General features: G+C 40.0%; 1 protein-coding gene across 2 annotated transcripts; it reads left to right on the top strand.

Moving 5' to 3' along the window:
• The first annotated feature begins 1,307 nt into the window (after positions 1–1,307).
• On the top strand, positions 1,308–53,219 carry LOC134631274 (tyrosine-protein kinase CSK). 2 transcript variants are annotated; one of them, XM_063479465.1, is made up of 14 exons: positions 1,308–1,529; positions 33,345–33,400; positions 33,851–33,934; positions 38,709–38,822; positions 39,571–39,683; positions 43,050–43,269; positions 47,990–48,083; positions 48,590–48,655; positions 48,761–48,860; positions 49,056–49,146; positions 49,682–49,755; positions 50,219–50,414; positions 51,371–51,457; positions 51,755–53,219. In XM_063479465.1, the coding sequence occupies exons 3-14, from the start codon at positions 33,920–33,922 to the stop codon at positions 51,935–51,937; spliced, it is 1,353 nt and encodes a 450-aa protein (XP_063335535.1). In that variant the 5' UTR covers positions 1,308–1,529; positions 33,345–33,400; positions 33,851–33,919; the 3' UTR covers positions 51,938–53,219. The 2 variants fall into 2 exon arrangements, with proteins under 2 accessions (XP_063335535.1, XP_063335527.1); XM_063479457.1 differs by lacking the exon at positions 33,345–33,400.
• Positions 53,220–58,440: the final 5,221 nt, after the last annotated feature.

The following is a 58,440-nucleotide window of genomic DNA, read 5'->3' as shown; positions in this document are numbered from 1 at the left end:
CATAGTAATTGCAGATGGTTCTTCACAAAGATTCTTGGTGACTTTATTACCATTGTAGAAGGTAATAATCCAAATGTTTAAACTTTGTTTTAAAAAAGGTTAACCATTTTAAACAGTTTGTCAAAGTACAGTGCAGTCTCCACACTAATTCTTCTCAAAGGTGTTCTGTCTGGTTGAGGTCAGGACTCTATGCAGGCCAGTCAAAGTCTTCCACACCAAACTCACTCATCCATGTTTTTATGGACGTTGCTTTGTGCACAGGAAGGGGCCATCCCCAGACCATAATCCCCCCCTCCATCAAACTTACATTTGGCACAGTGCAGTCAGACAAGTACCATTCTCTTGGCAGTTGCCAATCATTCCCCGTTGCTTCCACTTTGTTATAAAACCCCTAACAGATGACTTCCCAGATTTCAGTGTAATTATAAAAAGGAATGTTCTGCTAATTTTAATACCAAAAAGTTCTTTTTTGTTACTTATTTACTTTAGTATAGTATAAATGGTAGAAAACAGTCAGAAAACTTAAAACCTATGAAACTTAAAAGTTATACTTAAATATACTTAACTTTAGTTAAAAGCTGTCCAATGAGCTGGATTAGAGTCTTTGGAGGGCCAATTCTAGCCCCTGGGCATTATGTTTGACACCCCTGCGTTAAAGTAGATATACTGAATAAACATTATTCATGCCTTCGGTCTGAATAACAGTACCTTATGGAATTATAAAAATAAACAAATACATTGGAGCACTGTTATCAAAGGTCACACGTGCTGTAGTCCACTTTATTCTTTGAACATGTTGCACTAAATCACCACGCAGCCCTAACAGTCAGGGGCGCCTCCAGAATTGTTTCATAGGGGTCGCCATATGGGGGCCACTAAAAATAACGCGGTGGCACCACAAAAACAGAATTCCATTTTTATTATGCTGTTGTCAAATATAGGTTACTTGGAAAATATTGCAAAAAAGAGAGAAAGAAAAGAATTATATGTCTATGAAAACCAAATAAGACTTTGAAATTCTTAATAATCTGTTTTAATTGCAGTCTATTACTAGTAAATTACAGCGTATATCTATCCTGTATCCTGTATTACTGCACCGCGGCTTTATCCCGTTGGGAAGGGCAGCAGGTGGCCATTTAGCGGGTAACCTCTCCCTGTAACAAGTCAGCCATCGGTTGACAATCTCACCTGTTGGCCACACGGCTGTGCTCACAGACCGCTCGCCCGTTGGCCGTGCTATTCCCATTCCCAAGCGCATGCGCTTTGCACTGACGGAGTGGAGACCATTTCCTTCCAGCAGCAGGCCTTACAAAGCTCCATACACACACACACACACACACAAATACATAAGCATACACACATATGCGGTCTCAGCACAGACAACAGCCGTCAAATCGAAGCAGTGTTTGGAATAGTGTAATCTTAACACCGCAACACCTGGATGCCCCCCAACCGCAGGAATCATTCTAATGGGTGTTCATCGCTGAACTGCAGCAGCATATGGTCGACAGCACAGTGGTATCTTTTGGGTGAGTTGCCCACAGCGCATTGACTGTTTTGTCTCGGGTTTGTTGCTGCTGCCGCTGCAACACAGGGTTTTAGCACAGGGGTGGCTCAGGAGATACACCACACAGGAGTGTCCTTACTGGGCTTTTTGTTCCGTTTTGGAGTCAGGTTTTATCTTACATTCACTAACAGAATGAAAGTGCCGTTTGTTCCAAATAGGTGCTGCTGTGAAGCGCTAGCCTGAATGGGAGTGTTAGCTTGAGCTGCTAGTTAACGAGCAACGTAGCGTCACGAGATCCATTATCGGACGCAATTCAGTGTTATGCTAGGCTTGAACTGATTTTACTTACAATGTCTTACTCCCCCACCAATGCAGTCAGTAAGCTTGACAGTACAGCAGAAGACTGATAAATAAAGGATCTGTTAAAATGATCTTTGCCTTGTATGCTTGTGTTACCCAGATTTACGCGCCTGTGCCGAAAATCTCCCGAGTCACTACCTTTTTCTTTCATCTGATTCCATAGTCGGACACCTTGGTCGTGTCTTGGGTACTTGACCATTTCCTTTGACAGTCTTTGTCTGTGGAAACGCTGTGGTGCAATACCGCGTGGAAGCCCAAAAATAAAAACATGGGTTCAGCAAAACAAAAAAAAATGTACAGCATTGTTATACAGGCAGATGTACCGTTTTCCAGGTTTTTTTTGTTTTTTTTTTTACTTGTGGTGGATCTAAAGGTAGAGGTTCAGCTAACGTGTCGTTGAAATTACAACCCTGTGCACAAATACTGCGGTCTGACCTTTTATTGTTGTTCAGCGTATTGCTGGGAATTGAGGGCGACAAAAGACTGGTTCTGTCCGATAATGGATCCAGTAATCTTAGCCTCGTCCGCCTTGCACTAGAACACAGGGATCGAGCTGAGGTCCAGCCCCTTTCCTGAGGAAAAACTAATTCGTATCTCTCATGTTTTAATATAAGCTCGCTAACATCCTTACTCACTTTAGCATTTGTCTTGGTTTTAGGGCAGGACCAATGAAATAATGATAACTGTTAAAAAAAAACCCCACTTAGTTATGTGATACTCTTTATCCCACGGGTAAATTGTTTTTCACTTGGCATGGCTCCACAGGAAGGTGCAAGGTCAGGTTAAACTACAATCGCATAGGAACGATTTAGTGTCCGGCTCAAGGATACATTCACAGGTTAAAGGACATGAACTGCATTAGCCACAGCTGCAATATTCATATTTCAGTCCTATTGGTAGTTTATAAAATTGACATTATGACTCGTCTTGTCCCTGCAGCTTTGGCATTGTGTGCAGGTTCCGTGCACAGAACTTAAATATAATTGCCTGTTTGCAGTGTTGAAACGTACATACCTTTACAAGCCAAGACTTGAGTACCCAAAAGCATGGTTATAGAGTATTTGTACTTTACATAATGTTACTGTGTAGTTTAGGAGAAAACTGTCTAACTGTAATGGTTTGTAGTACACCTAATCAGTTCTGATCTTACTCCAGGGTTGTTTTCAGGGAACAAATCTTATGATTAGTGTATTATCTCTGTGCCAGTTCTTGTTATCTAATACATTAGCATGTTGTAGTAGCTTGAAATCTCAAATATCATCAGTCCAGATCTTGTTGCCTATTTTAATAACTGATTGCCTCAGCAGGTTTGACCAGCGATTAGCTTTTTGCATTATAATCTGGATGAAAGCAAAACAGCTGTTTGATGGGAGAGATAGTTGCTTTGCTCTTTTTGGATTGTAATATAAAATAGACAACTGTTCTTGCCTCTAAATTTTGCACAATGGTTTAAGAGTTTACCCCAAAACTGGAATTAAAGCCAAAAACTAACAATAACTTGAAAGAGTAGATTTTTCTTCCTTTGTTGTCAGAAAGGTTTTTTTTCCCCCACCTGTCTTGACTCATGTGCTAGTTATCATGAGCACATAGTGCTGATGAAAGCAGGATGAAGCTTCTGGTTTTCTATTAAATAAATTCTTTTACAAAGCATGAAGTGGGGGTGCACAGGCTTGGCATTCGTTATCCCCAGAGGAATCTGGTGAGCCAGACTGCAGCATGTTAGGAATCCATATGCTGTGTCTGTCAGGGCTAACCTGCTGCCCATAAGCTTGAATGTCCAGCATAGTGCACTGAGGGTCCCTGGAAGTACACTTTCTTGTTTTCATCTGAAAACTCTTTACCTTAAATGTTAGAAAATGCCATATTTTGGAAAAAGCTGAGATTGTGCTTTGAGATGAGAGGTCACGCAGCTCTTTATTTGAAAAATCAGACTTATCTAGTAAGGTGGCCCACACCTTACAGACGGAAACCTTTGACCACACTTAGTTCTGTCCATTCCTATTGTCTCTTTGTCAATAGCATCATCCCCGTCACCCTGAATGACTGATGGGGAGATCAGAGTAGTCCTGATTGAGGTGCAGCTTGACAAGCAGTAAAGGTGACAGTACAAGCCCACCGGCCTAGATACATATCAGCTTTCTTCTATTTAGTTACGAGAAGGAAGGGGGGGGACGATGTCTGCTCGATCCCTAAATCTGCGAGAAGCTGAGCTGTGTTACTGTCTCATATTAAGCTTTGTGCCTGGCTTATGTGCTCAGCAGGGAAGTAATGGCTTCTCTGTCTTTACACTGACCATCTCATTGCACATTTGAAGCCTGTCCAAGGCCCTGCTGACCTCAACACAATGACATCGTTTAGTTGCCCCCACCCCCCCCACAGGACTCTTCTCTTCAGCGCATGCTGTCTCTTTAATCGCCAACTCCAACAGCAGAGGAGGGATTTATTGTGGTGACTTTGGTGCAGAGCCCAACAGTATACTGACAAAGAGTGAAACATATAATGGTTACTGTGATAAAATTCCCACTGGTTAGTATTACTGTTTCACAGTAAGTCTGTTGCTGATTACCACCCACAGAAAACTTTCTGTAAATACTGTCAATCAAGGTTAGCAACAGTCTCCCAGCAGAGCATGCAGGATGTGTTTACTTAAAAGGCTTAAGGTAGTGACAGTGCTTCAGAGACTTTTATACTTTAAACACATTTTATAGTACTGCGTTGAATCCGTGTTGTAGTGGGAAATGTTGTTGTTAGCATTTAGAATTGTGTGCCTTGAATTCTCTGCCATCAGACTGACACGATTGAACAACAGTTACTTTTAGGGAAACGGAGGAAAGAGCAAAGAATTTCAGGATCAATTTTGTTTTTTCCTGGGTTGTGGTCAAAGTTTGATTTTTTAAGAGATAGAGGGAACCTTGAAAGACGATGGAGACACTGTGAAATTGCTTGTTATCACTTTATAGGGAACCCGAGGTAAGTACCCTTTTATCTTAATGTGACTTTTATCTTGGTGGATTTTTGTCTGGAGACTATATCTGCTCAAATCCCATGATACCGTGCTATGTAGTCACCCAGCCAACATATTTTATTAAAGTCCAGAAGCTGACAGCTTTGTTGTCGTGTTCTGTAGACACGAGTAAACAAATAAAACAGTATACGTATAACTGTTTTCACACTGGATATTATTTGCAGTTGTTCTTTCGCCTCTGTCACCCAAAAGGAGAGAGTCTCCTTCACACACATTCTACTTGAAATACTCTGATTTATAAGAGGGAGCTGCCTTGGTAGATGTTTAGGGGACAGGACGTAGCTTGGCGAAACTGTCTTGGTATGTGTATCAGTAGTTTTTAGCATTTTCATCACTTTTTAGAAGCACTGGGTTAATACTAATAATTCTGATATGAAATGTTTGTACTGTTGTGTCTCTAATACTGACATCCATGAGCAACAGGATTTCACACATGGTGCAAGGCACAGTAGGCTCTCATGTCACTCTGCATGGATGAATTCATCAATTATTTCATGGCTGTGTTCATTTTAGCATCGTAGTGTAGTGTGTTAGTAGCTCAGTGTGATGTATTGTGTCCGCTGCTTTTATTGTGTATACCTCCTGAGCAATGCACTTTTATGTTAGACCTTGCAAGATGCAAAGTGGCGAGACGTGGTACACATGATTAGAAAGAATGATAGAAACTGAAACTGGCAGCACATCTGCACTGCACCTGCACTCCTTCCCCTTTTTAGGTGCATCATACAGTATCACTGGATATAACTGTGTAGTGAACAACAGATTAATTGTCTCAGCTGGTAGGTGATCATAATTTTCATCATATAGCATAACATTATGATACAACTGTATCATAATGTTGTCTATATCAGTTATTTTAGTAATCAAGTAATCTATTGATTATTCCACCGATTAATTGGATACGAAATACTTTCGTCATATTAGTAAAAGGACATACGTCTTTCAAAACGAACTGCTCATTGGTTTCCATTTTGGAAATTAGAATAGAATAGAACTTCCATTTATTGTCATTGTACATGTACAACAAAATTGTGGGTGCGCACTGGAGAAGTAGTGCAAAGAAAAGACTTGGTCTGAATAGAGTTGGTGTGTGAGTGGCCTGTTTTAAAGTTTAACTGCATATGTCTGTCAAAAAAAAAAACCCAAGTCATACTGGTGGTTTCCAAAAGGAATGTGCATATGTGTGCGTACATTGTTCAAGTGTGCGAGTGAATGAGTTAGTTATTTTATAAGCCTTTAAAGGAGGATGCCGTGGCTGCAATGAAGAGAAGCGAGCATATCAGCATTCTGAAGTTTGCCCTGGACTTTGAAGGAGAGTTTTTGTGCTGCTGAAAACAAGATGTTATGATGGTGTAAATGTTAATTAATAATAACCTAACAACTCTCAGGTCAGAAGATCAAAGTTTTACTGGCCCATGTACGTTTTTATTGACTTGTGAAAAAAAACCCCATTTATTTTTAGATTTTTAAATATTAATGCACTTTAATTAATATGATATTTTATATTATTTCACTTTTAATCTGAAAATGTTGCGAAAGCCTTGAAATAAATGTGGTCTAGTACACCCCATGCTCCCCTTTAGATTCACCCCCGTTTTCTGCAGGTGTCACTTCCATTTAAAATGGGTCGGCTGCTGTCAGCCTTCACCATGCTATGTAATTTAAACATGGGGTATCAGACTAAGTTAACAGTTCATCTGCAGATGTTAATATAACTTCTGGAGGATTACTGATTTTTCTCTATGTAAAACAAACTGCAGTGGATGTTTGATGAAGGTCTCCTGCTAATTTTTCTAGTTAAACAAAGCATTAAAGCAAAGAATTTGTGTTGAATTTTTTTATAATCGATTTATTTAATGAGTCATTATCCAACTCATTACTGTAGTTTACAGGTTCAGGTTACAGTCCAAAACCTGAAAACATAAAATTTACCATCTTATTAAAGGACTGATCACAACCTTTTAACTTTTCATCACACTGTCTTTGAATGAGCACAAAGCCAGTCTTACAAAATACTGAAACCAGAGCACAAAAACTATAAAATTGATGTGACCAAGCAGATAAACATTGGTCTCCTTATGTGAATGGTCATCTTATTTGCAGATAGACCAGCAACTGACAGAAAGGCTAATATCAGTCGACATTGCTCTGCAACATCGAGATCAGAGTTTCCTGGGTCCAGTTATATTAATAGCTGACTAAGTAACAATTCATTCAATTTAGTATGTTCTGTAACTGATAAACAGCACAGGCCATTTTTAGGGCCCGAGCACAAAAGTGCGAAGGCCCTATTGTATCAGCAAATGAATCGGCCTTTTGAGGGCCTAAACATGCTCAAAAACTCATGAAATTTTGCACACGCGTCAGGCCTGGTGAAAATTTACGTATTTTAATGTCCGTAGACATGTCCAGGGAAAATTGGCTCAGTAGCGCCACCTAGAAAAATGTAAAACGCGAGCCCCCGAGATGGGTATGACTTGCATGTATGAAAGTTGGCACACATATCTAACCTTAGGAGACGCACAAAAAAGTCTATTATGGCCATGTCCTAAACCCAACAGGAAGTCCGCCATTTGGAAGTGAACGTGACATTTTGGCTCTAATTTTGCCATTTCCATGCCTCGAACTTTTTCGAACTCCTCCTTGGGATTTGGTCGTATAAGCTTCATCTTTGCCAGTGTCAACTACACACCTGGGCCATGTTAAATTGCGGAGCTTTTGAGTTTTCACGATACTGTGAGGCCGTGGCGCCACTGCGAATTTCGATGACTCGCCATGAAAATCTTATTGCCTCTCATTCTGTCATACATTGTCTGATCTGGACCAAAGAGCACACATATGATAAGGCTCCATCCCTGAACATATTTCAACTGCCATATTTGACACCAAGGAGAGCGCCACCTAGTGGGAACAGGAAATGTCATGTTTTACACTTTGGGGTACAGTATTGTGATGGGTGAGATTTGCAGCCTCAAATTTCTCCTAGAAAGCCTTAAGGAGTTGGTCTTGGGTTATGGTGAAAACTGTGACTTTTCGCGAAAGGGTGTGACCCCAGCAGCATGGCGAACATTGATGTCTCGCCATGAAGAAACAAATTAGTATAACTCCATGAAATCCAGTCTGATCAGAACCAGACGTTAAAGGCATGATGTCAGACCCGCCCTGAACAGATTGATGTGCCCATTGTCAGGAATACGTAGAGCGCCACCTAGTGGGAACAGGAAATGTCAAGTCTTTTATTTTGTTGCACTGATTTTCACAGGTTCATCGTGGCCACTTCAAAAGCGGTGAATATTAACATCAGTCCCTCATGATGCTTCAGTGAGAAAATTGTGACTTTAAACTGAACGGCGCACCCTGGTTGCAACGCCGTTCACCATGAACAATGAAGTGGCTTTTGAGGGGCTTGGAAAGTTTAAGAAGTCTTGAAATTTGGCGCACACCTCCAATGTCATGAGGGCTTTCTGGTTATGTATCACTTTCATTTAATAGCGCAAAATGGCTCCACAGCGCCCCCTACAAAATTTCAAAACAACAGCCCCTGCTCTGTGTTTTATGTATGAGTCTGAAACCTGGTAAGCTTATAGGAAATACCAAGATGTACAAAAAAGTCTCTTGGAGCAATATCCCAAATCCAACAGGAAGTCAGCTATTTTAAAATTAATGTGTAATTTTGGCGCCATTTTCGCCTCTTTTCAGGCACGGTTCTTTGACGAACTCCTCCAAGGGATTTCATCAGATTGATGCGATCTCCTGTCTGTGGAATCTAAAGACATTTGTGATGTTAAATTGCGAAGCTTTTTACGTTCAGGGAAACGGGGTGGTCATGGCGGCACATTGAGTATCAATCACTCGCCAAAAGCAGTAATCTGCTGTCACTCAAAAACACAATGTCCAATCTCTCCCAAAGGTCACAGACGTGATGAAACTCAAGCTCGGAAATGTTTGTTATGCCATTTTTCAATAAAGGTTAGAGCGCCACCTAGTGGGACGACTATAATCATGATTGAATGAGATGAAATTTGAGCTGGTGGTTAAATGCATGAATTCCATCAATGTGACATCAGATCGGACATGCTGGTTGTAGGTGTTGGGCGTGGCTCGACGCGCCGGGGGTGCGAGGGCCCTCATAACGCTGCTTGCAGCTTTAATTTTCATGTGTTTCTACTAATGGCAGGCTGGCAGGTTGCTGTTTTGGCAGTCTTCAACATTTTGTAGCTTCTTCTCCAATGATTTATTTGTAAATCACACGTTCAAATAGATTCTAGCCCAGGTGTCTTGGACTGAACTGGAGGGCTGCTCTAACCAGAACCTGCAGGAGCTGTAGAACTAACTCTTGTGCCACCACACTGAGCTCTGCGAGGATACAGAGCAAAACAAGGACAAGCTGCATGCTGCAGGCCATTAAGTTAGAGCTGGAGCAGTTTGATAACTTGCTGAAGAGGTAGCTATTTATATTTTTTTTGTATATTGTTTTATATTAATCTCTCTGAACGGATGTTTAGCACAGTTTCACACTCATGATTTGTTCGCCCTCTTTTTCACTACTGCATCTTCTCTGACCTCCGTCCCCCATGCCCCATCCCCCGTGCTGTAATAGAGGCAAAACCTCTACATCCACTTCTTCCTACTGATCATGCATCCCAGTAGAATAGTGTAATTGTGGCAGCCGTCTTGCATGCAAACTCAGCTTGGCTTTTCCATCTGGGCAGCGGCTGGACAGCTCCTTGACGACCGGGGGCCTTCTACCGCCACGCCTGCTGGCTAGCTGCACAATGCAGGCAATGAGGAGAGCTGTAGGCCTGACACATGCCTTAGTCTTTCACTACGCCCACGGACTCCAGAGATTTCCTACTGGGAACTGTTTAACAAAAGGATAATGATATAATCCGACATTTTAGCATTTTCCTGTTTGCCTGTTCACATGCTGCTACTGAACCTATGAAGATATTACCAACAACCAAGAAAACAGTTTTATTTCTATTAATTTTGTCATTTTCTGTACTTTCAGTGTGTGATGAGTCACAGCTGTCCATAAATATTTCTTCTGGTTTCATATGTAAGCTTCCTGTTTGTGTGGTTGCTTTATATTTTTAAGAGGTATTGTCATCAGAAAAGAAGCCTGATAACAACCCCATGAGATCTTTTCAACCATTTTTAACATGAAGTAATACCTTAGATATAGCATGCTAAAGAATCCCCTGGGTCCAAAATTAAACTGCCATTTAACCACTGGGATCATCCTTCAATACACCACCTTACCTGTCTACCAAGAGTTACCTCATAGTGCAAAGCAGCAGACACAGTGACTGGTTATTTAAATGAAAGATCAACTTGATGACATCAGGTTGTTTTGGATTTTGCAAGAGCTGATTTAAATTAATGAGGAAAAGGATATGTGTTAGCTATGGGAAACAGTTGGACACTTCCTCTTTCAGTGGAATCATGCAGAAGAGCACAAGACCAAATGATTCGCTGCTGGTGTAAAGCCCATTTCATTGAATTGGATACTAATTTGCAACGACGTCAGTACCAAAAGGACGATCTCTGCCTTCTGTAGTTCAGGCACCACTTCAGACAGGCAGGCACACAGCCCCTGCACTCACTAGTAGATGACATAGATGACATTCACAGCAGTGAACAGCACTTTAGGACAAATTTGGAGAAGGCCGTTAAACCTCCCATTGAAGTATTAAACGGTACACCACACATGGTAACGTTAGCTGTTTAGCTATTAGCCATCACCCGATAGCGACATTAGCTGTCTTATGTTATTAAGGTAGTGACTAATGGCTAAAGAACAACAGCACTAAGACACAAGAACTTAACATGTGTATATATATTAATATATATACATTTATTTATATCTGTATAGGTCTTACATACATGTTACTGTATTTTTTTTAAACCGCTGCAACAGACTTTTTAACATGCACTACATGACTAAAACATTGTTTAATCATGTTATATCAGTGGCTCCATTTGTCATAGATTAGCAACTCTATCCTTTATATTTTGACTTTCCCGAGTGCTTATCCAGTTTAGGTTCCTTTTGCCAAGAAAATGAAGAAATCATATAAAAATATCTGAGTCTTGCCACCTGATTGTTGCACAAAGATCATTGAGATTTTGACATATTATCAGAACAGCTGTCCCATGTAGTATCTCCAGTCAAAGGTTTAGGTCAGTTAAAGGATTTTTGTTGTGATACAGTGTATTTATTTGACAGGATTTTTTCAGTAGAGTTCCTTTTCTGTCTGGTTGTTTTCATCTATAAACCAACTAGTGGAATGGACCACGTTACATGATACAAGGAAAAACTGACAGTTTTGTCTACACGAAGTTTATTAGCCAATTGCTGGGCCACCACATTCCGTCAGAACAGCTTCAGTGCACTTTTTCCAAGTCTCTGGAACACTATTCTTCCAAAAGATTTTACCTTATTTGATAATGGCGGAGTTTAGCACAACCTAAAGGTGTTCAGTTGGGTTGAGATGTAGTGGCTGCAAGGCGCATAGCTTGTGATTCACATCATTTTCATATTCATCAAACCACTCATTGACCCTTGGTGTGCACATCCTGGAAAAGACCACTTCCACCAGGATGGAAAGTTTAATCACAGGACTATGTTGATGACTCAGAACTACTTTGTATTAATTTGTAAAAAATTCATAAAATGCTTCCCACGGGATAAGGGGGCACCAAATCTCCTCATCATATGATTCGTGGTTTAAGGCTTCTCTAGTTTGTCACCTCTCTGCTGTATACCCTGTGTGTTCGGATGCTTTGTCCTTTGGTTAAATCTCATTTGCCTGTTCAGTCTGTCTTTCTACATATAACACCTGCGTCCTGGTTCACTGAAGCGCCTCATATTTGGGCCAGTGGGGGGAAATACGGAGGAAGTAGTGCAGTCACTATGAAGTTGGTGTATTCCTTTGCTTCAGTTATGGCGACATTAAACCCAGTTGGAATTATTTTGACTGTTCTAAAAAGAATACAAGATGATTCACTGATGATAATGGCAATGAATCCTGTCTTAGCAGGGAGGCTCCAGCAGTTCCTCTTTTTATCTGCCCTCCCCAACCCCCCAATGTGTTCGAGTCATCGGATACACTTCAAAGATACAGTAAACGCTTGTGCTTTAATGATGTCACACAAAGTGCTCAGATGTAAAGTGACCTGAATTAGCTCCTCTTTAATACAAGGAAGATTTTACTTGATCTATTTTGTGTGCAGTTTCCCTCAGGCTATCTTTTTAATAAAGCAGCATCTTTATTCTTTCTTTTTTTGTCTTAGAAGAGATTACACTAGAAGTGCAGATGGTTATCGTTAACTGTGGCCTACATCTGAGCATGTTTCTGATACAACAGCTAATAATCTCAAGAAAATAATATTCTGAGCAGTAGGTGGCAGCTGAATAGATGTATATGTAAGTGGGTTTATAATTACAGATTGGTTTTCATAAATTAAAATCCTACCTCACAAAAATAGCTTAATAGTATAGCCCACGTGTTTTAGTCAGCACTTGAAATATTGAAAATAGAGGGAAATAGTAGTATTTTTGTTGCCACCATTATTCAGAGTTAATACTCTGAATAATGGTGGCGGGTAAAATAAAAAATAATTATTTGGTCTTTAAGGAAGTTTACGTTACATTCTGTATCTGTTGCTGAGGATCGTTTATTTAGGGTACGTACACAATGTGAATCTTACATGTTCATTAGATTCAGCATTACGTGGCTTGGATCTTGTTATAAATCAAGTCCACCATCATGGTCATTTTAAGTTTCAGGCTGAAAACAAAGCTTTTCTTTTGCAAGTTTCAATTCCCAAGCTATCTTTAGTCTTGTTACACATGGTCCAATGGAACCTCGATGTTAAACGTGTATTTTTAGAAATACAATGAAGGCTGATCTAGTAGTATGCATGTTAGCAGGTGTTATTGGTTGCATAGTTTGCACTGTATAACCAGTTTCTAAATCTAACTCAGCTCTTTCCCTTTTTCTTGCATATTCTTACTAAGCTGTATGATTGATTGTCTGACACCCTGGCCCAATAAAACAGTTCCATAATAATCTATTCAAAACACCTCCAGATTATTCTTTTCTCTTATTATAAATAAGCATCTCAATATGAAAACATTAATATTTAATGAACCATTTATCTAGAAAAACATCTAGTATGCTTTTTTAACTGTATGTCTTCAGTTTTCCATATTCTGTCAGTCTACGGGCATCACAAAGACGTGTTGCATCACCATCTCAATTCAGTGCACTACAACAGAACAACAAAAGAAAGAAGGCTCTAAAACTGACAATTCAGACTCCAGGCTTGGATGAAATGAACAGTTTTTAACAAAATTGGTATCTGCAACAGAATTGTATTCTACGTACCAGTAAATGCAAATTAAAAATGAATAAATAAGTCTAAATTTAAAAAAGTGACGCAGGTACAATGTACTAAACAAATAAAAAAGTGACTGACTGAATATGTTAACCAGTTAAGAGCTTATCCAAATGAACCTAATTTTCATAAAATTGCGCATCTCACACTCACACAAAGGCTCATAGTCCACTCTGAGTTGTGTACATACATTTTATCACTCATTTACAGATCTGCTGTTACTCCTGATGTCGACAACTTTATGGGGTCAGTGTCTAAGGAAAATAAACCCATCCTTCTCAAGTTTCTGTAAAGGCAGAGTCTCCTGGGAATGTAAGAATTCAGGGTCATTTCATATCCACACACTTCTCCCAAAGTATTTATTCTGTCTTTTTGAGTTTTAATCTCATTGTCTCAAGTAATTTAGGCTTTTAGATCATTTTCTGTGGTTCTTGTCCAATGTTCTTCCTGTTTTTATGTCTCAGTAGGGTAAGCAGAAGATTTTTTGTTACTGGCACAGGAGGTTCCTTCGCGCTCATTGTGAAGTTATGATACTAATAAAGGCCATTCTGTTTAAATTTTTTAGACCATAGTTATGCATGGATATATCAGGATTCCTGAGAAATAATTTTAACCAGTGCTTTTTAGACTGGGGTTAATTTCCTCAAACATAGAATACATTTGTTGATTTAGAAATAGAGGAAGAATGTTTATGTGTTTGTTGAGTGAGGTAGTAGACTCATTGTCTTAACTGTATGCGGAACAATCTACCTTATGTGTGTAGGCACTCCCCAACGGCCCATTGTGAAGCTGGAAAAGTCCTGTATTTGTGTTGTGATATAGCTAAGCATTCAGCGTTGGTGCATTTTAATAGCTTGTATTATGGTGAGTTTTAACTGTGAAAATAATTCTCTTATTAGTACTTTTCACTCGTGTAGATGTGAACACAGTAATCGCACTTTGGTAGGGACCAGAACAATCGCACTGAGACCCTTTGGAGGAGGAGTCTCGGTACGGTCCCAAATGAGCTCCAGAGCGCTTTCTTTATTGTGCGAACTCGATCCGGACCAATAACCAGGTGTACATTACAAGTTTGAGGTAAGGAATAAAAAGCCCCATAGCCACATAAACTTTGTGTTCTCAATGCGGGAAGATACAATAAATGTGCAAAGGTCTGTACAGACTAGCAACTATCTGTAAAATGAATGTAAATACTCAATATTTTCCAATAGTCATCCAGTACAGCACCTTCTTCCTGTATTTACTCTGTTACTCCCACCCAGAACAGACTTAAAACTCTCACTTGGGTTGTAGTGACGCGTTCCCTTGGATTTTTCTTTGTGTGAAAACAAACTAAACCATGAGAAAGCTACAAGTTTACAAGTTCATCAACTGATCCAGACCAGAGTAAGCGAACTATAGGTGTGAAAATGGCCTAAGACTGGCTTGTTAATACTTGTTAATCACAAATGGAGGAAGCCCTAACATTATGAACTCTGCAGGGCAACTTGCAAATCTCGGCAGAGTAAACAGTGTCTGTTTGTTTTTTGTATAACATATTTTTTGTAATTTTCTAATTCTGTATGTTATTTTACTGACCAAGGTTTAAAACTGTATTTAAGGTCATACAGTGCATCAAACTTCACTTTAAGGCTGTGTGCCTGTTCCTGGACTGTGAGAGTGAATGGGGTTATCGGTGCATGAAGTCTGTCAAGCTTTCATAAATTTGCAGAAGAAATCCCCAAGTCCTACTCTCTGCAGGGAAGATTTGCAGTTGCTGTCTGTGCAAACATTGACTCTGCATTAGCAGAAAGTCTCCTAATACCTCATGCCTGCCTCGCTGTCTACCTGGGTTTTCTCACCTACACCATTACTGTCACCTTAACACCCAGTGTCCAGTGGTAAAAACAAGGTCTGGATGTGCTGCCTAAATGCATTTTTCCAGTTTACACATTCTCGTAGAAGCACATGCACTAAAACGTTCGCTGTATATCCTGAGCGAATGTGCTCACTGCGGGTTTCTCATTCTGTTTTTTGTTTCTGCTAGTCTTGTGTTGTTTTCCAGCCCAACAATAGACTGTTTGGCAGGTTGTGTTGCCTGGTATCTGTGTGGGGAAGCAGAGATGTTTTCTGCTTTGATTTAACAGAGGCACAGTGTGTAGGAGAGTGTCTTTTCAGTTAGGCTCTTTTTGCAGCAGATGCAAAGCAGGTGAGTAAGAGGAGTTTTTGGTGTGTGTGCGCTTGCATTTTAACGTCCTCAGCATGCTTAGTATGATTTTAAAAGGACTTAAAGTAGGACATTGTTTATATGGTGAAATGTGAATATTTTCATTTCTGTCGTGCACACAGCCATTCTTTGGACCGTCCCTCATTTTCAGTGTTGAGCGTTTAACATACAGTCACAGCAGCATTTCACATTTTTATCTGTCAGTTCTCCTTTAAGCTAATTGGGCTACATCACTTAACCAAGCCTATGAAAAGAAACCAATGACCTAGTTAATAGTATCTCTTGGGGTGTACTATTATGGCTGAAACAGTAGTAATTCTGAACTGGTTATGCTTGCAAGATATTTTAAGTGTAGTTTATCCCTGTCAAAGCAAAAGGATAGCTATGTGTCGTCATTATTTTGATGTGTTGATTTTAGAAATTCCTGTTATAGTTTTGTTTTAGTAATTCTACAGTTGTTTATTATTAAATCTGACATGCTTTGATATTTACATGGAAGTAACAGCAATGATTACCCCAAGTAAACAAAAACAAAGAAACATCACTTTCTCTCTGTCACAGCAGTTTTCTAAAGAAAAGCCTGCTAGAAGCTTCAGAGAGAACACTAATTACACTCATTGTCAGTGTGGTGAATATGCATGTGCACACACACTGTGTGCGCACACACACGTGGGTTAGTCTAAACAGGCAAATGTGTCCGTACCCCATAGTGTGCGCTAATGCAAGTCTGTGGTTGTGAATTAATAATTCAGAGTACTGGCATAGCAGGGTGGAGCCTTTATTATTCATGGTTGGCGATGGAACCAACAGATGACTGCATTAAGGATGAGCAGATAGAGTCCTCTGCCAAGAAACCACACTTCCATGCCTCTAGCCGCTGTCATTTACACCTACCAGTCCTCTACGCTCGTCTGACTCCTCCTCATTTTTTCTATGTCCTTGTTCTCCTGATCTCTGTCCTCTCCATCTGTGAGCATCTTTTTCTCTCTCATTTAGTATCATCTTCCTCTCTTTTTCTGCATCTTAATTGCGTTACAAAGATCTGTTGGCAGTTAAAGAAACATTATGTAATAGCACATGTATATTAAATTGGAAATATAATGTGGAGATCAAAAGTATAGTAGTGATTCGTCAATTAAATTTGGTAATCTATATAAATATTGTAATTGCTGAGCTGAAAGGATTTATCAATGACTGCCTTTTGTGATTGGTCTGGCCAGTCAAACGCTCGTTGACCATGACAACCTGATGAGTGTATCTCTCATTTTTTCAGAAGAAAGCTCTGTTTCTAGCTGCTGTTGTTTTCTCTTGAGCAGTAGTATCCATTTGTAGTTACCTTATTTTCAAAGGCGGAAAATATTCCGGCTATTTCCAAATCTGGGATTACTCGTTGTGTAGGCAGTCTGTATAATCACTGTTTTGAACCATAATAGTTTCAAGTGCCATTTGCAATTTGGGTTTTGGCTTCATCTTCTCCCTGTATGCCTCTCTTCTCCCTAATTCCTTCCTTTATTGTCCACTGAATCTTTTTCTGCATGGTCTCAGTGCCGCTGCCCCTGAATGCTGCTTTTATTGAAGAGATTCTGAGCTGCTGTTGCCACTAATGCTGCTGCCATATTGTACCCGAACCCCGCTGTGGCTGCTTCTAATGAGATTCTTTGTGTCTCCATCGCCGTGCTTTGCCTCCTCGTCTCCTCTTCTGCTCTGAATAGAGGAGTTGTCGCGCTTTAGCATCAAAGGAGTAGGAGAGGCAATGAAAGCAGCAGAATCAGCAGGCGGTTTCCCTGTGTATCCCCTTCCATAGTCACTCTCCTAGGATGTTTAAACCAATAGTGTATATAGATGTGCACGTTTAAGGTATAGTATATTAAGCCATGACTGCGTGTGCTTATTTGTTTATATACACTGCATTATTTCCCACACTTGAGCTGTTTTCGCAGAGTCTGGAGAGTCTGGTCACATTTAGCACACAGCAGTTTGTTAGGGGTGTTTTCACAGGGCCTGCTCGTTTCCAGAAAAGGTTTTGTCAGTATTGAGATCAGAATTATTTAACATAATTGTTAGGAGAAGAAGCAGCTACTTTTGGGTGCTCCCTTATTTACAATGGGCTGCAGCAGCAGGTAGCTGCACATATTTAATCTGGCAGATTTTTACTCTGGATGCTTTCCTTGATGCAATCCCAAAAGGGATTTGTCTCCTTTCAAAATCAAACTGGGGATCTTTCACTTTTCTGGCAAATGTGTAAACCACTACAATGTGACACATTTGACACATTTAAAATGATCTGCAATAAATACGGGTGTAAATTTTTATGTGGCCTAAAAGTGTGTCGTTGACATGAGGGCACCATGAGTGTATGTTCCATAGCATGCATTACGATTTAGTAAAAAGGAACCTAGTTCAGCAATGTTGAACAAGCACAATGCTTTGAAAATATGCAAGAAGACTGTTCCTTTTGTCATATTGTGCAGGCTGCTGAAGAGTCAAAAGGTTACGTTACTTTATTGTTAACCTGCTAAGCAGTTATGTTATGCTTTTATTTAAAATTTCCAGTGAAAACACTACCTAGTAGTGCTGGGCAATATGGAAAAAATATTCATCACAATATGAATTATTTTATATCACGATAACGATATATTTCACGATATACCACCTGACCTGTGGTCATCTGGAAAGTATGCAGTCTGTAAACAGCGAGTGGAGAGGGTGCAGTCTTTGTTTTGAGTTACCGTAAAGCATGTCGCAAATCCGGGTGCACGTAAAGCAGCACCATGTCGCAAAACCACAAGACGGAGTTTCTTTGTGAAAAAAATCATTTTTTATACTTTATTTTCTCTTGCATAAAGTTCAGAGTATGTATAGTGAGAAGACAACACTAATATATTTGCCACAGGCTATTTAACCCTTTAAGACCTACCATAGAACCAAGTCCGCCAGAGCTTATCTTTACATTTTACATGCTGTAGTGCCATTTGTGGGAGCATTTCAAGTTGCTATACATCAATACAACCATTATAGCCCAAATTTTAATAATATGTATGCATTAAGTCCATAACAACTACATAAATTGCAAAAAAAGTGCAATAAACTACAAAAAAATTGAAAATCGTTTTTGTTTTGTTTTTTAGATATATTTCTAGTTAGAGAAATTTAAGAGGCTCATCCCTTAAAACTGTAAATACAAAAAAGTTGCACAAAATAGTTTCCAACCACAAGAAATTTATTTTGAGTGTCTTCATAGTTTTATTTTTGAGATACACAAATTTTAATATACTACAGGAAAAATGAAAATAAATAAATGCAAATATGCAAAAACACAGCATGTGCATAAAAATAAACTATTTCCAACAGTGTAATTTGACTTCTAAGCATCCCAGAAACGATACAGAAAAGCATAAAGTCAAACGTGACTTTTAAAAACACCAACATAGGCTTTGAAGCTAAAAAACTACATTTTCCGCGAAAATGACGTCACTTCCGGTTTCGGACAGGTAATGGCGGACATGCGATAGTTCGCGCTGACTTATATTTCAAGTAGGAAGTGTTATGAACAGCTGATCGGATCGGCAAAGCCTGTTTCTGGAATATTATGTTTTTGTTGCTGCAAGTCTGGAATATTATGTTTTTGTTGCTGGAAGTGCTTTTTATGCAATTTTTGCAAAGCTCTATGTGGAAGGAAACCGTGACCTAGGGCAAGCTAATGGAATAAGATGTAAGTACAACTCCTACGGTTTCATATGCAAAAAACATTATTGCGCTACCTTACGTGGTTCCAGTTCTACAGGGATTTAAAAATAGTTAGGGAAAACGGAGTGTGCCTGCTCCGACCGGTTGTAAAGGGTTAAAACCTGATGCCTTCCAGTCAGGTTTTAGACAGAACCACAGCACTGAAACCGCTCTGACCAAAGTGTTTAATGACATATGTTTGAATACAGACGGTGGAAAAATGTCAGTCTTAGTTTTACTGGATCTCAGTGCAGCATTTGATACAGTTGACCACAACATATTACTCAAACAACTGGAGAACTGGGCAGGTCTTTCAGGAACTGTACTAAACTGGTTCAAAACATACTTAGAAAACAGGAAATACTTTGTATCAATAGGTAACTTCACATCTGAGCAGACAAGTATCACATGTGGAGTTCCCCAAGGTTCCATCTTGGGACCCCTTCTGTTTAACATTTACATGCTCCCACTGGCACAGATTATAAAGAACAACAAAATAAACTATCACAGCTATGCAGATGACACACAAATATATATCACAATGTAACCAGGAGACCGAGGCTCTGTACAGGCTCTTGGTAAATGCATTGAGGAAATTAATGACTGGTTGTGCCACAATTTTCTCCAGCTAAACAAAAACAAAACTGAAGTAATAGTCTTTGGAGCCAAAGAAAAACGATAACAGGTCACCAGAGAACTTCAATCTATACACCTAAAAACCACAAACCAGGCGAGAAATTTGGGTGTAGTGATGGATGCAGACCTAAACTTAGAAAAACACATTAAGACAATAACAAAATCAGCTTACTATCACCTCAAGAATATTTCAAGGATAAAAGATCTGATGTCTCAACAGGACCTGGAAAAACTAGTCCATGCATTCATCTTTAGTAGGCTTGATTACTGTAACAGCATCTTTACAGGTCTACCTAAAAAATCAGTCAGACAACTACAGCTCATTCAGAACTCTGCTGCTCGAGTCCTCACTAAGACCAAAAAAGTGGACCACATCAGTCCAGCTCTGAGGTCTTTACACTGGCTGCCTGTCCGTCAGAGGATAGACTTTAAAGTTCTGATGCTGGTCTATAAAGCTCTGAATGGTTTAGGACCAAAATACATCAGTGACCTCCTGACCCAGTATGAACCTTCCAGATCCCTCAGGTCATCTGGATCCGGTTTTTTATCAGTTCCCAGAGTCAGAACCAGACACGGAGAAGCTGCATTCAGCTTTTATGCTCCATATATCTGGAACAAACTCCCAGAAAGCCTCAGATCAGCTGAAACACTCAGTTTATTTAAATCCAGGTTGAAGACTCACCTGTTCTCAGCTGCTTTTGAATAAAGCACCAAATCCACACTTTTAAGCTTAAATTTCAAAACTTACATTTTAACTACTGATTTTATCTACTGTCCTGATTTTATCTACTGTTTTGATTTTTCATTTTATAAACTGTTTTGTTTGTTTGTTTGTGTTTGTTTGCTTGTCTTAATCAATTTCAAATCATGCTTTTTATTTGTTTTTGTTTTTAATGTCTCTGTAAAGCACTTTGAATCACCTTGTTGTTGAATTGTGCTATATAAATAAACTTGCCTTGCCTTGCCTTGCCTTAATGATATATTTTATGTAATAATTTATAAAATTAAGGATAGAAACGATAGAACACAAACGGCACGATAGACACTTTTCTATCGTCCACACGATATATATCGTCATATCGCCCAGCACTACTACCTAGGGTACTTTTGTGTTTACATTAGACTTCTGCTGTGGTACTGTAAATACTGCTGTGTAACTTCTGTTGCACTGTAATGCTGCTGCTGGCACCTTGTGGTAATAGAGCCACACTTTGAATTAGGTAGTCTGTCATAAGTGATGGTAGGAATTTTCAAAATTCCCTTTATTTTGTTTGAAGTAATAAATGTGGTAGCCTGCAAGCCAGAGTAACAATAAAGCATTCAGTATTTTTTTTTCTGTTGTTACAACTTAACGAAAGAAAGAATATCTAGAAAAGTTCAAAGTTTTGAAGTACATGTGCAAAATGGCTACAGACTTTAGTTGTGCAGGCAGCCTGGCCATATTAATGGCTGGGACTAATTTAAGCATTCGTTTTTCAAAGAACAAACCCATCAATGATAATTTGATTAATGGACAATCCATTGGCTATTAGTTTGACTTCTGTCACTACTACCTACCGAACACGGGGCTTTATGTCTCAGTTCCCACCTGGTTCGCTGATATAGTCCCCTTGTTAAACTGCCTCTCCAGTGAACTTTTTTCACATGGACCTATCCGTTTCTATCTCAGACCTCTCATCTCTACTTGAGGAGCTTCCTAGAACCCTAGTAATCTTTTCCTTCTGTTCACCTCTGCATTTAACATGAACACTTGCATAACATCACCACTGAGCTTTCCTTTATCTGTCACACCTACTATCTCATTAATGGATGTAATTAAGTCTGTACAGCCAGCCCCACACACACATACTTGCACTGTACTTTTGAACCTGTATTGCTTTCACTTTGTTGACTCTTGCCATCACAATTGCTCAGAATAAACCTTTACAAAGAGCTCCGTGCCCCATGATTCAAAAAAGGACAAGAGTAACTTAAAGGTAAATGCTGGTGATGATAAGTACTTACAGAAACTACAGTCAACATTTCAAGCATCTGTTATATTTCTTCTGTCTCTCCTTAGTCAGGTGAACAAGCCATTTTGGTGCCTTGGCAACTCATAGAGCATGCATTGCATAGTCTGAGATTAGACCAGACTTTATCTAGCAACTCCCCTGACTTCATTAAATGCAGTCCTAATAGAGTTGATTGTCCCTTTTTAATATATTTGGTGCTACTAACTGAACAATCATCGTTCAGCTAATTGTATGAATATGGATATTTTTTTTAGCTAATGTATGTTCTTATGAAAACCAAAAATACAACGCAATTAATAATGGGGCAATCCTCTACGAAAAGTAGTCCAAGCAGGCTCACTCCCAGCAAGTAGTCTTTTCTTTGTCTACAGAATGTAGGAAATGATGAAAATGACTGTAGCCTGCCTCCGCCTGCATGGATATTGAGAGGATATAAATAGCCGGGCTAGCATGAGTGTGTGCTGAGACTGGAACCGCAGCACACAGAGCTCAAACAATAAGCCGTCACCACTACCCTTCCTCCCCTCTGCCTTCTCCAGTCCAGCAGCCTCCCAGAACTCAAAGGGGGAGGTGGAGAGGAGTAGGAGGAGGGGGGTATTCTCTCTCCCTCTTCCTTTCTTTCTTTCACTTCCTGTCTCCCTGCTTTTGTAATTTGTCATCAGCGGCAAGCTCAAGCCTGTCACTTGTTACGTCAGAGAAGCAGACTGGACGGCTGCCTCCTGTCTTCCCACCTGTCTGTCAGTCAGTTGGCCTGTCTGACTGTAGAGTGAGGGTTCTGTGTCACGCTGCTCTATTTTTTTATTGAGTCAGATAAAAATAGGGGTCGACGGATTAGATACACGCATGACTCCTTTAATCTTCTGCAAAGAAAGGATGGGGTTTTTTTTGTTTTGTTTTGTCTTTTCTTCCTCAGTTCAGACTTTGACTAGTATTTACTGTAACAATTTCCTTTAGGTTTATGCAGGTTTTCTGGTAAAATCACAACTTGCTTATGTTTAAAATTTAATTTGGAATCTTAAAATAATTTAAGCTGCAGCTGCTAAGTTCATTTTATAATTATCCGTGTATTGGGCACTATTTTTAAACTGGATAAATGTTTCTGAGACCACAAAATCGCCCCAGCCTACATCACTGCAACCGTCCGTCTGTCTCTGTTGCTGCTAAATCAGAAAGTCAAAATAGGAACAAGAATTTCTGTGGGACAGTTACAGCAGCACCTCGACTAAAAAAAAAAAAGAAAAGGTGGTGACGATGGCTAGAAATGTTTCATGTGGCAGATGGCAGAGGGAGCCACACAGTCATAATGACTGAGTAAGCCACAGTTTCTCTGAACTTCCTTCCCTCTCTCCTGCCTCTCTGTTCTTCTTGAGATTTCAGGGTTCTCTGCAAACACCAGCTTTTGTCGGCGAGAACATGGCTTTCTCTTCTGACTTCAACCTGGTATAATCCGAGAACTCTCTTTCAAGACCAAAAAAAGGAATAAGTGGACATAAAACCCTACATGTATCGATCCAACACCACGGAGCCCTGCTTTAAAAGCTGTCACAGATTTATTACTCTCTGTGAAGATTAAAAAATAAAGTTCGTTTTTGGAGCATGTGTAGTTCCAGGGACTTCTTCATTGTTAGCCAGCTGCACTGAAAGGTTAGCCATTGTGCTGAGGGTGTTTAAATCAAGTGATCGACAACTTAAGTTGACGCTGCCCGCTCTGTCCGATTTTGGTTTTGTTGTTTGTTGATTTTTTTTTTTCTCCCCCTCTCGTTTTGACTGGTGTGCAGACTGGATGGTGCAATCAGCTGGCAGGAAAAGGTGCCGAGAAAATGTGACCAGCGCTGTTTTATGCAGTATTAAGGTGTGATTACGCCACAACCTCAAATAAGTTTCTTACCAAAGCATAACCAAGATTCCTAACATCCACCAGCATCACAGCAATAAAAAATTACTTTAAATGCAACTGAAGAAGACTAATTTTGATTTAAACAATCTAGATGGTGTGAATTGGGATTAATACATGTAGTGTAAAGGAATAAATGAAGCAGATGTTTTTAAAGCTTATATCATGGAATCAGTTTATTTTCTGTAGCTCTTTTCCTCATTAACTTAAAAGCTTTAATAGCTCTGTAGAGCGTTGAGAAGGAAGACGAAGCAATTCTAAGCTGTGTTTACACTTTGCAACAAGCTACACAACTGTTAAAACATATACCTGAGGTGTGTGTGCTTGGATGAAAAAAAAGTTTACAAGAAAGTCATTTCCTGCTTTGGGTTTTATGCAAACTTAAACATATGTTGTATATTTCAGTGAATTCATGCCTTCAACTTTTCCTCCGTTTTGCCTTGTGGACCGCTGCTGCTGCTTTCTGGTGTTGGCATGTGTCAACTAGGAGCAGGTTACACCTTGGAGAGATCGCCTGTCTCTTTTTAATTTTAGATTTTAACCGGTTTAACTGGTGATTCCATACATGTAGTTTCATATAATGGTGATGAGTGACATGACCTTTACTGTGAAGAATTATCCAAATTAACTGTCCCTAATAGGTTCCCAGATGTGTTTTAACGTGCTTCATGAGTTGGAGAATTGTTTTGTAAGAAACTGTTTGGCTGCTGCAGCCTATAAGTCGATCAGATCAAAGTACTTTATCATCAGTGTATATTGATATGGTATATTTTCAAATGTTTTTGTTTTTCTCTGTGAAAAATGCCATGTGCTCGTCTTTGAGAGCTAACATGTTGAATGACCCACTAGCCACTACTTTTAGTCCACCTGAAAATCAGCTGAATTCACCCTCAGTTTTCGGTCTTTTTGAACACTGTGGTTTGGTTTTAGAATTGTGGAGAAATTATGTTGTATGGTGATTTTTTGCCTCGCCCTTGCTCTGAACAGTCAGTCAGAGTCATGTGATCAGTGAAGCATGTGGAGCCCCGGTAGTGGCTGCTTGCTGTGCTGGAAGACAGCTCATCCAGATGAAGGGCATGTGGACACCGAAGCCTATTAAATGTCTGGGGAAGCTGCTTGCATCTCTAGGCACATCATCTCTCTGCATTTCCACTAATTGGTGCCTACTTCCTGCTTCCTTGTGGGGGGTCTCTTGGCACATTGAATACACACACATCAGTGTAGTTGCAGATGCAGATACAAAGACAAATGCACACCACAAAGCCTGCCTGCTGCCATGTCTTCTTATGTCCATTTTAATCCCTCACCCTGTTTCTTTCAGTACAGCTTTGCACCAGTGTGCTGTTGATTTTGAAAATCAAAAGCTTATTAAAAAAAACCCTGTACTTTTTTTTTCAGACACTTTTCCTCTGATGGAATGACTCTGTTGCCAAATATTTCTGTTTAACTGTCATCCCGTTGGACTTGCTGTATGCTGTGATCTAATAACGACATTGTTTGGTTAGTTACTGCCCCTTCTTTTTATTCTTGTTTTTCTTTCTAAAAATTAGCTTTTAACATTTTTTGTGGGGTTGTATTTTTGAAACTCAATTCGAGTGCAAAGCTCACAGTTTAAACAGCCAGGCGGTCAGGAAGTGATGGATTAACTGTTCACTCTGTAAAAGCTGTGTCTTTTTTTTAGTTTAAGCTTATACTGTATATTTACATACCCAGTAGGTCACATTTCCATATTTCCCTGCCTTTTTATTTTTGTTTTTTGTTTTTTTTACAGAATACAAATACAATACAAACTTTGTATTGAGTCTGAGTTGAAGTTCGATAGTCACAGCTGCACTACACTTACTGCCATAATTGTAATAACTCCATGTGCTAGAGATAAGACATTACTGTTGATACGTCATTGTTAAAAATATACAGTCGGTTTATTTACTCTGGACAAAATGAGGTTAGTAAATATTGTTTATACATATATAAACTCATTTGTTCAACAGCATATATTATTAAAAACACTACAATTTGGTTCAAGCCCAGGCACCACCAAACTGCACTGTTGGGCTGTTAAGTCCAGGGCCTTAGCCCTTTTTGCTCCTCGGGTGCTGCATCATGGCTGTCTGTGTTCTGCTCTCTGCTTCTTCCTTCTCTTCTTGTTTCCTGCTCATAACACTTTATATGCTGTCAGTTAAATGCAGAATTTAATAGTTTAGGTTGTTTTCTTTCTTTCTTTCTTTCTTTGTTAATTCTTGTATCTGTGAGTAGTTTATCATCAACTCACTTTTAATTTTACAGTAAAACATGTAGTCTAATTTAGTTCGGCATTATATGTTTTTGGTTGTAAAGGGAAGCGTAGCAGGGGTTTTGGGTAGTGTATAATGGCCTGCCTTTGATTGTCTTCTTAATTTGTTGATCATACACATCTGTGCACAACTAGAAGTAATTTTGAACCTGCAACCCAAGTCGGCTTATAACGCTGTGGCTTTTGTTCAAAACAGCCAGAGAACCCAAAATAGTCTGACGCATGAGCAGGCCATAACTCTGTTCCACGCCACAAACCACCAGACTGCTAATTTTGTAGTTCAACCCTGTTTGTTGGTTTAGCAGTAGCTTACTTGTTATTAATGTTATTACAAGTTGGCTGCTTACAGCAGGCCAAAATGGCACTCATGGCACTGGGAAATGTCCCAATGCTCCAGATGGGCAAATGCCACCGTGTCCTGACTTTGACAAGAATGAACAATGCCTAATGTATGTTCACATTTGCAGTGTTTATTTACTACTACTTCAGTGAATAATTCAAATTCACACAGTATTAGCTGCTGCAGTTACACGTTGCAGTTTGCATGTAGATTTGTTCAGTCTTTTTTACTGAAACCAAAAGACCCACAACATTTTTTTTCTGCACCAGCTCTTCCTTGTCTGCACCTCTAACTCGTTTCTGTTCTGTTCTTAATTGCCCCCATAGATGAGTTTTATTAGTTAATGTCACTAGATGCTTGGTAGGTCCAAGCATGCCAGCTGCATCAGTGTGTGGGTGAACATAAACATAGATCAAAAGCACACACTCACTGACAGCAACTAGTTTTTTGGTAGTTCTATAAGCTTTTAATTTTTTGAAGTTCGAAACAAACTGACAGTGTCTGCAGTTAATTTAGCCAACATATATTCATGTGAGTAAGATGGGGTCTTTCAAGAAGTCATAAATGATGAATAATTTATTTGATTAATTGCCCCCTGTAGTAAGACTACTAAGTAAAAAGCTGTTTTTGCAAAATATAGATTTTGTTTGGAGTCCTGCCAAAAGACGCAGAGTTTGCGCAGCGTCGAAAACTAGCAGTTCCCAAGAACCAACACACAGCTGGAATATAAAATATGCAATGCACTGAAAACACTTTGTGTTGTGAATGGAGTTCTCTTGGCACCAGATTGCATAGCATTACCTGACTAGCCAGTCTTGGAATTCTTTGGGAATGTTGTTTACAAGTTTTACGTATAATACTCTTCTTTGTTGAGTGTGATGGGAGCTGTGGCATAATGCTGTCTAAGTAAATAAAATTTCCCTCAGGATAGTTATTGGCTGTTTAACAGACAGAAATCTAGGTCAAGCTAAGTTGCCACCCCCAAGTTAAAAAAAAAAAAAAAAAAAAAAAGAAGGAGGAAAAAAAGACTTTAATAAGTTCTTGTAGAAGCATTACTGTTAGATTGTAATCTGTGGATGGCCTTGGGCCTGCTGTGGACTTGAGCTTGCATAACCCAAGGCTTTGTCACAGTAATTTTAGAAATCAACAACAGCAATCTCAGTTAAACACCAGCCTTCTCTGGTGATTTCTGTTTAAGCTCTTATTTATCCAGGAAAAGCTGACATGGCAGCAATCAGTTGAACATTCTCATAGTTGCAGGCAAATGATAGGTGTCTAGTAAACCAGTGCTGCATTTCTTGGACTGAGTCAAATAATAAGAGCTGGACTAGAACCATGAGCTTAATGGACAAGATTTTAGCTTGTGACCAAAGCAAAAATATGCTCTTGTAGCTTCCATGTTGGCACTGCCCAAAGAGGTTTTGGTCTTCCCCAAAAAGAAAATGACCAGGACTTTTTTTTTTTTTCAAGTTGGATATCAATTGTTCAAGCATAAAATATATTTTTGTTTATTAAATAATGAACAGTAACACAGACTCTGTATCTTAACTAAATGCAACCTAATTGTGCTTGCATACATACTTTTCCCTAGCCAGCTCATCCAAGGGACTCTATTGCATTCCCAGTACAGGACAGGCAATACACACAATCAATCCAGTGCATCCTGGGTTTGCTATGGGATGTCCAGTAGGAAATGCCCAAAACACCCCACCTAGGAGGTGTTCAGGAGACATTGTTGTCAGATGCGCCAACATCGTCAGTTGGCTACTTTAGATGTTGTCTAATAGCAGTTCTACTCAGAGCCCCTTCGGAATGAGTGAACTGCTCACTATATTTCTAAAACCGAGCCAAGACACCTCTCAGAGGAATCTCATTTGTGCCCAGTTGTTTGTATCCGGTCTTTAGCCAAAGATCATAGCTATACAGTTTATATACATTTGGACAGGAACAACTTTTTAATTTTCTAATTTTGATTCTGTACATTACCAAAATAAATTTTAAATAAAACCACTCAGATGCAGTTGAAGTGCAGACTTTTAGCTTTAGTTCAGTGAGCTGAACAAAAAGATTGCATAAATATGTGAGAAACAAAAGCATTTTTCAACACAATCCCATCAGGGGGCTGTAATTAGAATAATTGGACAAATAAAATAACTGAAAATAAAATGTTCATTTTTTTAATACTTGGTTGAAAACTCTTTGCTGGCAATGACAGCCTGAAGTCTTGAACTAATGGACATCACCAGATGCTGGGTTTCCTCCTTTTTAATGCTCTGTCAGGTCTTTACTGCAGCGGTTTGTTTGTGGTCTTTCTTTCCGATGTTTATTCTTAAACAAGTGAAATCATGCTCGGTTGGGTTAAAATCGGCTGACCTATTTTGCCATTCAAAAATATTCCACTTCTTTGCTTTAATAAACTCCCAGGTTGCTTTGGCTGTTGTTTTGGGTCATTGCCCATCTGTATTATAAAACGGAGCCCAAGCAGTGTGACTGCACGTAGCTGGATTTGATAAGACAATATGTCTCTGAACATGTCATCATCATTAAACACTAGTGTCTTCAGTGCCACTAGCCATGCACGCCCAAGTCATCACATTACCTCTGCTGTGCTTTACAGATGTGGTATGCTTTGGATCACAAGCTGTTCCACCAGTGCGTTTCATCTTTCTCAGGATGTGCCAACTGTAGAAGTTGCCACTCTTCATATTGTAGAAATTTCTCGGATGGGTATTTTTCTGTGTTAACTCCAAGCCTTTTATCTGCTTAATTGATAATTAATGACATAGCGTAGGAATTGCCCACACCTGCCCATGAAATAGCCTTTGAGTCAATTGTCCAAATACTTTTGGTTCCTTTAAAAAAATGGTGGCACATGTTAAGGAGCTCAAATTCCTAAACCCTTCATCGGGTTTGAATGTGGATACCCTCAATTGAAAGCTGAGAGTCTACACATTATGTCCATGTCCATTAAATAACTCTAATTGAAATATCTTTCAGTAAACGGGTAAAAAAAAAAAAGAAAAGAAAACTTGTGTCAGTGCTTAAATCAGTTCAAGTACCCTGAGGTTTTGCTCTCTGCAATCACTAAATAGTGATTTTAATCTTTTATATCTAGATGACACAAATTTCCCAGTATTCTAAGAACTGTGAATTCGAAAATGCACTTTAACTCCAACATTATTTTATGTCAGAACCAGTCTCTTGCATTTCACTTCTTATGAAATTATGCAATAGGAAAATTTCTTTATTGGAACAAATTACAACTTCTTAAAGCAAATGAACCAAAAATGTGTCAAAATAAACCAATAACACAATTAGAGACCCTACGTCAATGTTACATTTGTTTCAAAGGAAACATTTGTTAATTATGTTTTGGCATTTTTGGTGTTTTTCTCTCTTTTTTTCTTTTTAATAAAATGAAGCAATAGATTATTTTGCAGTAACTGTCCTGTCCGCTGACGTGGGGGTGTATGAATCATCTTTTGTTACCGTTATCTCAGTTGTCTTTTTTTCAGAGCTGATTTGAGAAGTACAGACACCATATAATAAAAACCCAGTCCTGTCATAGTTTTTGATAGTTCTTTGTATCTGTGTTCTGTGGTGCACTGAGCAACAGCTCTTCAGGAATCAGGTTGGGGGTGTATAGTACAGAAACAAGAGTTAACATCGCTGTATTCTCTAAGGTCATGGAAAATGCACAAAGTTGTCTAAGAGCTTCGATGCACTGAAATATTAATGTGGTGAAACAAGATCATACAGGCATATTGTAGATGGGAGGCAAGCACTTAATCTCTTTAATCTACATGCACCAAAGTGCAGTAGGTTGCAGGAGCTGATATGAATCACAAAGGTTTAAAAAGAACAGGATGGAACACACAATGCAACTTAGAATACAAACGACACATAAAATAAAACCATAACATTATTACTGGCATCTGGCACAGCAGAGAGAAAAGCAGCGCTGCATCAAAGCCTACTGTTACATCACTTGGTGTGTTGCCATAACACTCAGCTCCTGTCACACAACGGAAGACAATTAGGAGGAGGGGCGTGGAGAAAGAAGTGATTTGCATTCATGTGTGGTACATGTGGTTCTTGGGGGGTTGTGAGCCTGAATTAAAAATGTACTCTTTGATGTGATATTTGAACAGCCATACACTTGAACCATTTCTCTTTACAAGATTTTGTTGTTTGTGCTTATTGCTCATCTGGCCAGGATCATGGTTCATATTTACATCAGGCTAAAGAAAAACTGAAGGTTCACATTCCTTGGCTAGTCTGTTATGGATAAACGTTTTAAGCAAAAAATGAAAGTGATATTCACCAGGAATTGTTTGACTCACTTAAACTTTAAATTTATAAATGTATTGTGTATACTGTCTTGCTAAATTAATTTAACACAAATTTCAAGTGTGTTCTGTTTTCTGTTTTGGATTGGCTTTCTCTGGTTCCACAGCACATGAACACATTGGCTTCTTATCCAGTCCACTCGATACAAGGGCATGCATCAGGTAGAATTTCTTGCGCAAAGTAGTACTATGTTAATCAAAAATCCTGTTTCAGAGGAACCTAAGATGTTCCGTGTCTTGACATCTAATAAATCGTCACACTGTGCCAGAAATTGTAGCTGCTTACTCAAGCACACTTACCTATGGTTTTTTTTGTTTTGTTTTTAAATTAGATGCCATTGTCAGACTGAGCACAGTCTTGGGCTTTTACACAGATACTCAGCAAGAATACTGTACAGTATAATTGCACTCTCTGGACTGCCTTTCCCAGTATCAAACATATATGTTGATGCAGGTATGTGTGTTAGAAATATATGGCCTGCTCTGTGGGACGAAGTGTTGGTGTTATTGCTCAAATGTTTTCTATAGAAAATTGAATTGACAAAGACAGAGGCCCTTATTGAGTACCACTTGATGAACTTATGGAGAGTGATGTGAGCAGTGAGATGTTGAAGCTCTTGAATAGCTTGCAGCTATTCCTCAGCGCTGGAGCAAGATAAGAATAGCACTCACTTGTCTCCTTTTCATTGACTAGCAAGTGTGGCTGCTCTGTTCCAGCAGGGTTGCTTTAGATGTAAAGAATGGTAAAGGGAAAAGAAGTACCCTCTGGGTTCACAGGAGCAGCCTGGCCTTGGATATATTTGGCTCTGTCAGTTTGCATACTGCTCTGCAGTGGTCTGCAATTAGGCTGTTTCCTGTTTCAACACAGGATATGGTAGGGCTGTGAAGCTTTGCTATAGACGCTCTTAGGGAGAATGCCAGGCTCTTTGAAGGAGATGCATCATATTCATGGATCTAAAATTACACAGAGCTCTGTTATTTCATAAGTTGGGGGAATCGCCTGCTTATGCTCAGTGAAATATAATCCAAGTGAAAGCTGTAGGTTGTTTTTCATTAAGTCCATCTACAATACACAGAACAAGTCACAGTCCAGTTTGAAGGGTTTTTTGTTGTTGTTGTTGTTTTTCCCCAGTACTGACCTCTTTCAAATTGATTTTATTTTAAAGTTGGGTTTAGACCATTAAAATTAGTCTAAAGATCAGCAGTGTAGACATGTTCACATTGGTATCCAAATACAGCCCTTTCCTGCCTCCATAAGAACCACTGGAAACTGTGCGTCAGCAACTTCCTCCTACTTGCGCTCCACCCTCCCTGTTTCAACTTGCTGTTTTCTGGACTGGATGGAAGTAAGATGCTTGAATGGAGCCTACCGTGAGAGACCTGCACCTAGTGTTACTTCTGCTTCATTATAACAACGTTGTGTTGTGTAACAGTTTGTGCAGTAGAAAATTAAAAAAGTAATCTTTTAAAATGCAATGTGGCAGTTAGGGCTGGGCCATATCATACCTTTCACGGTAATACCGGTTTAATGTTCGGCAACATTAAGAAAATGAAATATCGCGATAGGATATGGGTAAAACGCACATGCACAGTGCCTTTGTTTTCATATGCACATGGCGGAAAAAGCATGGCGGCGAAGGAGAATGAGAAGGGCGAAAGCGGATCGTTGAATGAAAGGGATGAATCAGAATTGGTTTGTAAAAATGCTGCAACTTCAGTGGTGTGGAACTGGTTTGGCCAGCACTATTTTTGGTAGAGCATGCTAGCGGGCCGTCGTTATTACCGTGTTTTTTGAAAATACGGCACACTTAAAATCAATCCTTTGATTTTTCTGAAAATCGACAGTGCCCCTTATAATCCTGTGCACCTTATGTATGAATTCTAGTTGTGTCTACTGACCTCGAAACGATTTTATGTGGTACACGGCGCTCAAAAATCTGTCAAGTGTTTTAGTACGACTTTGCTAAGCTACGAAGCCGCACCGCTTGATGGATTGTCGGATCATTACGGCTATCGTAGGCAGGAGCCTCGCGGAGTGATACGTACTGTGCTTCAACATAATATTACCGTATTGTGTGTGTATAACCTCTTTTTAAGTTTTGTGGATATTATACATGGTTATGCTGAGGATATGTCGGCCAGTTTCCACTGGAAATGCCTTTTGGTTAAACTGTCAGCAAGGAATTTGCATTTGCACTGTTAACTTTTTATATAACTTTAATGCACATAAAAACAGCTGCTTGTTTAAGTGAAAATACATTGGGGTTTTTTTTTTTTTTTTTTTTTTTTGCACTAATAAAGTTGTGGAGTTGTAAAGTATTTTGTCTAGTGTCAATTATATCGTCAGTTATATCGTTATCGCAAATTTTCAAATATATATCATGATAAATATTTTTGGTCATATCGCCCTGCTCTAGTGGCAGTTAAGTACTTTTAATAAAATGCTTTCTTTCTTCAGACAGTAAATAAAGTTATGATTGCTACTGTCCAATGATTGCATTTGCTTATTGTCTTAAAGCGGCAGTGGGTTCTGGGTTTGAATCTACCGAAGCCTTTGTGTGTTGACTTTGCATGTCCTCTCCATGTTTACAAGAGTTCTCCCCAGATACTCTGACTTCCTCCAACAGTCCAAAGGCATCCATGGGTTAGGTAAATTGGCATTTCTAAGTTGGTCAGACGTGAGCATGAGTGGTTGTCTGTTCATATTAACCCTGCGATGGATTGATGACCTGTCCAGTGTGTCCTGTTCTCTATAAGAGAATGGATGGATAGATTGGCGTTTTACGTTATTTTAATCCTTTTTTTTTTTTTTTTTTTTTTTTTAAATCACATTTGCCCTAATCTCTACTAACACTTTGTAGCAGACACCATCCACTAATCTGTCAGCCATGCTAGCTGTAGAGCGATCCGATCAGTGCTAGAGTTGTTGGAACCCAAACTGTTTCATTTGGACTGATTAACCAGCCAGTGAGATATGCTTGTGATTTGCTTTTGTGGCTGTTTGTGTTCTTATTGTTATGACATACACTGTGATCATTCAGCAGTTTTTATATAATACAGTAGTTGTCTTTCTAATGCCTTTACCTTTATGTCTTACAGCTCTCATGGTACTAGCTGAACAGTGACCGCTACCTGCCTGAGGACACCTGCTGCCAAATTCCCTTCATCATGTCTGGGATCCATGTAAGTGAAGAACTTATTGCTTTTTTTTCCACCTTTGCTTGCACACTTTTTGTGTCCACATGTAATAGAATTAAAAATCCTCTTCCTCTCTATATTTCAAAGAATCTGTTTGAAATGAAAACACAAGATTCTCTCATTAGCATGTTTTAGTTGATCTGGATGTTACAAAGTCTATAAAAGCTTTAGATCTAACTCTTTTCCCAGTTATGAATCTAATACATTTGTTTTGGGTATCTGCTGGTATCACCCCAATACCAGTTTTACATTAATACACTGTACACTCCTGAGGAAGAGACCTTTTTTATTTTATGTATCGGGCAATATCAGGTTTCAATTAAAAACTGCTTTCCTAACTTTTAAAAATAAAATTTATCAGATAAATTTATCCAATTTAATGAATTGGTATTTTTCTTTAGTAAATTTTAGGTGAATAAAAATGAGAAACAAACAATGGTTGACCCCATTTATTTGCTCAGTTAAGTGCAGCGAGTCTTCACTGCGTACTACTATCATTTATGATTGCCATAGTTTCTTTTTACCCTGCTCTCACTGAGTGCACCTGCGCTCACTCACCAGTGCATCACATGTGGAGTGGAGCTGACAAGATAGATGAAGTGAAATAATATTAATCACGCTGACAAGAACACATTACATAACTGTGAGTGCAGTAAAGGCTTTCCAACAAGTCTTAAAGTGAACATAACGATGACACATCATAATCATCTGAGCTTTTCTGTCACATCAAGCAGCTGGCCCACAGGTTGCAGTTCAGTCAAAAACTAATGTAACCACACAAAGAAAAGCTGCTAGCATAAAATTTGTGAAATGCCACCAATACAGACATCTGATCTTCCAACAGCACTATTCTTACTTTAGATATAAATACATGTACAACTCTTCCAAATAAGTTCCTGTGGTTTTGTTTTAGGGCTGCCACAAACGATTATTTTGATAGTCGACTAGTCACCGATTATTTTTGCGATTAGTCGACTAATCAGATCATGCATCCATTGGACGTAAAACGTACAGCTTATTGCACCAGCATGCATCTGCTCTTATATAACGATCATTAGCTTACAGCTTTAAGTGTTTAAAGTATGTGCTAACTAAAAATAAAGACAAGATGATAGTTTATTAAATTTTAATGAAATTTGCAGATTGTTTCGGTGAAGTTTAATAAACTCCTTGCTATCTAAAATATAACGGGACACCGGAGTATATTCTCGAGCATCTCACACTTCTGATAATCAGTTGTCTGCTTGACGTTTATTCAGCTGTGTAAAAACTATAACTTTAATCTCAGGCAAACCGATTTACTCAGGAACAAATAAAATACTAAAAAAAAGCCAAACAATAACATTTTTAAGTTATCTAAGTGACTTATATATCATGTTTAACCTGAGTAGCGAAAGACGGCGGTGGGTTTGAAAACGATTTGCCGGGAGTCCGGTGTTCTCACGGGCTCTAGTGAGCCTTTCCCCCGGCTAGCTATCGAGCTAGTGGTTAACAGACGTCTCCGAAAACGTCGGAGCGCTTTTGAAAATATGTGGTGTCTTGATAAACTGAGCAGATATTTGAGGTTTACACAGCTACATTCTCGCCTGAAAACATGTTAAACGTTTATTTTGTGACCCAGAAAGAATAATAAGAGTAATATTAAAACTAACTAGCTGCCGCCATTGTTGGAAACTGAGCTGGGCTGCGCTATGAATTCTGGGACAGAGCTACTTCTTCTTCTTCAAGGTTTAACGGCAGCTGGCATCCTTGTACATGCAGTGCTGCCATCTTCTGTTTCAGTCCGTTATTACACTCTTAAATCCTGCTACTTATTCCTGCATCTTTTGTGATCTTACAAAGCTTCAAACGACGCGTCGACTATTAAATCAGTCGTCGACGATTTTGATAGTCGACGTAATCGTGACTAGTCGACTAATTGTGGCAGCCCTATTTTGTTTACTAATCATTAAATTAATAATGCCTTTCTGTAAAGATAGAAAAGTTTCCTCACGTCTTCAGTTGCTGCATTACGTTTGCCCTCTGGCGGTTAATATCTCCAAGCAACAGTTGTCTGGTTTTGTTCATGTTGTTTAATGTAGATGACAAGCATCTCTCTCTCTCTAGATTAAGACAACACTGTAGCATACTCCTCCTTGATCTGCCAGAGGTTTCTTGATGCTGTGATCACAGCACTTTTTTTTTTTTAAACTTCAAGACTTTAACTTTTGTTTGATCCTTCTTCTATATTCTGTCTAATCTTAAACTGAAGCTTCCTATTAGCACAAAGCTGGAAGTTCAAATTGCACGTATCTGAGTTATACTGACAACTACTTTTTAACTTCTCTTTTCCTTGTCAATATTTAAATAGTAGAATTTTATTTAGGAAGATTAAGAATTGCATTTTGCTTAACGCTTTAAATATGTAACCATCTTGTGAAATATAATTGCATCAGATGAATGAAAACTAGCTGATGAAACAGTCTGATTATGCTTTATTTATGCAATATTTTCTCAATCAGTCCAAGTTGTAGCTAATAATAGTTTCATTATTCTAGATATTTAAGCATCAAAATTCAAAGCTTTGCAGAAGTATAAATGTATTTTAAGTCCTCTGTAAAGATTGACAATGTAAGGATGGGGGTGGGGACTGTAGAGCTGGAGTAAGCAAATACAATAAACCATCAAAACTGACTTGTATATCGCCCAAGAGGTGAATTCGAGGTGGATGATCTACATCCTCTTCTCAAGCGCTTCCCTCTTAGGAAACAACACAAGGAAAACATGCTGCTGTTAAAAATATATGAACGCAACTTGGTGTTAAATTTAGCCGTAGTTTTCTTCCCCAGCTGTTTCGTGTGTTGCATGAGGCTATGTCTTAAATTACTTAAGAGCCGCAAGGAAATTTCCCCCAATGACACATTAAGTCTAGCAGAGCCTCAGTTTAATAAAGTTCTTTTCTTGATGTGACCACATGGAAATGAAGGCTATGGGAGATGCAATGTTTTTTTTTTTTTTTCTGTGTCACGGCAGCCATCAAACTCGTAACGCTCTATTGACTGCGATAGACACATTCACAGCCTCCACTGCAAATAAAGCAGCTTGTTCAAGGGCCCTACTCGCTCACTCACACCTGCTGCTTTGTTCTCTGGCTTTGTCATTTCACGTTATTGAGGCATGATTGTGATCACACCGCTTTGCTGATCTAACAGTGCGAGCTGAATGCTCTGTTTTCCTTTCTTTTCTGTCATTTATATGTGTTTCTTGCAGCTGTGGCTTTTAGACAAGTCGAGATTGATAGTGAGTGCAACTATATGGCAGAGCTTTAGTTGAGGTTCAAAGTCACTGCGGTGGAGTGAACAGGCAATAATTCTCACTGAAAGCACATTGTTTTGGGTACACACATACATAGGTGTTTATTTTTTCTCCCAGGGTTATTTTATCTCTAAGCAGGTACAGGTTTGGCAGAGCTATGCTGGGAATAAGCTGAGGTCAGCAGATTTAATAAACCTACTGTTTGTTATCTAGGAAGGAGATCTGCCTCATCCGTTTTTTGTTTTACAAGCATAAACAAAATTAACGCATGGAGTGGTAACTGAACTCTAAATGTCTGAAAATGAAAAATATCAAGTTTGAAATGAGATTCTTGAATTTAAATGTCCTGCATGCTTGTTTCAGTAGCTTGAAACTGTCAACAACTCCCATCTCAACACTAGTTAAATTAAAATGGTGAAATTTCCTTTAAATGACACATTTAAATGCTTTTTAATGGTAAAAGTGTTTATCAAGCTGATGTCAATTGGCAATCTAAAAGAGAAAAGTATTTAGAGAAGATCTGTTTTCATTTTTCATATATAATTTTTATATATGAAAGGCTGCAGTGAGGCCCAGTGTAATGTAAACATGGACTGATCATCCAAAGCTACTTTTGATTCCAAGAATTCAAATTTGGAGCTCGAAATGAGTGTCAAAGCAGATATCAAAGCAGAAACACATTTTGGCTTTAGACACTTGGGTGTTATATAGGGTTTTATGCCTGTGATTCATGGGGAGGGTACTACCATTACACAAAAAAAGTTACTGCTTTATACAGTTACTGCTTCTATCTGATATGTTGTTGCAGTCTTAACATTTTTGCCAAGATTCAAATAACTGCCTTGGGGTGCATTATCTCTGCCTTTCAAGTGTGCAATATCGAACACAGCTCAGCCGAGACAAATTATTGCTTACTATCTATGCCACACCTTTTGTTCATGCACAACATTTAATGTTTAATTTTTATTTTAGATTAATAAACTCTTTTAATGACTGAACAGTGGCTCAGAGTTTAGCACAGTAATCTCCCAAGTTTCCTTGAAAGCTCCAGTTTCTCTAAACATGGGGAAGAAAATTACTTGCTACGTTAATGTTCATATTTCCTGTACTGCACCAGGAAACTACTGCAAAAAGTGTTACTTATGATTTTATTTGTTGAGGCCTTATTGGATTTGAACAGATTTAACACTGTCCTGAAAGATTTGTAAAGGGAAAACAAACAACATAAGAAGAAGAGTAAACTCTCTAAAGAAACATTCAGAATAAGGACTGTAATGCTGGCAGGCTTTGGTTTTAATAAGTGGATCATAGTCTCATAACACTGTGATTAGGACTTGTTCTCGCCCTCCCCAATTGCCTCTCCACCTCTAAACTCTTTTATTGTGTTCTGTAATTTGTTTCATTTAGCTCCTTATGAGTTACACCTCTAGATAATGTTGGTTCCTCTGTGTTTTCTATAATCTAGGTACCATGGTCGACTGGCACAGAGTGTGTAGCCAAGTATAACTTTCAGACTGCCAATGAACAGGACTTACCCTTCTGTAAAGGAGATGTACTGACCATCATCGGAGTCACCAGGGTAAGAAAACAAGTGTCTTGAATATGGTTGTTCTAACTAAACCCACAGAGCTGCCATCCTAGCAATTATTATTCAGTGAATAAGTTACTGTTTAAGCTGTTTCTGTTTCTTCATGGGTTTTCACAGTTAATAGGGTTGTTTTTTTGGATTGTTCACCAATGAGTGGACTTGTAAAATGTTCTCTATGTTAAAAACAATATACAGATACAAAATATGCACAGATGTATGCAGAGATGTAAAAGGACATGGATTTTTTTTCATTCTTGAAATGTCAGCAACAGTACCTATAACAGTATTTTGTGCAGTATTTCATGAGACAATCCTAGTTTTTTGTACTTGAAGTCGGAAGACAAGACAACCAAAAGTTTTGTCCCTAACAAAGTAGTTAGTTCATTCATTTGTATGGCATAGTACAAGATAAATAAAGAGCTACATTAAAAAAAAGTATATCAGCTTTTAAAAAGCTTCAGTGAACTTAATCCTATCAAACAGCTTTATTGCTTCAGTTGGTGGGCTTCCTTTTAGCTAGAGGCACTCGCTGGTTTCTGTTGATGCAACAGCTTGTGCCCACAAATATCTGATGGGGCTGAAGTGGATTTTGGCTTTTATTCTCCACTGTGTCTTTCTGTGTTGTGTTATCTCTAAGGTACAGAAGTGTTCCTTACCTACAAAATGACTTGGTATAAAAATGGTACCCCGCCTTAGTTATGGTATTTCAGCTGTGTTGTGGTGTGTTCGACTGTTTCAGGATCCAAACTGGTACAGAGCAAGGAACCAGGTGGGCAGAGAGGGCACCATCCCAGCTAACTATGTCCAGAAAAGGGAAGGCGTCAAGTCAGGAGGGAAACTCAGTCTTATGCCGTGAGTACTAGAATGGATAATCCCAGTTAAACTGTCATGTCTGTGTGTTTGTGGTGTTTTGCATTTATTTTTAAGACCATACAAACATTTTTTTAATGCAGTGTAAGAGGATAAAATGCATTTTAAAAGCAGGGTAACTATTGTTTTTATTTATTTTTTTATTTTTTTGTAGGATTGCAGAACTGTTTCATTCTGAAATAACATTTTAGGAAACTGCCAAAGTTCTCCAGGATTGCGACAGAATACAGCAATAATCAAAATACTAATGGTCTGTGTCTTGTATCTCAGACATCCTTAAATGTATGAACACGTTGTTATAACCCGATTCACTTTTGTCTCCTGCTGTGAGAGGGAGAAATTAGTCTTGACTTCAAAAGATGAAAATTCCCTGTCTTCTGTTGTCTGTGTCTGACACCCATAGAGGCTACAGCCAGCTGTGCACTAGATTTGAGTGACATTTCGGGCTCTTTGAAAATGCAGCTATTCAAAACGAGGAAAACATAACGAAAGGCATATGCAAATGAAAGGAGACAGGAAAATAGTAAAATAAGATGTTGAAAGCTGTGAGAGCTGCCAGACCATTTGTGTTTACTCTTGAGATGGTAATAAACAAGTCTTTAAACTTTGCAAAGCAGAAGAAAGTTCTTAATTTCAGTAGGAAGTACATGAATTGCAAGAAGAGAATGGTAAGTTGGACCTCAAAGTTGTGGTTTTTTGTAATGGGCATAGTTAAGTTAATTAAGTCAAAGATGAAGTACAATTTTTATTTCAGTTTCTCAGTGTTTCCAGTATTGGAAGTATCTAATTTTCTTTTCATACTAGTTTGACAGTAAGCAGTTATATACATAAGCTACTCATTTATTTCCTTGTACCTTTCAAACCTCGTGCAGCAACAATGAACTCTTCTCGTGCTCCTAGAAGGAAATCATTAACACAATAAAGGTGTCAGCTGCAGATAGAAAGTGAAATGCAATCTTGTCAGCATTGTGTAGCTCACACTATTTTTAGTGATATGTTCTTAACATGTTGGCAGGAAACATTTATATAGACTTTTGACCCTCTTTGTCTCCCTTCATCAACTGCTGCTGAAAGCGTTGACCTCTCTATTTGCCACCTCATACTGTCTGTTCACACCATTTTAAATTCGGTTACTGTGTCAAGCAGCTCAGGCATGTTTTGTGTGTGATATTAGGAGGCCCGATGGTGCAGTAACTTAAAATGAGCCTTGTGCAGCTACAAGGGATTTGTGTGCACACAACAACACTGATTATTAAAGGCTAACGTGGGGAACAGCTGTAATTAATCTGTAGCTCAGAATGAATTTAATGAAACTTGTTTTCAGCCATAACCAAATGTCCTTCTCAGAGTTGCTTTTCTAAAAGGAAGGAGGAAAGAAGAGGGTGCTATGAAGCTAACTCACTACTCTTTGACTCCCAAACATTCAGCATGCTTTCACATCCTGACCTTCTGCTCTAATTGCTGCCTTTGAGATCACTGCATAGTTCAGTGTTTTTAAACTCAAGTCATCAGAAGTCGTTTCTCTGTGTCCTGCAGGGACTTCTGGATTTTTTTATGAATCATCAGCAAATGTCTCGGAGAGGACCTCTCCCTCTCTTCTGGGTTACATAAGGGTTCATCTGTGGTTTTCTGCTTTAATGTTCACCCGTATCGGTTGATACTCGGCTGTAGATACAGCGCTTGCCTCCTTTACTTGACTCTGCTCCATCTACTGCCCTCATGTGGCAGATATCTGCCCCATGTAACCAAACCACCCTAAAGAAAGCTGGCGTATTCATCTGTGCTGTCCTACTCATTCCTTCCAAGTTGTGCTGAACATGTTGTTCACTTTTATTTCAATATGATGTCATTTCTGAAAACTGCGGTTAATTTCTGGAGACAAAGCAGCAAGTGTGTGTCTACCACTGGGCTTTGTGTCACTGGGGCCATCCACTCTTGGCGCCTGCTCTCGGATTATTGGGAGTTAAAGAGCTTCTCTCCATCGGAGAAGCTCCCTATTCTGATCTAATCAACTCGAGCCATGTTAAGCAGCTTTACCACAAGGGCCTCTGCTGTCTGAGGAGACCAAGTGGAGTGATTGAAGAGGAGGAGGGCGTGACAGAGGCAGCCACAGGAAAGTGGGCTAAATCATTCATAGTTGTTAATTACCATCCATTGACCAGCCAGTGCCGATAAGGAGACTTTGTGCTTTGCAATTCTTGGTGGCTAATGTGACCTTTCATACAAATAGTGGCAGAAATCAGCAGGGTACATGGGATAACCCCGTGTGTTTATGCTTAATACCACAGATCAATAGCTATGAATGGAAGGAAATTCAGAATACTGAAATAGGGCGTTAGCTTTTGTTGTAGGAAACTGAAATGTATTTAACAAAGATTAAAAACCGTTTACCATTTAAGCTCGACAGGATGCATTATCATTGAAAAGCAACAGCAGTGTGAAAAAATTCTGTTTTTATAAAAGATGATTGTAAAGATGGTGGTTGAGTAGATCAAAGTGTGTGATGTTGCTGTCTAATCCATCCTTCAGTAGCATATAGATGCCTCCTATCAAGCCATATGGCGAGGTTGATGCTCGTTGTGTAACAGTTAGCTTCTAAATCAGGAAGCAAGCGTTTCTTTGTTGCCACAACCAACAGAATTGTGATCAGCTTTTTAGCTTAGCAGGAGGTGGAGTTGGTTTTTGATCTCCCTCCTTTTCGCTACAGCGGGTGGTGAAAGGTCAATCCGTCTCTTGGTCTCTCTGACCGCAGTCGGGAATGGGTGACTTGGTTTTATCCTGCTCCCCGCCTTGTCTGAGCAGCTTTTGCATTTTCCTGTTATTGCAGTGCCTGTATGTCAGTTTCCGACTCTGCTCCAGGCTTTGTGTATGTGTGTGTGCGCATGCATGCGTGTGCGCGTTTTAGCACCATGTTTCCTGTTGTTTGGGTTCAGGTACTTTTTCACTGACTCCCCAAGATCAGACAGCCTCGCCCCTGCACCATTCAAGCTGAACAGGGTGGAAGTGCTGCTGTCGGCTTCCCATTACTGCCCCCCTCTTGTTTTTCACTTCTCATTTCAGAGGAAGGCTGTGGGCCATGATACATGGAATTTGGTACCTCTGTATGGTTGAAATTTAGTTGTGTTTTTTTCTCTCTCTCTTTGGAGATATGTTCTTAAAAAATGGCACAAGTTGAGTTTCTGCACATAGATCAAACAACGTCCTTGTTACATAAACGCTCTGTGTGCCGCCATAAAACACTTCCAGTCGATCCTGTGTGTCCTTTTTGTCTGACATACTCTCTCTCCCTCTTCCCTCTTTGTCTCCCCACTTGTCCTTCATTTCCACCCCTCTCTTCACTCTCTCCAGCTGGTTTCATGGGAAGATAACTCGGGAGCAGGCCGAGCGGCTCCTCTACCCTCCAGAGACGGGTTTATTCCTGGTGAGGGAAAGCACCAACTATCCTGGAGATTACACCCTGTGTGTCAGCTGTGATGGCAAGGTGGAGCACTACCGCATCATCTACCACAATGGCAAACTCACCATCGACGAGGAGGAGTATTTTGAGAACCTCATGCAGCTGGTGGAGGTGAGGAATGATGGAGAACATATAGCTGTTATTTGTAGTCTAATTTTTGTTGACAGAACACCTTTAATAGTACTACTGGCATTCAGTTTGGCAGTAAAAAACGATGAATGCCTTCTCATCATCATCATCATCATCATTTCCAGCTGGTTTTTGTTTTTAAGAGCCGAAAGACTTGAGGCATTTAACTAAATGTCAAAGAGAGCGATTTGTAAGAAAATGAAACTTTAAATGTCACCTTGTTTTAATGTTCCAGTGCATACTTCCTCTATCCTGAAAGTCACAGAGAGTTAGGCTAAATTTTATGTAGGTAGCTCAAATTAAAGTATCGATCCTTAAAATAACTGTTACAGTAAAAAAGTTTATTCCATCTTAGGGTTTCTTCAGAAAGGGTGGCTCCATAGTTTAGCAACTAACACATGTGCCTGACACATGAAAGATCCCAGTTTGAAACCAGGAGGAGAACCAAATCTCCTCCTGTGGGAGGGTTGCGTTAGGAAGGTCATCTGGTGGAAAAAATCTGCCAAATCAAACATGTGCTACATCTGCTGTGGTGACCCCTTGTGAATAAGGGAGCAGCCGAAACAAGCAGAGTTTCTTCAGTAAAACTGAAGAACAGCAGGAAAACAAACCTACTTGTTTTGGTTTTTTTGTTTTCCCCTTAAAAGGTTGCTATATAATTCCTATGAGAATTTATATTTCTGTTTGTTTCAGGCCAACTGTTTATCCCCTCAGATATGCTTCGTCTGTCTATCAAAGGTGTTTTAGATCTTAACACAGTTAACACTGTACGAGAGACCTGTTTCTAGTCTATTACAGAGCTAAAAGCCCCTTATATCACTTATTTTCTACAGTTAAATATTGTATCTCATTGTCCATTAGGTTACACAATGATCCCATCACATTCCCCTAGCATTTGTGACAGTCAGTCAGTTGCATTAAAAGCTGATTATCTTACATTACACCTGCAGTCTTTGGTTATTGATTTTTTTTTTTTTTTGTTTGGTAAAAAGGAAAATGTAAACCTGTTTGAATCAACAAAAAAGTTGTTGTTTTTTTATTAGGAATAAACAATTGGAATCCATCTTCTAAACTTCATGGCACGACAGCTAATAGAAATAAGTTATGGTAGTTATACGGTGATAAATGATGCAGCAGTTTGATTACATAAGTCTGTAAAGGACACACACGCTGAATATCTCTGTGGACTTCTCCCAAAACTCTGACTCAAGTACGTATCCTTCAAAAAGCTGTCTGATCCTCTCACTCCCTGACTGCTCTCGGTAAGCTGGTTCAGAGGAAGGACGGAGTGTGGAAAGGGGAAGATGGGGAGACATGATGACAGAAACGGAGAGGGAGCGAGATAAAGGCCTTTCATCCTCTTAGATAAAGAGAAGAGCTGGATTGGCGGCTATCACACTTTTAATTGGGCCTCATCTTTTTTGCCTTGCGGGGCGTTGGAAGTGGACAGGCAGGAATGTGCCAGCTGGCAACGAGACCATCTACATCCCCAGCGCATTCTTGTTATCAACCACCCACAATCTCTCTCTCTCTCTCTCCAACACACACACACACCCTCCGGGCTCGGTTCAGCCTCTACTTCCTTTCTCCACCTCCCTCCCTCCTCCTTTCTTTCTCTCTTTGTGTTCCCTGGTGGATACCTGGCATATTGCTTTCTGTCCTCCTCCTCTCATCCCAGTATCTTCCTTTCGCCCTCCACTGTCTCCGTCTCCCTGCTTTACCCCGCTATGTTTCTTTCTTTTGGTATCTCTCTACATCTTTATTCTGTAGCCTGTCTGCATTCCCTTGTGTCTTCTTTCTCTATAATTGCCCATGATAGAATTCCTTACATTCTTGTGTGTTTTTCCGTCTTGCTCGGTGTTCCTCTGTTCTGTTGTTATTCTTCATGTAGACCTACACATCAAATGCTGGCAGACCTCTGTCTTCAGTCAGTGCATCCTCTGATGCATGTGGTTTTTAAAAATATCAAAACAAAACAAAAACAAAAGCAAAGCTCGCTCCATATGGTATTTTTAGGGGTGTAATTGCACAGTCAAAGTATTGTCTGTTAGGGTGCTCACTGGCTGTTTCAACTCTGTGATCACACCTTTCTCTGCTAATTACACATGGGAGGATTGTGATTTAGCCACTTGTGCTCTAAAAACACATTTTCATGCATTCTAAGATTGCATTTCAGTGATTATGTGTTACATAAGCAATGCTAATTAAGGTCCTTTCAGGGCTGTCTTTTTCAAGATCATATAGGCAACGCTTCAGAAATGATAAATAATGACCTGATGAATGCTGAATATAATCTAAATGCATCATTTGTGTATATAACTGTGGCTATTTTACATGTGCAGTTAATTTGTCTTCAGCCTTCCTTCACCATGCTGCCCCCTGGTGGTTATAATCGTATCTTACAGTCTATAGTCATCACATCAGTCCACAGTTGTGTAACAGTGGTCACAAAGAGGTTTCATGATTTATGTAACTTCTGCTATCACTTAAGGAGGCACTGATTTATTTTCACATGATTACTTCTTTCTTTTTTTTGTCTTTGCAATTCAAAGCAGATGGTCTTTATTTCTTTACTTGCCGTGATAAACAGGGTCCTTGCCTTTGTAATACTAACTTAATTGATAGCCAGATATAGACTGGGATTAGATTATTTTGTTGTCTTTATAAGGATGAACTATAAAGTGTAATATGGTCCCACAAATGTGTCTGTCTGCATACACGTTTCCATTTGGACAGACAGCAGAGAGACGTTTTCACCCATGTCAGGTCTGCTGCCATGCAGTCTTCCAAAACTTATCTGCACATCGCTGGAAGCAGATGATGTATGCGTCTGCTGAAAGGCGATTGGTTGACAAGTGGGCCAGAATAGGGAAGGGAGTGACAGAAGAGTTCATCTCAAATGAGAGGATTGTGGAAAAAAAAATCTTAAAAGATCAGAAATACAGTATAAAAAGTACAGACAGCAGCTGCAGTGGACACTTGTCACTGTCATTGTCACTTCAGCTGTTTATATGTTATAACCTCACTCTTCTCCGTGGCTGGCAGACAGACCAACAACAGTACATGCCAGAGTGGCCCAAAGACCGGTTGTACCACATACTTTGCACGCTGCCTCCGTCTGACAGCAGAGCTCTCTGTAGGTAGACGAGTCATCCCTGTATTGTCAGCTTGGTGCAAATGCACCAGCCCTCTCACCCTCCTCTTTGTTCCCACAGTAAATGCTCCCCAGGAACCTCACCTTTCAGCTGGGGAGAAATTCTACAACTTTTGTCAGCTGTAGTTCAGGGCGACACTAATACTGACAGTGTCCAGCAGAGGTTTAAACATTTCCCAAGTGTGATCTTTTCATCACAGTGTGTCTGACTTTAAAGTGTAGATTTTTATTTCTTTGTGTTTTTTGTTTGTTTGTTTTTTAACTGACTTCTGTTGATAGTTACTTTTCTGTAGTGTATTGATTATTTAAGCATTTTATATAGTAGCCAGAGCTGCAGGGGATGTAATTTTATAAGTGACTTGCCCTCCGTATTGTTGTCCCTTGATCTGTCCACATCTGAAGTAGCTTAAAGAGACTACACCTTATGCTTTTTCTTATTTTGTTTTACAATGGTGGATGCTCATATTATATAAAACATGTTCAAAGTTTCCAGTAACAAACAAGTCTACTAATGGGTCTGCATGATGTCAGTAAGGGCTGATATCCATAATTTGGTCATCTCAGACACGCAACTCAGGCTGTGAGCATAGGAGACCCACCCACAAACTTTACCAAAGGACAGCCAATCAAAAGAAATCTGTCTTAAAGGGAAGGAAGCTAAAATGTTTTACACAGTGGATGAGTCTCTGTGTAACATGAGTAGGAATCATTTCAAATGGAAATGCAGTGAAAGACACATAAAAGACCTTTAGTAAGTTTAGACATAGTGGATCAGCTGTCTCTTTAACTACACGAATTTAAAGAAAAAAAATAGAGCTTTTAAAGTAATAAAACTTTATTCTGCTGGGGTTTTTTGGTTTGTTTTAGAGCTGGAAAAAAGGCAAATCTGAAAAAGTACTCATGTCTTTTGTAACTGGAGCTGATTAGAAACACACACTGCTTTAATAGAGTACTTCTGACTGGAGCTGGAGTTAAATTTTACAGAGCAGTAGAAGCAGCCCTTAAACTTCAGGCGAACACCTTACTGTGTTTTCTAGCTTTGTACTCTGCTGTAAATCCTCCCAACTTTGCTGCTCCTGTTTTATTCCATCTTTTATATGGAAATAAGGCCGGGATTCTGTCGTCCCTCAAGACGAGCCTCCTCGTCTTTAACAAAGATGCATGTTGATAAAAGGTAAACCTGTCATGCTGTATCTATTTGGTGGATGGAGCCTCCTCTCATAAAATCTGACAACACAGCTTGAATCTTCTTTTCATCGCTACCGTCACATTTTTCTGCAGAGGGTGGCCCCGAACATCAGCCTCGCTTTTGTTTTGCATATCAAAAGCTTGTATATAGACTCAACAGTAGGAAGTAATCCAAGAACATCCGTATCCGATCATTCAGCTAGGTACAGTGGCACAGTACAGTATATACTGCTGACCTAAATTCAGGGAAAACCTTTTGAGAGAGGATTTTCTTTGTAACTTTTAACACTTGAAGCATACATACTTTTTTTTTCTTTATGCATGGAGATTGTATTTAATTCTCAAACTTTCTCTCTCCAGCACTACACCAAAGACGCTGATGGCCTTTGTACCAGACTGATTAAACCCAAGTTGATGGAGGGAACAGTGGCAGCGCAAGACGAATTCTCTAGGAGTAAGAGCACACAGAGCTCATTACACAACCCTACAGGGACACTGGCACCAATACACACAGGGACACTTTGTTATGCTTGTCTTTATATGCCACATTAACCTCACAGTATCAGATGCATGAACACACACACACAGTGTACAGAGAAATCCTGCGTCTCCTACGAGCTTTAATAGCATTAATCAACAGAGGGTGGTTAATCTTTGTGTGGCTGGGAACGACTGCTGGGCTTCACCGGCTCTCAAGGTCAATCTCCAGCTCTGTCTGTCTTTATTTACCCTCACGTACCCATCTGACCCGGCTAATTCTTACACTAGAGAAATGCAAAGATTAATTCTCCTGCTTAAAGGATATACATCATTGTCAAAGTTATTTTAACAAGAAAATAGCTGCTGTAACTGCAAAGTCATGAACGTGCTGTAAGAGGATTTTTTTCATAACGCCTTTTTGGAATAATATTATTACTTACATTATGATTACAGAATGTCATTAATGTCCTCTTTTGGCAGGTGGCTGGGCATTGAACAGAAAAGAGTTGAAACTCCTCCAGACCATTGGCAAAGGGGAGTTTGGGGGTAAGAAGCTAATTTAACCAGGATTATTTCATTTTCATTTCTCACATCAGGCCAAGGTCACCTTGGAGAATGTACTAAAACTTTTCCCCTCTGTGTCCTTGTCAGATGTGATGGTAGGAGACTACAGAGGGACCAAGGTGGCGGTCAAGTGCATCAAAAATGATGCTACAGCACAGGCTTTCATCGCTGAGGCTTCTGTCATGACGTAAGATCCACAGCTATTGCTTTTTGTAGTTCACACCACCTATAAAAGATGTTTCTGTCTGCAGACATGTTTCTTCATCAAATATTAGGTCATCCTCTGTCATTTTTGTGGGTAGAAGTTGACCATGATTGTTAAAAATATTTTACTGCATGCTTACCGCATATTTTTTTCCCCACTGTTTCTGTGTTTCGACAGGCAACTGAGGCACAACAACCTGGTGCAGTTGCTAGGGGTAATCGTGGAGGAGAGGGGCAGTCTCTACATCGTCACAGAATACATGGCTAAGGTCAGCCCAAGTGCTCTTTTATGACAAGTTCTAAAACTGGAAATGGTACATGCTCGCATTAACCGTCTGCGATTTAAAGGCTAGTTCAGCACTTTAAGAGAATAAAACACAGTCAAAACCACACTAATGAAACAGTTGTTAGCCTTGCTTGGCATAAAGACAGGAGACGCTGAAAAACACCTGACCTGACCCCATTCAGCGGTTACAAAAAGATTTATATCTTGTTTGTTTCATCTGCACAGGGGGTTACAGGCTGTGCACTAGAGGAGGCATTTGCTTCTAAGCCAAGAAATGATGACGACTGTGACCCCATGTAAAACAGCAAATGGATTTTTAAAACACTTGTTATTGTACAGATGAAACAAATGTTTCCCCTTATTAAAAAAAAAATACTTTGACATGTTTTCTTTTTTCGCACGGGGTCATGGATTTGGTTTTTACTCAGACTATTCATGCTAAAAAATGTACCTACACAGTTTTCTGTGAGACTTTCTTGAATGTAAGCATTGTGTTAATAATCCAAACTGCACCACAGGGCAGCCTAGTGGACTACCTGCGCTCTCGAGGGCGGACTGTTCTCGGTGGAGACTGCTTACTCAAGTTCTCACTGTGAGTCTCTTTCAAGCAATTATTTAAAAAATTATTTAAAAAGGAACATTTTTAAACTGCTCTTTTCGGGATCTGAAACGTTGATTGCTGCAACTCATAAATCCTTATTTATTTTAATTTAATAATTATCTAGCTAACATTGTTATCTAAAGCAAGTTAAGTCCATTGTGATCAGCACAAAGAATGAGTGTAAGCTTTCAGATGACCATTATTATATGTTTGTCTCAAATTAATCAGCTCAGGTTTCATTTTTCTGTGCCAGCCTTGTAAGTTTTGAAATAACTTACAGTAGTGAAAAAACATTTTGGAGCATTTACATCTGAAACTAAATTGAAAATCATAATGGCTTAGTTTTCCCTCTAGCCAAGCTAATTTTCCTGACAAGGGCAGATGATAAAAGTAAAATCCTCAACCACCTATTGCCCTATATTAGTTAGTTCTCACTAATCCTCTTTCGTGGCAGTGACGTGTGTGAAGCTATGGAGTACCTGGAGGCCAATAACTTCGTCCACAGAGACCTGGCGGCTCGCAATGTGCTGGTTTCTGACGATAACATCGCCAAGGTCAGCGACTTCGGCCTCACCAAGGAGGCATCCTCCATACAGGACACTGCCAAGCTGCCCGTCAAATGGACATCCCCAGAAGCACTAAGAGAGAAGGTGATGGAATGAGACCGGGTTGATGTTGCTGACTCGACTCTTAATTGATCTGAATAAGGGCGGTTTATTTAAAATGGGTTAAAAAGGGGAGGCTGCAGGATATCAGTTTATTTGAATGAGAGTGCCAGTCCAAGACAGTCTTTTAAATAGTGGTATAATCTTGATCCCGGGTCTAGCAAGTCCATTAGTAGTGTGTTTGTCTGCCCTAAAAGTTTTTAAAGAGCCCAGTTTAACAAAGAGTGGTGTTTAGTGGCTTATAAACGGTTTTCCTGCCGGAGAGTAAAAGCAAGCCCAAAGGTTTTCTCAACATCTTAATCGAATCATCTGTCAAGCTGCCCAGAATTTCTGCCCAGATAAAGTAACTCTGGGCACCCAGAGCCTGACAGCAAAGAGTGTATGACTGATGAACAAGCTGCAAATATGGGGGGGGGAAAAGGAATTATTCAGCTCTATTTCCAACAAAGTTAGGACACTGTGTAAACAAATTCACTGAAATGTTAATGAATTAAGGCCTAAGTTTAACTGAAAATGTAGAAAATGAGAAATGTGTTTCTGAATTTGATGCCAACATCTTAATGTTGGTTAAATTAAACACAGACGGTGTTATATGCGAGGGTCAAGGCAGCAGACCAAAATATAATGGCCGTGGCAGCAGTGCAGTGGAAATGGACAGTTATAGAGTGGAAATCTTTATATTTAAAATGAAAATGATGGACTGTCTATAAAAATGGCAGCAATTCCTTAAGTTTAAGCAGTCCTTTTGTTAAACCCCTCGAATTAAAGTTGAAAGTGTGCACTTCAGTCACATCTTGATTGTTTGGTTTAAAATCCACTGTGGGGGTGTATGTACTGTACGACCTGGTTTTGTTGGTCTGGAGGGAGGCACAAGCCTGATCTGCTTTCTGAATGCTTTTATGTATAATGTATGAATTTCGGCTTCTCTCTTAATCCAACAGAGGTTTTCCACTAAGTCAGACGTTTGGAGTTATGGGATCCTACTGTGGGAGATCTACTCCTTTGGGCGTGTGCCTTATCCTAGAATTGTAAGTACCTTTATGGGATTTTCTGTGGCTCGCTGACGTCTGACATACACCAGCAGATGGCAGGCTTTATTGCCTGAACCAGTTATTTATTTTTGTGCAAGATCAGTGTAACTGCTGGTTCTCTGTGTTGGCCTCATTTATGCCATGAAACAACTGAAGCGGGTGATGTGTCACCGGTTGATACGTTCGCATTTTCAGTTATTCTTGTTATGTAGAATAACCTTTCCCTGGAATATTACAGTTTGACTGATCAAAATGTTGAGCTAATGTCAGCATTTCTTTGTCTGTGTCCTTCAGCCGTTGAAAGAAGTGGTGCCTCGGGTAGAGAAAGGGTACAAGATGGACGCCCCAGACGGCTGCCCCGCCGTGGTGTACGACCTGATGAAGCAGTGCTGGACCTTGGATCCCGTGATGCGGCCCTCCTTCCGCATGCTGAGGGAGAAGCTGCAGCATATCAGAGCCAAGGAGCTCTACCTGTGAAGAGGAGGCGCTTGTGGGGGGTACCGGGGGAAGAGGACGGGGGCGAGATGCAGCCCAGCACAGCTGTAAAGTGGGAGGAGGAGCAGGAGAAGGAGAAGCGGGACCACAGCACTTTCCTCCTGCCTGCCAAGCCTCTTGACCTGTGAGACTGCTACGCTGTGCCCCCTCCCCCGACCTCCACCGTCCACCAGCCGTCCTCTGCTTTCACACTAGGACTGTTTTCCTGTTCGTGTTGTATAGCTTTTGCCAGACAATTTCCTCTTCTCTCGATGGGCCGCTCCTCTTTCCTCCTCCTACACCTGCCACTGCTCACTCACTCTCCCTTCTCTTTGTCACTTGGTCCAAATTGCTCTTCTTCTTCTATGTGAAAGTTCCCTTTTCTTTCTTTGTATTTCCTCCCCTCCTCCTCCTCTCCTGAACATGGCATTAACTGGAGGGGAGGCTGGCCTTTTCCTCCACGTTTGTCAGGTGCTCTTTTCTTCTCCAGTCCACCCCACTCGATCATTCCCAAATTCTCATATCACCATGTGGCTTTGCATGCCTTTCAGCCCAACTCTGTCATTCCTTCCTTGCATCCCTCCTTGCTTTCCTTCGGCCTTGTTGTCAGGTGTGGGGCCTTCGCTCTGTGCCAAAGTGCCTCCAGTCTACAGAGCTCCAGACTTCCCTCTAACACTTCTTTTGATTGGACTGTTATGGTTTCAATTTTTATTTTTTAAACAAAATCTTTTTTATTGCTTTCTTTGTTCCAGAGGTTATTAAACTGTTTTGTTTTTTTAAGTGGCATCTCCTTCACCTCCACCATCTTTACATCAGACTTTTTTTTTTTTGGTTTTTGTTTTGTTAATCCAAGCGTCCATGAAGAGCACGAGAATAGGAAGTGAGGAGACTTGGGGGGGCCAGTGTCATGTTCATCCTTCCTTAAAGACCGCCCAGAGGAGCGGTAGGTGGGTGGTTGGGTGGCAGGGCAATAACAGGAGAAGAAGGGGGAGAGGCAGTTCACAAACATGGTTGATTCATCATACGTGGGCTTGTTTTTATATCAAAATATATTTAAAGGATTAAAAAAAAAGAACAAGGAAAAACTGACTTGGACAGAGTTAAAAAAGGACGATTTTCAGAAGCCAGGAGCAACTTGCCGTTAGGGATGTTCAGTGTCTCTGTGAATGCTAGGGTCGGGGTGGTGCATGCTGTGTGTGAGAGGCCTTGGGTTCAACTGTCAGTGCTTTCAATGTTCATTGTTTTATTATGCTATCATAATTATGAATAAATCATTCCATCTGAACAGTGTGAAACACCTGCATAATTATATCTAAGTGTGTGTGTGAGAGAGAGAGAGAGCATATTTTAGCAGGAGGAGTGCTGTCTTACTGTACAAGCACCTCCCCACCTCCATGAATGTGTGGTTTTTGGATTTGACAAGCGCCAAATTTCAGGGTTGAAAATAAAGCAAATGTTAAAATGCCCAAAAAAACCTGCAATTCCTCTGTTGGCCACTAGAGGCTGGCTCCAAAGTAAATTCCACCAGACAAAATTAACATGTTTACATCCTGGTACAATAAAGCCACATGGGCACTGCGCTATTAATGGCTCTAAAAAAACAAGGGGGGGTTTCCACATCATGATCACAGTCCTTAGTGGTAATGGAGGTTATAGAAATATTACTAAATCCTGTTTTCGTTTTCTCAACTTTCGTGGTTTATTCTCCAGGGACTATGAGCTGTGTGAATCTATATTTAAATTACTTTTGGTTGCTGTTTTGCCATTTTCCTTTTGTCTCTGCCGATAATGAGGAAATCCCTTGATCCCAATTAAAGAGACATTTAAATCCACACTCGGCTTTCTGCATTGCAATGCCCTTCAGTGAGTTGCAAAGTAAATGTGAAGGGTTAAAGATGTCTAACAGGATGAAAAATGCTTATTTTCCCTTGTAAAAGGAATAATATCAAAACACAACAATAGAAAAGAGTTCTTTGATATAACCGTTCAACTCTTTAACTTTTTTGTGATGCAGATCAGAAAGCAAAACGACTGAATGATCTAGAGGAGTGTTTTACATCTGCAGCTATAAATAATCCTCATGTGATCATTCTTTGATAGTACTGCTACAAACAGATGGGGTTTGTCATCAAGGTGTGAAGGAGTGTCAGCTGAGTTGTTCCCAGTGCTGCCTTCACTGTGCCTCCTCTGCTCTTTGGAGAGGACCCAGTTGTCCCCAATACAGTGACTTATAGGCTGAAACGGGACCAAGAGTTCAGTGGACTGGCCATCTGTGTGGTGCTTTCACTTTTAGCTCATTTGAATCTCATCTTTCCGCCTGCTTCTCAATCTTCTGCTGCAGCAGCAGACAGTTGTTTGGGTCATATTTTCATGTGAATCCTATGAATTTTAATGGCAGTGACAGGGCGGTAACAATAGGATGGTTACGTAAGCACGGCAGTTTGTGCTCGTGGCCAAGACTGTGCTGCTGTCAGGGCTCATCGCGCCAGCTCCAATTTACCATCCTGCCATGGCTGCACAAGATGGGCCCTTTTGCAGAAGCCAACCCTGCAAAAAAAAAAAATCCCAAAGTAGCTCTGCTATTGGTGAAAATTACAGCTCATTAGGCAATTGGGGGAGGATTTCTAGATGTCATCTGACTGCCAGAAGTCACCACCAGGAGGCATCCTACAGTCTGAGATCCCAAGGGAGCTGAAAAGGAGCAGCGCAGAGCTTTCAGCTCAGATTTAATTGCAGTGCTGAAGGAGGCACTCAAGATATCAAACGAGAGATTTTCTCAATCCATGTCAAAGGTCAGAAGCAGCTGCATCCTTTAATGGCGTTTGGATTCTTAATGAGACACCATTTGCTGTCGCAGCTCATCTGCTTCCACCTCATTATACCCTATTTGGGTTTTTTTTTCTTTAATATTACAGTAAACTATTGTGCGATTATTAAAGTATATTTTAAAATGTAAAGCCCAGCTTGAAGTGTCACAGTGACAGGAGCTTGTGGTGATAGCAGTGACGGTTAATGCACGGCTCTCACATCTGGAAGCCTCAGTCTTTGGTTCACACTTAAGTAATCCTGACAACCGCACAGCTCCTCGTTCTTAGCAGGCACAAGCACGAGGGTTGATGTGTTAATCAGCTTTCGATAAGTTATGGATCTGTGCTACTGGCAGCAGCCAGGCACAACTCTACTGACAGTGTAATCTGATTACACCAACACAGTTTTTGGGAGGGAAGGATGAGGAAGATGCTCAGGGCTCTGCACATGTTTTTGTGCAGTTGGCATGTGCATTGTGTGGTCCCTCCCCCACACGTCAAGCTGGACCTGACAGACTTACATGCGTGACAGAATGAGGGTGAGGTGGGGGGTGTAACTTCACATACAGGCAGCACATTAACATTAAGCTTGTATCATGTGCTGTTTATGGGTTTCACGATGGAAGGGTTCTTCAAACCCCCGGTTCGGTTGCATAGCTTGGATTACTCTGCAGTTTTTTAATGAGTACTTTCACAGGGCCTGTATGCAGATGGGCCACCTCCGCTGTAGTTAACCTTTAATACCCTGAAGCAGCTGGAGGTTGCAAAATTTGCACTTCAGTAGGCTACACCATGACCGAAGTGAGTCATCGGACTTTTCCCCTGCCAAACACATGACATTACTTTAATAAAAAAAAAAGCTAAACTTGGTCTGAACCAGATATTAATGATGCAGGTGTGTTTTGTTAACTTTGGAGTGAGCCAGGCTAAATTGAAGTAGCTGACTGATGCCTTAGGCTTTATATTGGCACCCAGACATGACTGCTGTACAATTTTCTCATCTTAACTCTCAGCAAGAAAGTGTCTTAACCCTAAATGTTGAACTGTTCCATTAAAGACGGTTGTCAGTGATGCAGCAGACTGTAGAGGGGGGGAAAAAACCCTTTGGATGCCCCTTAATTACTGACTCTAGGGGGTTTATTGTGCAGCTCAAGCACTGTCACCAAGTGTGGGAGTTCTTTATTTTCACACTGTTTTAGTGACAAGGAGCGGGCGTTGAGCTGACAGCTGATGAAGGAAATGATATTGACATTATCAGGCCAACATGTGGCTGGCTGTGTCAAATGTGGCCTCGGTGACAGAAATCTTTTCACATGGACACATCCCTTGGTCACATCACATGTCTTTTTCTGTCTGGCTTTGTGCCCCTCACCACTTCGCTAAAAAGCCTAAAAACACGCTGCTTCCTGCTGCAATTAGCTTCTATTTAGGGACTGACAAGGATGTTAACATTTCAAACACTGATAGCACTTTTCTGTCCTTGTGTGTGATGCTGTATTCTGGACCTTGTTCTGTATCACTGCAGAGTAGGGTCACGGTTGTTTTTAGCAGTCTGAATCACTCCCCTCTTGGCCATATGCAACATATGTTCTTTACTCCACTGCATGCTCTGTTTGCTGTGAGATCAGCAGTCATGTCTGCATTGTAAATGTTGACATTCTTCTTTGCATCTTTCGGTTTGTGTTAAGTGTGGCACTGAAGCTTCATTTAACTCTCAGTCACATCAAGAGCTCATTGAATTTTTCGTGTCTGAGTGCAGCAGGCATGACATCAGAAACGGAACTACTCGTGAGCACAGCCAGCGAAAGCTCATGTACACCATGACAGAAGGGAGCGTGATCTCAGATGTCAGAGAGTGTCATCAGGACATCCTCTGCTGAAAGGAGAGCTCTTTAGCTATGAATTAACCCAGGCATAAAAAGAACTTGGTACAGAACGATGAGCAGACACATCAATTAAGCACTTTAATCTTTAGTTTTATGTTTATTTTCCCATCAATTTGAAATGTATATTAATAGATATCCATGAGTGTTCATTGGCCTCTATGTAAGATGTAATGGTTTTTGGTAAAAGATCCCATTCAAAAACATTTTTGATACTATATGGGTGGAAAAATTCAGAGTTCTTGTTCTGTGTTTAAAAACACTCCATCAGTGTGTGTTGCAATGGTAGACACCTTTATAAAAGTACCATAAGTTACAGGTCCAAAGCACAAAGGGGTCAAAAGCTTGCATATTTTAATTCACATTACTTATTTTTCTAGCACTTTGACGCTCCATAATTTCAGTAGTATTCTTTAAAAAAAAATCATATTTTTTTATGAGGATCAATTTCATGGGGCGTACTTTCATGTGAAAAAGAGTTTTCACAGGGCTTTATGCAGACCTGTGAAAAATTAAGCACACCCTTGCTGAATTAAGAGGGTAAAAAGCAGTCAGGCAGTGCTAATCAAATGCACTTGATTAATTAATCATTAGCAAGTGTGATCACCTTTTTGGCAATTTGCTGGTCTGGCTCATTCAGGTGTGTGCTTAGAGAGTGGCACGGGGATGGACATCCCAGCAAATTCACCATGAGATAAAACTGAGCAAAGCACAAAGAAGTATCGGGAGAAGTACAGGGTTCAGTATGAGCACGGCGGTGGAAGGATGATGATTTAGGCATGTTTTCAACCACAGGACCTGGCCACCTTGAGCAGAATTTTGGTCCCAGGCTAATTTTTCTAGTGACAAATCCTGTCCACATAATGACATAAAATGAATATATTCAAACTTAGCATTGATGATTACCTTTTAACTGATCAGGCAGCTGTAGGTCCTTTAAACAGTCGGAAGCAGTAAAAATGTTGTGAAAAGCTGGCTATCAAGGAGGGGCAGCAGATGAGGCACATAAGGCTTATAGTCTCAATCCATACTGGCAGGAATTGACAGTATTCTCTGCCATGTTCCTTATCTTAGCATAGAGTTTTGGGCTGATATGAAAATCTTTATTTGGATAGTAATGATAGAGGTCCAATATAAGAGTTTGAATCTTAGTGTGACAGGCTGTTCAGTCGTTGTCATACTCTTGTCAGTTGAAAACCCCTAAAATGTCAACCTGCTGGTGGTGCTAGAGGAAAAGTCAGGATTTTAACCAGGATTAGTTCCACTTCCCGGGAACTGTCCATCCAGTGGTTGCTGAGATATTTCAGTTTGGACCAAAGTGCATCTAAGACTGACAGCGACATTCACAGAGCCACGCTTCTTCTATCATAGTGATGCAAAAGACATGAGGTACAAGTGCCGTCCAGATCACATTTTCACAGTAGACTCTGATATCATATTTATAAAGTCATCGGTTCCAAAGCATCCAGACTCTGATCTTTATTTTTTCAGTTTATAATGCAGCCTGGATGAAGGGGGTTTTGAGTCCTGGTGCTGTCCTGCTGCTAATCATAGCTCAGGCTGTGGGCCACATGATGTTCTGGGGAGCTTGGTGTATTGGGACAGATAACGCGCAGGATCTGGGTCCAACAGCGGACCTGGCGGGTGAGAGCGCAGCAGTTTTGTAATGACGGTCCAACGTGAACCACTGTGTGTCCTCTCGTGTCTCATCGTCATTGTATCTCACAGTGGGACTCGGTGATGGCTCACAGGCGGAGCGAGACTGTGGAAGGAGGATAACAACCACAATCAGAGGAGAGCTTTGCCTGCTGAGCTA

The sequence above is a fragment of the Pelmatolapia mariae genome, linkage group LG1 (genome assembly GCF_036321145.2).
Source record: "Pelmatolapia mariae isolate MD_Pm_ZW linkage group LG1, Pm_UMD_F_2, whole genome shotgun sequence".
In the NCBI taxonomy this organism is placed as follows: domain Eukaryota; kingdom Metazoa; phylum Chordata; class Actinopteri; order Cichliformes; family Cichlidae; genus Pelmatolapia; species Pelmatolapia mariae.
Note: the sequence above shows the minus strand (reverse complement) of the source record. Positions and strands in the feature narration are given on the sequence as shown.

Excerpts from the sequence above, each read along its gene's own strand:
- LOC134631274 (XM_063479457.1), top strand. Across the intron at positions 38,823-39,570 it reads CCATCATCGGAGTCACCAGG|GATCCAAACTGGTACAGAGC; the intron begins GTAAGAAAACAA and ends CGACTGTTTCAG. Across the intron at positions 43,270-47,989 it reads ACCTCATGCAGCTGGTGGAG|CACTACACCAAAGACGCTGA; the intron begins GTGAGGAATGAT and ends TTCTCTCTCCAG.